Source organism: Meriones unguiculatus, chromosome 12 (genome assembly GCF_030254825.1).
Source record: "Meriones unguiculatus strain TT.TT164.6M chromosome 12, Bangor_MerUng_6.1, whole genome shotgun sequence".
Taxonomy (NCBI): Eukaryota; Metazoa; Chordata; class Mammalia; order Rodentia; family Muridae; genus Meriones; species Meriones unguiculatus.
Genome location: NC_083360.1, coordinates 32,414,045 through 32,479,576, shown reverse-complemented (window position 1 = coordinate 32,479,576; position 65,532 = coordinate 32,414,045). Strand labels below are relative to the sequence as shown.

The window sequence follows — 65,532 nt, the reverse complement described above, 5'->3', positions numbered from 1 at the left end:
CCTTGTGTGGGGCCTCTGGTTACACACAGCTCCCATTAGCTCTGAGGGTTCAGGTGGGCAGGAGCATGGCCTTTTGGGGGATTTTCATATATGGCCAGCAAGGGGCGTCCACTGGGATGTGATGAAGCTGGCGAGACATCCATGACAGGTCTGCGGGGAAGCCCAGAAGGTTCCTATATCCTTAGCGTTCCGTCCCATCCCCACATTCCATCGCCATTCCACTGAGACCCAGGCTGGCTCTGGATATTTTTGTAAAACTGTTCAGCCTGGTGTTCCCTGGGCCAGGCTCTGCCCTTTTACGTGGATGCGAAGACTGCCTGCCCGGGGTTGTGCACTGCTGGGGGATTGTTCTCTTCCGTTCCCAGAAGCCCTGGTGAGGGAAAGAACTGCTGTCAATCACTGTCTCTACGAAAACCCTCAGGAGGCTGAGGCAGCAGGGTTGTCTAGTCTACAGAGCAAGACCCTTTCTCAGAACAAGCAAGCAAGCAAAGCTGCCTCAAGAGAATCAGCGGAAACTATGCTGGGCTAGCCTTGGTTAACATAGTTAGGCTAGACCAAGCCACTTTGCCCATGTCCCAGGCCCACTATCCCTAATCTAGAAGATCCCATGTGTCCAATTTCGGGGCAATCCTGGGCCTCTTTTCTGAGCTATCTCTGGGAGCTTTAAGTTCTTTCAGGAGGTGGATGTGGGACATCCCAGATGAAGCCTGCTGGTGTCTTGCCTGACTTGTGCCCCCGATACAGCTGGGACCACAGGAGAACGAGCCAGCTTTGTCTGTTTTCTGTCTGGGGCGCCTGGGCGCCACTCTGGAGCAGTTAGGTAACTGTCCACACCCAACCTCACCCCACTTCACATTCCAACCACCCACTTCCCCCAGGCTGGCAGCCTGTGGAGATTGGGTTCCACAGTTCTCCCTCATTAGCTCCTAATCCGACCTGTTTCCCACAAGTCTCCACTCTCTCCCTAATCCCTCTAATGGGAGGTGCCCGGGACCCCAGAGGCTGGGTAGGAAGGTCTGGAAGAGAGGTGAGGGTCCTTCCAGGAGCTGTGTATAGTCATAGGAACCCTGAGCCCTTCTCCTGACTGGACCACAAATCTGCCAGGCAGTTTACTGTGCAGGAGCCATCGCTCTCTGTAAGCCCGTCAACAGAGCCTCCCGTGACGGCCGGCGGACGTGATCTGTGTACGCCTGTCCCAGTTAACACAGTTAGTAACCACTACTCCTGGGTGAAATAGCAGAATGACTGGTCTGGGTTTCTGTTGTTGTCTTGAGACTGTTTCCCAGGGTAACCCAGGCTGGCCTCAAACTCAGGATCCTGATTTATCTCCCAAGTACTGGGCTTGAAGGTGTGCGCTGCCATACCATGCCACAGTCATGAAACCGTAGCCCAGGTTGATCCCGAGTGCTTGCTGATCACCAGTGTGCGCCAGCATGGCTGGCAGAACTGTAGTTTCAACTGAGTTCTCTCCCCAGCCCTTCTTTCTTTCTCTCTGGTAATGGAGAGTGGGCCTTAGGCCAGGCTATGCAGCTATCTTACTACTGAACTACCCTACCTACCCCAGCCCTCTTTTAACTTTTTTATTTGGGGATAGGGTTTCACCAAATTGCCCACGATGGCCTTGCATTCACTGGGTAGCCCAGGCAAACCTTTCACGTGTGCTCTTCCTGCTTTGCGTCCCAAGCAGCTGAGACCACAGGTCAGCACCACTAGGCCTGACATTTATTTGTACATTAATCCCCCGCCCCCAAGTGGCTGATATATCACATTTAGCAAAGTCACATTGAATGCCAAGTCGCATTCAGGGCTCATTATCTCTGTTAGAGTTGAGAACATCGCTGGGGTTGGGTACCATTATTTAGCATATTCTACAGATAAGCGAACCAAGGCATGGCAGAGAGCACTGAAGTAACTCAGCCGGGGACAAACCCATGCTATCGCCTACTTGACCTGGTAAAGAGTGGGGCCCAGCACAGAGGTCACCCAGTGTGAAGTGGCATATGGCGCTGCTCATCTCTTGGTGGCCAAGAGGTTGGGAGAGGGAGGGAGTGACAGGGAAAAGATAAGTGTTCAAAGGCACCTCTGATCAGGCCATGTCCAAGAGCAGCCCATCCGGTATTAACTCATGGGTGCATTAAGCCCTGAATTGTCCAATCAGCTCTCAATAGCGCATCAGCTGGGGCCGAGGCTTTTCACACATCAGTCTTGTGAGCGGGGACTTCATATCTAGATCTATCTTATTTAGATGTTGTATCTAAGGACAGTGAGCTGTTCCTGGGGAACCGGCAAGGATTCTGCAGAGAGCCCCTGGGGTCCGGTTTGCTGATCACCTCATCTGGGCTGAGCACTCCACATCTTCACCAGGCCTCCTGGATGCGGCTCCAGGTGGCCCCTCTCCCAGACACAGCGATGGTATTCAGAGGTCCAGGAACTCTCACAAGTTGTGCAGAGCTGGAGGCCAGCCTGTGGGATTCTGCTACACCCAGTGGAGCTGGAACAAGCCCCCTCCCACCCCCAATCCCTCACCCCATCTGCCATCCCACCCTAGGACTTAACACAGGGCCTGGAACACAGCAAGAGCTCAGTAAACAGCCGGAAGTACCGTCTGAGGCTAGGCCCTGGGTCTGCCCCCACCTCCACACATACTCTGGGCAGGGCAGCAGAATGTGTGGAGCCAACAGAAGTTTAACTTTTTTTTTTTTTTTAACTTTCAAACAAAGGGCCTACGGAACCAGCTCTTCTCTCCCCCCCACCCCCCCCCCGTAAACACCCTCAGGCTGTGTTGAGCAAGTCATTTGCCAAGCATTCAGGGGGCCAAGGCAACAACCACAAAACACATAGGCAAACACAGGTGAGAGGGTTGACAGAACCGCCTCACCTCACCGAAGTACCCACCTAGGTTTCTAGGCGACGTGGAAGCGCTGCCCCCCACCAACTCCGGTGCCCACACGTCCCTGCCCTCCTTCCCTAAGCAGATCATGCTAGAATCAGCCATGTGAGTCTGCAGGGAGTGCAGAGAGGCCTCATGCTAGGACTGGGCAGGCAGGAGAGAGCTCAGACCACAGGGAAAGGCGGCAAAGGGGGAGGGAGAAAGGAAGCGGCGTGCATGGAGCCCACTGCTGCTCTGTCATACCCTCTGGTGGTTCACTTTACCTGGGGGCAGATTTATTTGTCTGCTTATAATTTTTTCCCCATGCTGGGGATCAAACCCAGGGCCTACTGCTTGCTCATGGAGCCCTCCACTACTGAGCTTCAAATCTTTTATTAAGGAAAATGGAAGAGAATGTAAATGTAATATGATCTGAGCACACACACAAATGGAAATGTTTAATTCTTCATCCACAGCTCAGTGGTTTTTAGAACACTCACAAGATTGCGTAAAAACATTGTTTTGGGGACAGGGCTTCTCTGCGTAGGCTTGGCTGTCCTGGACTCGCTTTGTAAAGCAAGCTGACCTTGAACTCACAGAGCTCCACCTGCCTCTGCCTCCCTGAGTGCTGGCATTACAGGCGAGCACCCCCACACCCAGCTTGTGTTCAAACTTAACTGCAACAAAGATTCAAAGGCTGCTTTGGCTAAAAAACAAAAAACAAAAAACAAAAAACAAAAAACAAAAAACAAAAAAACCACAAAGTTTTCCACTGGGGGTGAGGCGGGGCTAGGGCTGGAGGAGGTCCTTGATGACCAGTGAGTACCAAAGTGAACAAACCCGTGGCATCTCTGCCTTCATTTTGCAGCTGTCTTCTTTGCTGCCTTAAGTGTTGGGGCAGAGTCTGGCTCTTGTCTCTCCGCAGCTGTGTTTGTTTAAAGCATCTATCTAGGGGCTGGAGAGAAGGCTTTGAAGAGATGTTTGGAATCTGAGCCCTGTGGACGCCTGCACTTGTGTGCACATACCCCCACAGAGGTGTACACACGTGTGCGCGCACATACTCGCATGCCCAGCTAATACCTCTGTTCCCACCTCCAAGTTACTGCTCTGTGCACCCTCAAGCTCTCGACAGCTCTTAGAAGATAAGATGGTGGTCACACTGGATAACAAAATCCTTTTCTATCAAACCAGTACTGGGGTGTGTGTGTGTGTGTGTGTGTGTGTGTGTGCAGGTGCTCTTGCTTGGTGTGTTGGGATGCATTGTGTGACGGTGTGCTTCTGTATATTCAGTTGTTAATTCAGAGAGCTACGGCCCACCAGCAGGCTCATATTTTGTAAATCTTTGTTCCTTCTGCACCTGCCTGCGGCAATCTGGAATAGTATCTGGTTGGCTTTAATAAAGAGCTGACCGCCGAAGGCTGGGCAGGGAGTGGAAGTCGGACTCCGGGAGAAGAAATCAGAGGCAGGAGATTTGACATCAGACATGGGCTTGAACGGATGAACACCAGATCGGAGCCAAGAGGTGCTCCCTGGCCATATGGTGGGATGTAGTGCCAGGATTAGCCAGGATGGAGTAGTTGGGTGACTGCCCAGCAAGAGGCCTAAGCTGTAGAATATTAATAAGCCTCTGTCATTGTTTATGTCACATAGGCCCGATAGTTCGGTTATATTGGTGAAGCCAGAGGCAGATGTGTCTCCTCCTTATTCTTTGGGACAGGGCCTCTCACCGGAGCTCACTGCTTCAGCTAGTCAGCTCCCAGCATCCTGCTCTGCGCCCTGGGTGCTAGGATGACCGATGAGGCCCACCATGCTAGGCTTCTTGTATGGCTAGTAAGCCAAATTCACCTGTGCATAGCCAGCACTCTAGCCACTGAGCCATCTTCCTAGCTCCTTTTTGGGGCACGTGTTCAAATATGGTCTGTTGGGACCCCTGGACTAGGACTCCAGTAACAACATGTAATTTACATCATCTCTCTCCGCCCAAATCCCTGGACTCATCAGCAGTCGGTTTCAGCTCCTTCTGCCCTGTTCCAGCCCTGACAACCAAACACCCTGGCTCTGTAGACTTCCCAGTACCAGACATTTCAGAGGTATGGAGTCAGAAATGTATCTGGATCTCAAAATGTAACAAGTCTACACCAAAGTAACTGTGCTTTGCCATTTTAAGACATTAAGATTTGAATACGCTCGCCTGTACTCCCAGCACTCGGGGAGGCAGAGGCAGGCAGATCTCTGAGTCTGAGGCCAGCCTGGTCTATAAAGCGAGTTCAGGACAGCCAAGGCTACACAGAGAAACCCTGTCTCAGCCCGAGTGCTTCCACAGCGTGTTCGTGGACCAGCAGCTCAGATAGAGCTAAGCCCAGCCTAATGAACTAACTTGTGTCATGTGTGCCTCAGCAGGGGCCCAAAAAAGCAGTGGAGCACCTGATTTCAAATGAACTTCCAGAACTGTGGACGGGGAAAACGTTTCTCTTTCTAAGTTAATTGCTTCAGATACCTTGTTACGGAAACATAACAAAGAGTCCCGTGGTGGCCATCTTTGGAGTCAGAGGTCCCTCCTGGCAGTCCTAGTACTACCACTGAACCAGTCACTGTCCGTAAGGCAGTGGGGGATGGCCACTAGCCAGGGCAGGGCTCAGTAAATGGTAACTTAGCTATCTGCAGTATGGAGAAGAGACCCGAATTCTGCTTGGGTGAAGGTAAAGGAGGGACCCCCAAGGCCTGGGGGGCTGGGAGAGAGAATCCTGCTGAGGGCATACATAGCCCAAGCAAAGGCAGATTGCAGAGGCAGAGGCAGGTGAAGCAATCAGGACTTGGTAGGTTGAGGTTAGCAGGTGAAGCTAGGACAGGAAGAAGGATTGTGGCAGGTCCCAGAGGGCCTTGAAAGACGTGTGCACACACAGGAGCACTTGAGGAGCCAGGAAAGGACTTACACAGAGAACTGCGATCCAGCTGTCATTTCAGGAAGATTTATGCCTTCTGGAGTCTGGGTGGGAGGGTGGCGATGGCCTTAAATCATCCAAGATGGAGGTGACTGGACAAAGGCTATGGGAGGAAGACGCAGTCCGCTGAGAACAAGCCACGGAGGCGGCAACCAAAGTGGGATCAGACCGTCTCTTTCTGCCTCTGGGCAGCCTCAAACATCTGGGGCTGATGAGCTTGGCCTCCCCTGGACCTTGACGTGAGGTAAAGTCCTCCTTAATGAGGCAAACCCACTTTATTTGGGTCCCTGTGAGCTGAGGGATGCCTGGCACAACACTGCCCCCTTGTGGAGAAAGGTTGAGGCCACAAGGCCACGGAAGCAGATCTCAGTTCCTGGTTGGGCTGGCTGCTATGTCTTTGAAGCCACTGAGCCTATGCCTCTCCCTCTTCCACAGGCCAGATGGACTCAAGTTCATGGGGTTTTGCTGTTGTCGTTTTATTGGTACTGGGATTGAACCTGGGTCTTGCACATGCTGAGCAAATGCTCTACCAAACTGTAGCTCTTGCCAAGCCCCTTAAGTTCACCTCAACGGCCTTTTGTTTTGTTTTGCTCTTGTCTTTCAAGACAGGGTTTCTCTGGGTAACCCTGGCTGTCCTGGAACTCACGCTGTAGACCAGGCTGGCCTCAAACTCACAGAGATACACCAGCCGCTGCCTCCCCAGCGCTGGGATCAAAGGTGCGTACCACCATCGCCTGGATATGTTTTCTCTTCTTTTGCTGTGTCTCAGAAAAAGTTCCATCATGCCCCAAGACCCACCTCCTCATCTGTAACTGGCCATAAGGCTTCCTGTCACCAACTGGGCTGGACACTGAGTAAGTTCAGAGTAAGCTGGCTTTTCTCTACGCCCTGGAACCCCATGCTTCCTTCCTTTGTCACACATTGAAGCCCCACCCACACAGTCCTTGACAGAGGCCCACTTGTCCCAGGCGACCCTGTCCTCTCAGGAGGCAGTGAGGGCACAGGGCCGCTGACCTGGGTGCCTGCCCCAGTCTGCCATTACACACAGGCTTTGTTTGAGGTGCACCCCCACTTTGCTAAGCCTCTGTGTCCTGGCCTGTAAAATGGTACTTCAACTCTCTCTGCTTCAGGGTAGCACCCAAGGAGCTGTGCAAACTGTGGAGGGCTGAGCCGTAGAACATAGCTGCAAACCTGCTCTGAACACCAGTGACTCTCTGTGTGTCCTTTTCAACTGCATGAGCTTGGCTAGGGTGGGAGTCTGGGGGTGGGTGGGTGGGGGAGTATTTCCAACTGTCATGAAAACACTGCTACAAATGTCCCATCTGCCTTCTCCCAAGGGCTCTGAGGACTTTCAGGAGGAGGTGGTCTGGGTGAGTAGGCTTTGTCTGTGTCCCCTGCATAGAGGAGGCCTCAAGATTCCAGCACTTCACTTAAGGTGGATCTAAGGCTGGAGAGATGGCTCAGAAGGTAAGAGCACTGGCTGCTCTTCCAGAGGTCCTGAGTTCAGTTCCCAGCAACCACATGGTGGCTCCCAAACATCTATAGTGAGATCTGATGCCCTCTTCTGGTGTGCAGGCAGAATGCTGTATAAATAATAAAAAAATAGATCTTTGAAAAAAAAAAAAAAAAAGAACACAGATCTACGACTCCCTGTCAAAAATGCCACCCACCCCTGACAAAGCACACTCTTGCAGCCATTTTGTAACTTACATCAAAGTATGATCTACTGACGTCTATTAACATGATCTGATGTCTGTACAAATCACGTTCTCCTGACTCTCCTCTGGCCCCAAACACCCTATGGCCACCTATATTTCATTCCTCACTCTGGAGTGTCCCCATCTGGTCACCCCTCCTCCATTTCTTCCATGGTTACTTTTTGAGCCAAAGCTCATTCTTTTCTGGGTGTGCCCCTCAAACTTGGTTCCTGCCCCCAGAAGACAGCATGCACATTTGATCATGAGGGTCACACCCCTCCCTCACTGTGGGTAAGCTTCCTGTTGGCAGCATCGGATCAGCCCGGCATCCATACTGTTTCCAGGGCCTTTGATGCCAGATGCTGGATGCATCTAAACAGATGCTCAACAAATGCTGAAGAATGAATGAGTAAATAAAGACATAAAGTTTTTTTTTCTTTTGGTAAGAAAGCATCAGTTTTGTTTGCTTGCTTTAGGGATGTAGCGCACAAGCAGAGGGCTTGTGCAAGAAACTGAGTTCTAACAACAGATGCGCACAAACACGCATGAAGAAGAGGAGGAGGAGACAGAGGAAGAAGAGGAAAGAAAAGAAATCAAAACCGACGCTCTTCCAGGGGTGCCCCAACCTGGCCAAACACAAACCCATGGCATTGCATGAAACCTTATGTGGGTGTTTTCTGTGGCTTTGGGGCTTGTTTGGTAACTCGGTTGGCATGGTTCTCAATCATGAGCTTTGTGGATGGCAGCATCATGTTGCAATGTCCGGGGGTTGGATGCCTGCAGGAGTGAGGGTTTGCTGAGGACACGTGCTTTCCTGAGCGCTCAGTGCCCTGTCTGCTTGCCAGGCAGGTTCTACACCAGCTCCTCGGGTCCCCTCTGCGCTTAAGGCATGCTGTGGCAGCTCTGGGGTCTGGGGCTGCTGCTCCCTCCAGCTCGCTCCTCGGTGCCTGCTGCCTTACGGGGAATGGGCTGTCCTTGTGCTCAAGGATGGTCTGTCTCCATTACCAGTGATAAATGCTAGCGAGGCTGTAGTGACAGGGAAAATGGCTGTGGGTGTTTAGAAGGTCAAGAGTTAGGGTTCAAATCCAGGAGCCTCTTATCTTAAGGCCACAATAAGTCATTCTGAGCACTCATCATGACAAGAAGTGAGAGTCAATGAACTCGAGGTTGTTCTAACCACAGTTAGTGGCAGTCCTTTCAGCCTGTCAAAAGATGCGGGAGAATGACCCCAAGAAGCTGGAGCGTTTCAGGGAGACAGGACGGGTACCTGCGGTCGCCACATCGGGGGTGCAGGGGCAGCCCTGGACCTGGAAATACCTTGTGACTCTTGCCTGACAACCCCAGGCTATCTCTTTGGCTCCAGAAAAATCATAGGTTTCTTCATTTTTTTTTCTTCTTGCTAATCTGCTTAAGCTGATCTTAGGTAGGAATTGCGCACAGCATTGCTTCTTGGCATTTAGTGCCCTATTCAGGCTTTAAACCTTGACTGTAAATAGTCCAGCTGGTTCAGATACAGTGGCTTGGGGCTACCCTGAAGAGCTCCCTCCCCCCATCTCAAGACCTACTGTTTTTCTCCATTAAGATGTCTATGATAATGAAGACATCTAGCAAGCAGAGAAAAATCAAACGATGGCATCTGAAACCAAGGCCTGGTTTCTTGCTTGCAAAGTACCTAGACAAGGTTGTGTCTGTTAAAGCTTCTAGACTGGAGACATTTGTTGTTGTAAAAAAAAAAAAGTGTTGGGCTATATAATGTTTATTATTAGCCCTAAGATTATCATGGTGGTATTATTAATCCCGCTATCACAAATAGTAAGACACAGACAACTGTTAGATTTTATAATTACCTTATTTACCTTGGGCTGGGCAGATATTTCACCTGCCCTGGCTCAATAATCTCACCATCCATCTCCCAGCCCCCATCCAGTGCCATCCACCTCAATCCTCCTTATCGGCTCTACCTTCCATCCATAATTCCATGGAACTTCCTTGCATTCTTCATCTGCGCCTTTTCACGCCATTATTGGAGCCCTTCCTTTCAGCCCACGTAGTTTCCCTCCACGCTAGCCCATCATGGCTGGCCCCTTCCTCCTGTTTCCCGGGACTTAACTTACTGCCCACTCTGCCCCGCCCAGGTATAGGCTGCTTAATCAACCAATCACGTGCGTCTTAGGCAGGTTTACAAAACAAGGATAGGTGTAAACAGATCTTGAGGGCCAGTAACACACATCAGACCAACCTCCAACAGAATTTTGAAATAAGGACCCCCTTTCCAGAAACATCTGATCATTAATTTGTAAAAGAATTTTAATTCAGAACATACATGGCTGGTCTGTCAAGTTATAACATCCAAAGACCTAGGTCTGTGTGCTCCAGATGAAATGCAGACACACCTTTAATCCCAGGAGACAGAGGGCAAGCAGATCTGAGTTTAAGCCTAGCACAGAGCAGGTTTCAGGTAAAGAAATCCTTGGGTACAGATGCAGTGGTACATGTCTTTTATCAGGACAGAGGCAAGTAGATCTCTGAGTTCTAGTCAATTCTGTTTGGGTAGTTCTGTGGGCAGTGCAGTGGAGTTGAGTTTATGGAAGTTAAGTTTGTGGAACTCAGAGGCAGTTTTTACTGGGAGGGTTTTATAGAGACAGACTGAAGAGAGAAAAAGCTAGACACAGATGAAGACAGAATGAGCCAGAGAGTGAAAAGGAGCCAGAAGATTAGAGCATATTGCCAAAGTTAGTACGAGACCAAGCAGAACAATTCAGTCAGAGGCCAAGAGAGAAGCCAGATGGTATCAGTCATCTTAGAGTTTGAGCCAGAACCGTTGAGTTGAACTAGCCAGCAAGAGTTTAGAAAGAACTAGAAAGGGTGAACTTAATCAGCAGCAAATCTCAGAGGCTGAAAGCATTCTAGGCCTAGATTAGATTATATGGAGGCTAGAAGCTTCCAGGGCTAGGCTTAGGTTAGCAGATAGAGGCTTATAATAAGCCTCAGAGATAATTACCTTAGGAGAATAAAAGTTACATTTACATTAATTCCAGGGAGAGTTTGCCAAGAAGCATAGAAGGACAAAGAAGGCAGCATCCATGACTCCATGGCAGTGTCTGAGCGATCGTATGTGGGATACAGTCTTCTGTCCCAGCCAGAGGCCCAGGAGGGAGAAGTGAAGCACAGCCTAGGTCCGCAGAGTCTGCTCTTAGGTTCAGTCCACCCAATGGTGGGCTGGTTGACTACCTGTGGATGCTAGGAGGCTCAGCCTTTGAGATATCACCGGCAGAACCATCATCCGCTACTTCCTGGATCATGTGTGGAAGGGATGCAGGCAGCTGCCTTTCAACTCTCTCCTTGAGACACGAATGGGAATGGCAAGTTGGAAGGTTCTCCAAGAAGCCAGTAAGAGGCCAGGGTGAACCCCCAGAATGATTCATCCTGCACTCCAGTACCGGTACCTCTCTGCAGCTTAGCTTGGTTCTGAGTTCCACTCGGGCCAGAAAGAACTAAAGATTGTCAGGTATAGTGGTGCACGTCTGTAATCTCAGCACAGACACTGAAGAGGGCAGCACTATACAGTGAGGGCAGCCTGGGCTATACAGTGAGTTTGAAGACGGTTTGGCCTGGGCAACTGCCTTATGAAAAAGGAAAGAGTCTGTGTTGAGTATCAGCAGACTCCTAGCAGGTGTGTGTGTAGGGGTGTGTGTGTGTGTGTGTGTGTGTGTGTTTGTGTGAGTGCCTCTTCATTAGACCCAGCAACCTGCTCAACCTTGTCAAGCTCTGCCTCTCCACCTCTGCTACCCCTTCCAAGGGAAGGGGGGATTTACAAAGGCCTTGATGCTCTGCTTTTGCTGGGGCCTCACCCTTCTCTCCCAGCCCTCCCAGCCGCCTCCAGCTGGCCCTTCTCTTCCTTGCCGAAGCCAGCCTGCAGCTCTGCAGCTCTGCTCCCAGAGGAGAACAGGACACGGAGCTCCTGTAACCCAATTCCAGCTGGGACACCGGGCATGGCTGAGTCCTGGGTAGGTGGGTGTCTTCAGGAGGACGAGAACAAACCAGCGGATGTCTGGTGTTGCCCTCAACCCCATTCTCTAGGTACAAGGGATGAACGTTCTGGCATGTGTCTAAGCGGTCTTGGGGAGGCTGAGATGGAGGTGGGGTTGGAGAGCTCTGTAGCCATCTTCAGCGTCACTCTGCCTCGGGGGGAAGGGGGTTGGAGTGTGCGAAGGAGTTGAATGGAGCAGGGTCAGAGGCGGCCAGAGTCTTCACTGTCCTGAGGAGGGCTCGTTGCTTGGAGGCCCTGCAAAGTCTCCTCACAGGCCTTGTCTGGGAGCAGCACCTCTGCTGTGTAGCTGACCTTCTTGGTGTGCAGGAGGCTGTAGGTGTTGTCAAAGCGCAGGACGTCTGCAAGGATGGAGAGGTGACAGACAGCATAAGCCTAGCTCCTGGGGGATGATGGGAAACAGGCCGACCAGGCCCGTGGGTAGGATGTGAGCATCAGCCACTGCCCTGCCCCAAGCCCACTGCTCTCCACCACCTCCAGGGACTGTAGTGGCAGCACTGTGGCTCTCCAGCATCCCACCAGCACTTGACAGTTCCCCGAATCCCTCCTCAGAGCAGCCCTTGAAGAAAGGCTGCCATTCCCATTGCTGTTTTGGGTAAGTGTTCCTAGAAGAGCCATGTGTTGAAGGCTTGGTCCCCAGCGTGGCACTGTCAGAAGGTCGTGGGGACCTTAGGAGGAGGGCTCACTGGGTCTGACAGGGTCTCACTGTTCGGCCTGGGCTTCCCTTGAGCCTCTGACCCTCTGGACTCAGCTTCCTCCAGTGCTGGGATTACAGGTGTGTGGCAGCACACCCGGCTTCTCTTCCCTTCCCTTTTGCCTCCTGGATCGTGAGGTAGGTGGTTTTTTGCTCCTAGTGTTCTTGCCATAATGTACCATGCACAACACAGCCTCAAAGCAATAAGGTCGCTGGATCTTGGGCTAGAACATCCAGAACTGTGTGGTAAATACCCCTTCCCACCTTTCTTTCCTAAGCCGACTGACTCGGGCGACTTGTTACAGTATGGGGCGCTGACTAAGACACCGGACCACATTGTTTCTGTAAAACTGACACCAGATCTAGACACTTCTTTGGGCTGTTTGGAGTTCAGGCAACTGGACAGGTCCCTTTCATGGACCCTCTGACAGAAGTCCATAGCAGCTCAGTCTCTTAGTCTGCTATGCTCCTGGGCTCTGAGCCTCCAATATTGTGCAACGCACCTCTGGGCTTACATCCACCTATCAGATCCAAGACCCTGAAAACTGCATCCCTGAAGCCCTTAGGTAGAGTCCCTGCACCCTCCCTGAGAGCTGGACATTGAGTGAACCCAGAGACAACAGACTGGCCCAAGATGGCCGCCTTTCTTCCTACCACTAAGACAAGGGCAAGAAAATCTGAAGCTCTTACAGACTCCGGCCTTGAGGCAGGTGAGGCTCCCATCCTCAGGGACCATGTGGGCATTGAAGCGCTGGCTGGGCAACACCTCCACCATCTCCCCGGCCTTCTGCCGCTCCCCCATCCTGGTCTTCAGGAAAATCCCGAAGCCAATGTCTCCACCGTCGGATGCAAACTGCCACCTGCAGCAGACGGAGCCCACTGACGACCTCCTGTGTGGGCTGGGAGGCCCTTCCAGCTGTGCCCGGGCGTGCGGTAGCCACTGTCCCTACCTGAGCACACAGCCTGGGAACAGGATCTCATTCTCCACCTGGTGGGAAGAGCCTCGGCCCACAACCACAGTGTGCCCGTACTGCAGCCTCTCCTGCTTGCACATGAAATAGTGCTTGGGTACATCACCCCCGTAGTTGATCTGTGAGTCAGAGGTGGGTAAGGATGACAGTAGGGCCACAGTGGTCTCCTCCCTCCCCATCCTCTGGGCACCCTGTACCTTGGTCAGGCACTTGGGGTTGCCATCAGGATCAGTCATAGTCCCCCCGAATTCCACAGGGAGTTGATCAGGGCTCACGAACTTGAGTAGCTCCTGTTTCCAGTGAGCTGTGTGAAGAACAGGGGCTTCTGGGAGGCTCTGGGGACCAACTGAGAGCCCACAGAGAACATGGCTTGTTCTCAAAGTCTACTCAAAGCACTCATGAGCTTGCCTTCTGGCTCTTAGGCCATGATCTGGAACCGGAAGCCTGCTCTGTGTGCTGATGAGGCCAAGGCCATTGTCTGTGGAAAGAGGATGTCCCAGGCGAAGGGGGCCTTTGGAGGCATCCTCTGCTTTCCAGACAGGCACAGGGCCGGAGCTCGCTGGGGGGTAAGGGTCAAGGCACTTACCGCCCAGAATCACTATCTTCTTTTGCGTCACCTCACCCATGAAGGGCTTGACCAGGTTGAAGGCCACCGGGAAAAGCTTGGGAGCTGAAACACACAGAACTCCATTGGGAGGCTGGACGAGAGGAAACGCCAGGGTGTAAAGCCACAGCCAAGGTGGTTTGCTGGGTAGGAGTTGCTCAGATCTGGATTCTGCCATGCCCTGCTGTGTGAGCTCTTTGAGGACTTAGGTCTTCCCATTCAGCAGACTCTCATTAACACCCCAACTATCTCATGGGGTCAGGGCTTGTACCATGGTGTCCCTGTCCCCACTTCACAACATGGAAGAGCTGAGCCTCAGTGAAGTGAAGCTGACTTGCTCCAAATGAGAGAACTGGCTGGTTTATGAACTCCGGTCACCTGAGCCCAGAGAATATGGCCATACTGGTCCAAGACAGGGAGCAGTCTTGCTCATTAATACATCCATCAGCCGATTGGGCCGGTGGTCAGTGAGCCAGTCTGCACTGAGGTGAGTTAGGAAACAGCAGCAAACATTTAGAAACCTGACATGGCTCCAACACACCAGGCTGGGATTTTGCATATTACAAAAACAGCAGTCTTTGAAGGAATGGAGTTAACCAAACACTAACAAAAACCTTATTCTTCACAAAAGGTAATTTTGAGACATTCTAACTCAAAGGCTTCTTTACTGTCTCTCTGCCTCAGTCTCCCTTCTGCAGGCAGGGGTCCTCACAGCCACGGACTCACCTCGAATAACGATTAGATGTTTCACCGTCTCAGGATAATTTGCTTCCAAGATGGCAAAAAACTGGGAAGACAAGTGATGTCTGTCATGGCTGTGCCCAGCACTTTAGATGCCCAGACATCTGTGGCACTGATGCTGCCCCACCCCAGCTTCCCCCAAGACACATGCACCCTCCTCCAGGCTGTCCTTGTTCCTCATCCTCCTTCTAGGGTAGTCCCCAAACCGGCATCCCAAGGCCAGGCTGGTCCACAGGTCCCCTGGAGGGTGTCCCTACTTTTCCATGGGAAAGCTGGTATGTGCTGTGGGTCCTCTTGGCCCAGAGCCGTGACTGTTCTTGTCTCTGGTCTTACCTGCTGGTAGACCTCCACAGCTGGCTTCCACAGGTGCCTCAGGCCCAGCCCTTCCACATCGGATACCATCACCATTCTCTCAATCTTCCTGCCCAACTGTGTGGAACAGAGTAGGCGAACAGCTTAGATCATTAATCCACCCAGAGGGGTCCTGGCTCCCTCTCTCCATCTTCTTGCCACTCACAACCCCCGGTAAGGAGGCCTGTCAAGTCCATGGCATGTCCCAAACAGATCTTATCCTCTAGGGTGGGAGAGGATAAGACTCTGAGTGCTGGCAGGGGCTGGAGACTCTTCGGGAACCACCACAGTTTGTTCAACACTATTGCCTGGGGCATGACTAAAGCATGACTTGGGAGCTGGTAGGATGGCTCAGCAGGTAAAGGCACTTGCTGCTAAGACCAGACCGGTGACCTGAGTTCAATTCCTGGGGCCCACACGGTGGAGGGAGAACTGACTCCTAAAAGTTGTCCTCTGTCCCCACATGTGCACCATGGCATGTGCTGGGCTCAAATTTCAAATTCACAAAACCAACAAGGTCGCCTTCTGCTCTGAAAGATGCAGAGGTAAGAGACAGTCCAGGTGGATATGAAGGCCTTCTTGGAATAAAAGCTGCACTCTTGAGGTCTCCGTGCGTGTGTGTGTGTGTGTGTGTGTGTGTGTACATACATACATACACACATAGTTTGCTTTTTAAGAAAGGGTCACTCCAGCCTCAAAGAGATCCACCTGCCTCTGTCTCCCAAGAACTGGGATTAAAGGGGTGCACTAGCACACCCAACTCTACACGTGTATTTTTTTTTTATGTTTAAATATCTGTCTGTCTGTCTGTCCATCTGCCTATTGTGTATGGCAGGTGTGTGTGTGCAGGTGCATACCACGGTGCTTATATGAAAGTCAAAAGACAACTCGCAGGAGTCAGTTCTCTCCTCCCACCATGTTAGTTCTGGGAACTCAGGCTGTCAGGCATGATTTCAAGTGCCTGTACCCTCTGAGCCCTCTAGGATTTTGTGTGTGTGTGTGTGTGTGTGTGTCATATCTGTGATACACACATACATATACTAATATCTTGCGCGCACACACACACACACACACACACACGTAACTATTATCTCCTTGGGTCCCCTGTGGCATGCACAAAGTCACGGTTGGCTATCAGTGTTCATAATTAGAGAATCGACAGTGGTGACTATCTTTCCCATAAGCAGAGCTGGCTGGCTGTTCTAAGAAATCCTGAGAGCAGAGCTAAGGGCTCCTACTACATCCATGGTGAGTGTCAAGGCCTTTTGATGTGGGTGCTGGTCTCTACACTTGCTCATCAAGCACTTCATGAACCCAACCAGAAGTGAAGGCATTTGTGACCCTAACTCATGCCAGTGGACACAAACACACACGCACACACACACACAGGTACACACATTCACACTGATGCTCAAATCCTACTGAGAGCTAGTGAGTTCTAGAGAGACAAGGTGCTGTTCTTTCCTGGACCTAGTGCCTCTTTTTGGACACACTAATACCATCATACACCGACCTGAACCCCAGCGCTCACCTTTTCACTCTGCAGCTCACACTCATGAAGAAGCAGCTCATAGACTTGGATCCGCTTCCGGATTATGTCCTGTTTAGAAGCTGACATCAAGAGCCCCTTGGGGTCCATTGTCCCAACGATGTCAAACCACACAGGGCAGCCTTCGTAGTCATAGCCACACAGACCGCCTGAGTCATAGAGCTGGATCACCTGGACACACGGACAAAGTCCTGACTCAAAGCAGCCCACATTGTGCCATTGGGTGGCTAGACGGGGGAGGGGGCAGCAGCAGACCTGGGGGTCCTGCAAGGGGCTCACCTCTGATGGCTGCCACGTCAGGATGTGGTCCAGGTCATGCAGATTCCGGAACTCCACATGCTGCAGAGACATGGGGGAGCTGCAGAATCTGTCTGTCCCCCAAAAGCCTCTCCAGGTATTGGGGACACAAGGCCAGGTCTCTCGTCCATAGCCATAAGACTCTGCCAGAATGCCCTTAGGCTCCACAGAACTGGGAGCAGAGGTGGGAGAAGAGATGGAGGAGGAGGAATACCGGCCTTGCTCAGAAAGGAATCCGGGGGATGGGAAAGGAAACAGGAGAAGGGACCCTCTTCTCTGGCCAGAAACCAGGGTTAGCACGGGAGAGTCAGGACGCAGGAAGGCAGGGTCCTACCTTCCGGAGCATGTCCTCGGATTTCTTAAGGTCAAAGTTCCGAGCTGCAACAACATGGGAAGGAAAGACCAAATCTAGAATGAGCTGGTCTTGGGGGTTTCAGCGAGATGGCTCAGCAGGTACAAGTGAGTGCCACTGTTAAGTCTCAAACCAGGACAAACGACTAACTGAGGTGCCTATTCACATTGCAAAGAGGACCTAGGCAACAAGTTCTCCCAGCATCCTTCAGTCTCCACCTGTTATAGGGTATGGCTGTCATATCCCACCCCTGCCCTAAATTCCTCCAGCCCAGGGGTTGAGCTGCCCTTCCCCGTATTGTCCAGCCCTTTGGGTTGCCTGGCCCTTTCAGTCTACCCTTTAGCCTCCTGGCCTCTTGGACTGGCTCTCTCCTCTCCCCTTCTCCCTCTCCTCACATGACCTGGTTCACAATCAGGTTCATTCTAGACTCCGCCTCTGGCTATGCTCTCCCTTTTATCTACGATAACCTTTCTCTGGCACCGTACCCAGGAATGTCATGTCCTCACCTTTTTTTTTTTTTTTTTTTAAATTTTTGTTTTTTCATTCAGCCACCAGGCCTGATGGGCCTGCGTTTGAGCTCTGGTGCCCACAGGATGGAAGGAGGGAAAACTTCTCTGGCCTCCATATGCACTGGTTGCATGAAAATTCCCACCTCCCAATAAACAACACACCAATAAACACACATAAAAATTATTTAAAAGTGTTAGGGCGACCTGGTTCCTAGAGGCTCATGAGGACAAAATTAGGGTGATCTCACTTTTCCTGATAAGCCCAAAAGCTACTGGGGGCCTGGAAATTGTATGTGTAGGTGTCTGTTCACGGGTATGTGCGGGCAGAAGTGTGTGGTAGCCAGAGGTTCATGCTGGGTGTCTTCCTCAGTTGTGTTCTCACTGACCCAAGAGCTCTTCAGTTGCCTAGAATAATGGCCGGCCGGCAAGCCTCAGCTCCCTCAGTTCTGAGGTTACACACAGAGCATGCTGGGTGCTGGGAGAAGAACTTGGCCTTCATGTCCACTCAGCACGCACCTTAATGAACACAGGCATCTCTCCAGTCCTGGAGCGGCGGGCAAGCCTCGAGCTCACGGTTCGTCTAGTTTTAGAAATGTTGCGGCAGCTTCTTTGTAACGCTATTAGCTCGCTAAGAAATCTTTCACTGATGGAGCTGAAGTGAAAGGCACCATCAGAGATGTTCAAGCAGAAGGCCAGCCTTTGCCCTGTTCATGAATCACCTCGAGAAATAACCAGGGAGGCCACTGGCCCAGCCTCGCCTCTGAGAACGCATTCGATGCACACGCAGGCAGCCTACCCCATTCCTCCGCAGCTGAGCCTAATCCTGTCTCCTCGGGGCTCCAGTCCCACAGTCAGAGGCCGGACAAATATACGCAGGTGCTTGTCTGCTTGCCAGAGTGTGGGCATCACCGCAGGCATCCGAGAACAAGCCCGCGCGTTGACAGGCTGCCCTTTCTTCCTCTGGGTGTGTGTATCAGCGTCATCTGCATCGGTGCCGCTCAGTTGCGAGGTCTGTGATGCTAGACCCAGCCACCTCGGAACTGTTCAGTGTGGCAGTCACTAGCTGTGTGTGGCTACTGAGCAACAGGAGTGTGGCTGCGGAGATGAGGACCTGAAGTCTTCATTATCTAATTTGGATAGTTAAGTATGTCTACAGACTATCAAAATGAATGTAGCAGCTCTAAATAGCATTTAAAGGTTTTGTTTGTTTGGTTGTGTGGCTCTTGTCTGTCCTAAGCTAGAATTCTAGTTTTATAGGCTTAGTGGCTTGAGTGCCTGAGTTTCATCACATTTTATAACTGGATAGCATCGCTTCATCTAAGAATTCTACTAGTTTTTGTTGATCCTGTTAGCCTTTTCTTCCCCTAAAAACCTAAAACTGTTTTAAAAATAAAGTTCCTAAAAATAATTTTTTAAAAACACAGAAAGAACAAGAGAGAGGAAGAGTGGCCCCAGTTGGGGCTTCCTTCACTTGAGCCTGGTGACCTTCCTTGACTCAGCACCTTAGAGACAGGCAGCAATACCTTGCCGACGCAGTGGAAGAAAGCAAGGCTGAGAGGCCAGCTTCCCGCCAGCGTTAGGACGCGCAGAGTCTTACAAGCCTGTCTTGTGGACAGCTATTTAAACTGCTCGCCTTGTATCTACTTTCTGGCACAGACTCCTAACTTTCTCCTACCTGAAGTGCAAACTCCACCCCATGAGATGTAGTGAGTTAAAAGCATTTTTTCCAGCTGGTTGGTGGTGGCGCACGCCTTTAATCTTAGCACTAGGGGAGGCAGAGGCGGGTGGATCTCTGTGGGTTCAAGACCAGCCTGGTCTACAGAGCAAGTCCAGGATAGCCAAGGCGACACAGAGAAACCCTGTCTCGAAAAACCAAACAACTCCCCCCAAAACCAACCAAACAGAGACAGAAGCATTTTCCCCGCTGAGTTCCTGGCATTTTCCAGGTTGCTGTGGCTTCTAGAAGCCGCTTCTCCACCTAACATCGCTTCAATCCACTTTGTTTTCGCTCCGTGCCCTCGGGCCTGAAGGCAGCTCCAAGTCCTAAAGACAGTGTTCACTGATTCGAGGCCAAGCTGGGGAGGCCTGGGGGCCTTCCCAGGATTTTACTGTGTTGAAGCCAAAGGCACTGGGGTAAAAGTATTCAGAGACTTGACATAGAATAGATTCATTAAAGAAAATACACTGTTGGTAGGAACAGGGAAGGAGAACAGTCCTGAGAGAGAGGGAGCTGCCCCTGAGAGGAAACGGGAGCTCCTTAGCAGTGTGGGTGCACATCTGGATACATCAGCAGTACCTCACTACCTTATAAAGTAGCAGACTTGATAGGTAGGGCCAGTTGTTCTTGAGACCAACCATCAGGAGAGGGAAAACATAGGTCATTTGGAGTTAGGCGATGGGTGTCTGCACAAGAAATCGCAAGTCACTGGGGCCAGGCCGGCTTTAGGTTCTAGCTGACAGAACGTGGAAATGTCAGAACTAAGAAGATGGCTCACTGAAAAGTGTTTGCCACGGAAGCCGGAGGACTAGCTCATACCCCCAGCCCCTCCATAACAGCCAACTGCGCCTGATGTGAGGAGGTGAAGACAGATCCCCTAGATCCCCTAGAGCAAGCTGCCTAGTTAGACTAGCTAACCGGCAAGCTCGGGTTCAGGAGACCCTGCTCAGCAAATAAAGTGGAGAGCACTTAAGAAAAGGACCTGGCAGAGTCTCTGGCATCCACGCACATGCCTACGCAGAGAAGTGCACACCACACAGAACGCTGTAATTTTTGGCCTACAAATTCATCTCTGCACGCCTAGTGAGGTTAGGTCCCACACTCAGGACAATGATCAAATGGGTGCCTATTTAACATATCCAACCAGACTCTGGGCTGCCAGGTTCTCTCACCGTCTCTCAGTGCCTGTCACAGAGTCGCCCTGGCTGGCGTACCCCGCTCCCTCCCCTAAACCCTCCAGCCCAGGGGTAGAGCTTCTGTTCCTCTAGTCTCTGATCCCTATATAACATGGGCCATTTTGGCTATGCTGTCTCTTGGGGCTCTTGTTTTCTAGGTTCCTAGGTACTTTCTTTGTTCCCTCCTCTTTCCTCTCTCTTCCTCTCTCATCTCTGCCTCTTGGCCCAGTTCAGTCTGGACCCTTCCAGATGCCTCTGGCTGAGCTCTCCCCGATATCAACAATTAGCCTCCTCCTCCACCCATACCTAGGAGCAGTTGTGTCCACATTTGTTTTCCATTCAAGCGCAAGTCGCAAGCCTGTGACATGGCAGGACTGTCCCGGAAGTGCGCCCCCTCGTTTTTCTGCCACCTTGCTCCCTGCCTCCCGGGTCCCTCGGACCTCACCTCGGAGCCAGCGCAGAAGGAAGTAGTCATCAGCCTTGGGCAGGGTGGGCAGCACGTCCTGGAGGTTCTCCCGGAACTGAGAGGGAAAGGGTGGATATGGCGGTTGGAGTGTTGCTGGAGCCGTCTGGGTCAGAGCCTGAACCCTGCCAGCTCAAACAAGGGAGGTCAGGCCGATGAAGACCCAAGCAGTAGTGGAGAGTGGAGAAGAGATGGATTCAATGAGGCCACGAGCGGAAAGAGGAACAAAGAAAGAGGTCCAGGGATCCCCCTACCCGCAAGTGGTCCTTTGTGGTCCCGGAATGAGGCTCAAGTTTAAGCAAAGGGCAGGAGGTGTGTATAGCTAAAGCCGTCCTGGCAGTAGGTGCTTCTGCCCCTCACAGACCCATCCATGTGTGGGCTCTAGTTTGTCCTGCAAGGTGGTCAGAACTGGGTCAATATCACCTTGGATGACAGCTTCTCTTTCTGGCTTGTACTGGAGCCTCCCCTCCATCAGTACCTGAACCCCACCTTTTCTCCCCACTCCTGTGTGACTCAGATGAAAGCTAGCCTGACGGCTCTAGAGACATTATCCCAGGAATGGCGCCCTGATGGTCAGCGTTAGAGAAGAGTTACCCTCTCTACGTTTCCCTTTCCTTGCTTGTGAAATGAGGTAATGCCAACTTTGTCCAATCAAAGGCTCGAACGTGTTTAAAATAAGCATGTAAACCAGGTGGCACACATCTGTAACTCCAGCACTCAGGAAGCTGAGGCAGGAGGGTCATGAGTTTGAGACTAGCTTAGGCTACATATGGGAAGCATACCTAAAAAGAAAAAAAAAAAAAAAAAAAAGAAAGAAAGAGAAAAACTACAAGGCTGGAGAGATGGCTTCACAGTTAAAAATAATCGGATGTTCTTCCAGAGGGCTCAGGTTTGCTTCCCAGCATCCACATGGCAGCTCACAACCATCTGTAGCTCCAGTTCCAGGGGATCCAAAGCCCTCTCTGTCCTCACGCACCAGGCATGAAGGTGATAGACAGATATGAATTCAGGTTAAAAAAAAACAACCCATACTCATGAAACAAAATACACACACATACATACATGTACACGCACACACACATAAACAGGCACACACAGGCACATACCTCTATAAGCCTGGCCCTACTACCCAAGAGGCAGAGGTAGGTGGATCTTGGGAATTTGAAGCCAGCTAGGACCTTGTTCCTCAAACCTCTGAAAAGTAGCAGTAAGAATTGTTATTTTGAGACAGGGTCTTACTCTGTAGTCCAGGCTGGCTTGGAACTCACAGAAATCATCCTGCCTCTGCCTCCCAAGTGCTGGGATTAAAAAGGCACATGCTACCAAGCCTGGCCAATAATAGTTCCAAAAAAAAAAAAAGAATCAAATGAGAATGCATTTTGCTTTGCTTATATAATTTACAAAAAGAAATTTGTGAGGACAAATGACCAAAGGTAAAGGTAGAGTGTTGTGGTATATTAAATATTTACTATTAATACATCTTTTACTTAAGCAGCGGTTATTCCTAAATAGCTGTATAACCAAATCACCACAGAGACTAGGATTTATCTAATTAACCTAGAGCACAATACTGGGCAATAATTATTCCATCCTAAACCTCCAAGCCTGCATAGTTTCCTACCATTCAGATTTCACCCATTATACTTGCTTCTAGTCATATCTTAGGTCTGGTTCATTTCTCCACATTGCTCCAAGACCTCTCCTGCAAATTCTCCCTTCTCTCCTCCTCTCTTCCTTCCTCTTTCTCCTACTCCAGACCAGGATATCCCACCCTATTTTCTCCATTGTACAACATTGTACAGCATTGGCTGGTTGGTTGTTTAATTGACAATATAGAGAACAAATGGTGGCATATTTACACAAACTTGCTTATTCTAAGCATCACAATGCAATGTCTGGATTGAAACCAGATAGTGGGGTAGAGAAATCAGCATTTGAATGAAAAAGGGTAAATTCTATACATTCCAAAAGAACATTATACTAACAGTAGAGAGATTCTCACACTGTAAAGATCAGACCGTGAGCTCTTGGGGGCCTGATGACACACACCGCCACTTGCAAACATTTACAGCCTATTACAGCCTAGTGGCCAGTCTGGAAACAACGGGTGCTCTAAAATGTACTAAAGTCAGCCTGTGGCGCAGCCTGAGTGATGACAGGTGCCGTGACACAGCGACCCCACAGTTGGTGAAGTCTCTTCTGGAGCGTGTGCTGCTGTCACCGTGCAGCTGTACACTTAACAACCTCTCCTCTACTCTCCCCCCCCCCCATGGCCAGCCCCGGAGCCCCTCCTGTAATCAGCCTGACACTCTCATTCAGCGTGGTAGTCTCTGGTGCTGACAAGCAGCAGGATGAAAGCAGGAGTCCCAGCAGGCAAAGGGAGGACTCACACCCAAAAGGAACTGCTGCCTAAATAATAACACCCGCACTCATAATCCACTCTAGGCGGCTGATCAGTCAGCCTGGTGAGAAGCCGCCTGCAGGGTCACACAGCACTGTATGTCTGCGAGTGTGACCCAGTGGTCCACCCTGACTAAGCTCAGGGAGACTCTACAAGGAAATGATCCTGGGCACGGTAGTGCAGAGCTCTAGGCTGCCCAGGGTCTTTCCTTTCTTCCTCCTTCCCTTTCCTGCAAGTTTTAAAATGGTAAGCGTTTGTTATTTTTAAATAGCGGAGAAAGTAGGAAGGCTGGAGGGGTTCCCTGTCACAATCCACCCAGAGGCCTGGTGTCCAGGTCCAAAAGAGCCTTGTGCCTGGCCCTTTCTGAGCCCACCAGCCCTGGGAGGCTGGTCAGAGGATCCCTCCTGTTCCGCTGTGACCCCTCTTTCATTTGGAGAGCCTTGGCTGAATCCCCAGGTCCTCTCCTTCACCCAGGGTTCTCGGTTCTCCCTGGGGGGTTCTTCCCCATAGGAGACACTGCAAACTCGATCTTTGAGAGACAGTGTCGCTAGGTTCAGGCTGGCCTTGAACTTGTAATTGACCTGTCTTTGACTCTCGAGGTTTGGGATTCCAGATTCAGTCCTCCAGCGTCTGGCTCTCTGTCACAAGTCTTAGGCTTCCCTTTCAAACAAGGCCGAGTGGGAGCCTGATCGGGACTCCTAAGACCTGGGCCTCCCTTCCTGCTAGCCCTTCCCTTCTGCAGGCACAGCCTAAAGGATGCTCTCAAAATCAGATCCCTCCCCCGCCCCCCGTTTCTCTGTAATAATTAAAAGTAAGCAAATAAGTCTGATAGGGAGACGACTGGGAACGCGGGGAACAGAAACCAAACCAAACCAAACACTGTCGCAGTCTGGGCAGAGATCTCCGCGTCGGCGGCCTGGAAGGCCGAGAACAGAGGCCAGGAACGGCTAGCGGGGCAAGCTGTGCTTGAGGGTTGAATTCGCACCCACACACACCCACACACACCCACACATCATATCCCTGGTCCGGTCCCTACGCAGTGCTATAGCCAATGTGGTCCGGGTGGGTTCAGCCTGGCTCCCGTGCCTTCCCGCCAGCCTCATCCCTCACCCTGGCCAGTGCCTCCTCCTGCCGCGGGCTCAGGTCCCCGACTTGTCCGCTCATGGTGCACCCTGCCTGGCCTCAGGTGCCGCTACCTCCACCGGGTTTTGACTAGCAGGTCCGATGTTGGTCCCGCCCCACGGGAGAGTCGCTGTTCCTGCCCCGCCCTACCCAGTGCTCTCTGGGTTTTGTTTTTGTTTTGTTTTGTCTGCCCCAGGTCATCAAGCCTACTTTACCCGGTAGAGAGGTGACCTGACCTCAGGAGGTGACAAGTGAGCCCCAAGTCCAGGCCTCTGACTCTCAGGTAGGAGTGGAATTGTGTGTGTGTGTGGGGGGGGAGCATTTAAGGGAGTGTTCACCTAAGCACACAGGCCAGGGGTAGGTCCTTCACCTCCAAGTAGGGCATCCTCAGCCCTGAGCCTTTTTTGCCTAACAGGCTGGGCTCCTCCAACGTTCAAAGGCCAGGAGAGCCCTCCTGTGCCAAATGGCTCCAGCGCCCCGCCGCTCTTGACTTGACGTTAACAGGATTGGGTAAGATATGCCTCCTAGCGTTAGCAGAAGGCCTGGCATGCCTCCCTCACTGTGACCGGATGGAGTTTCAAAACTGTTGTGAAGGCTCTCAGCAGGGCCGGGAACTCCAGGATGGCCCAGGTGGCGAGCACCTGGGAGGTATCACAGCAGGAGGGTCACTGAGTGAGGGGGAGGCGGCTGACACAGGTAGGCCGAGCTCCCTGGGTGGGTGGAGGAAACACAGGCTGCCTTGGCATGACTCTTCTGGAAAGCAGGCGGCCTGGGAGCGGGGAGGAGGCAATGAAACAGGCCACCGAGACCTTTCCCCTCGCTCCTCCAACGGGGTCAAATCAAGTTCTAGATACGAGATAACCAAACATGGGCTCATGGGAGACTGCCACCCATTGGAGAGGTGATTTGTCACCGGTAAGCATGGGCTGTACCGAGTAGAAACAGCACATCAGATTTCAGTGACTTAGCACCAGAAACAGTAAATAGTTTACGCGTTGTTTTTGCTACTGATTATATGTTGATATCATAACTTTAGATATTCTGAAATATATAAAATACATTTTAAAAAAAAAAAAAGGACCAGGTTCTTAGGTAGACCAAGGTGGTGGTTTTCAGACTCACTATGTAATCAAGGAGAATCTTAAACTCTCGTTCTTCCTGCTTCCTCCTCCCCAGTGCTGGGGTTACAGACAGATGCCTCCATGCCTGGTGAGCTGTCTAGTTTCGTGTCAACTTGACACAGGCTGGAGTCAGCTGAAAGAAGAAGGGAGCCTCAACTGAGAAAATGCCTCTGTTAGATTGAGCTGTAGACAAACCTGTCTCCATTTTCTCAGTTAGTGGTCAATGGGGGAGGGCCCAGTCTATTGTGGGTGGTGCCATCCCTGGGCTGGTGGTCCTGGGTTCTCTAAGAAAGCAGGCTGAGCAAGCCATGAGGAGCAAGCCAGGAAGCGGCACCCCTCCATGGCCTCTGCATCAGCTCCTGCCTCCAGGATCCTGCCCTGCGTGAGTTCCTGTCCTGACTCCCTTCAGTGATGAACAGTGATGTGGAAGTGTAGGCCAAATAAGCCCTTTCCTCCCCAGGTTGCTTTGTCACAGTGTTAAGTCTCAGTGATAGTTTCCCTAACTAGGATACCTGGCTTTTGTGGTTCTGGAGCTAACATACAGGACAAGCCCTCTACACACTGAGCTAGCTGTTCCTCAGGTGAAAGGATCCGGGGTGCACCAGCGCAAAACACACTCATTTCATTCTTTTTCAATTTTTATTTTTTATTTACTTTTTTTTTTTTTTGAGACAGAGTCTCACTACATAGCCCTCGCAGACTTGGAACTCACTCTATAGATCAGACATTAAACACACAGAGATCCTCCTGCCTCTGCCTTGTGGGTGCTGGAATGAAAGGCCTATTTTAAATTTTGTAATCAACAGGTTTTCTTCTGAAGGGCAGCTTTAGGATTTTCTCTGGCAGATCAGAAAGCAGAGTCTTCCTGTGTCTCCTGTCATTCCCACCACTTCTGGGACCAGGGTGAGACACCCTGCCGTTCCTCAGTGAGATTTCCATTAGGGCCCACCCCTGGTGAATAGTGAGGGTTAGGAGCTGCAAAATGACCTGCCCCCAGCTGTGGTTTCAGAGGGAATACTTTCACTACCCTACAGCCCCTCTCTGCTTGTTCTTTTTACTGTCTGAAAATGCAGGTACCTGGGCCTGGAAAGATGGCGCAGTGGTTAAGAACACTTGTTTCCCCTCACAGAAAACCCAGATTTGGTTCCCAGCACCCACATCAGGCAGCTCACAACCGTCTGTAACTCCAGCTTCAGGGGTTGGATGCCCCTCTCTGCCCTTCTGGGTCATCTGTACCACAGGGTACACCCACACACAGCCACACTCTCAGACACACAAGCATGTTTAGTAAATCCATACACACACTCAGACACACAAGCATGTTCAGTAAATACACACACACACTCAGACACACAGGCATGTTCAGTAAATACATACATATTTTTAAAACACAGCTGCTAAGCAGTGTGTGGTGACACAGGACTGTAATTCCAGAATAACTGGAAGACTGAAGTGGGTGGACTGGGAGTTCATGGGCTCCATATTAAGAGACCCTTTTCAAAAAATAAATTGTATCTCCCAAACATTTTAAACTATATTTGTGGCTCACACTTGGGATTTGCTTCGGATTTCATTTGACTAGAATTTGCCCTAGGAAAATTTTAAATTGAAAGAAAGAGCCTTGAAAGAAAATCAAGCTGGGCTTGGAGAGATGTGGGCTTGCCAAGAACCCGGGTCCAGTTCCCAGCACACACATGGAGGCTAGCCCTCTGTGATGCCGGTTCCCTCGGAGGATCCAATGCTGCCTTTTGGCCTCCGGTCACTCACACATATGGTACACATACATACACGTATGTAGGCAGAACATCCATACACACAATATAAAAACAAATAAATCAGAGCCTAAAGAGATGGCCCAGCGATTAAGAGCATGGCTGCTCTTCCAGAGGACCTGGGTTCAGTTTCCAGCAACCACATGGTGGTTCACAACTGTCTGTAACACCACTGCCCCAGGATCTGACTTTAGGCTTCTGCGGGTACACTCAACTCATAGGACATGGACACTCACACAGACCACCCCCCCAACACACATACACTGACACACACACACAGACACATACACACACACACAGACACATCCACAGACACAGACATATCCACACACACACACAGACACATCCACACACACACAGACACATACACACATACACACACATCCATATACACACAGACACACACACACATAAACACATACACACATGGACTCACACAGTGACACATAGCTACATAGACACACAGGCACACACACCAGTGGGGAAAAATTAAAACCCAGAATGTGTATATATGTTCATGCGTCTTAAACAGAATTTGAAAGAAGTTTAAATAAACTACGGTCCTAGATGTAGTTGGTGAAGAATTTATAATACAGGGGAAAAATAATGAATATGCGTCAGCTTGAAAAAGATGGGACCAGATGGTGTGTGCCTCCCACTCCTGAGGCGAGACAAATCCACTCAGGGAAGGAGGGAACAAGCGAGGAAATGTGCCTGACCTTCCTCTCTCCAAGGAAAGAAAACCGCTGCCGTGACTCATCCCCTGCGGAGAGAAGCCTGGATTTAGGCAGCTCCGCTCACCAGGTCTGCTGTGAGTGCTTGCCAACGTTTGCTCAGTGCTGACTAACAGGAGAATATGAGACACGCAGTGACCTGAAGGTCTCAAGCTGCCATAGGTCGAGAGACTCATTTATAAACACATCCAATGAGGAGGTTTGGCTCCACAGATTCAAGCTCCTGTCAGGAGTTTGCCATGACAATCGTGGGAGAAAGTACCTTTGATCCCAGCACTCAGGCAGGCGAATCACTGTGAGTTCAAGGCCAGCCTGGTCTACAAAGTGAGTCCAGGACAGACAAGGCTACACAGAGAAGCCCTGTCTCAAAAAGCCCAAACCAAACCAAAAACAAAGAGATTTAATTTTGAAATGGCTTGCACTTTTGGGATGGGGTTCTAAATCCTTGAAATCTGGTGTGTATTTTACCCTGCACATTTCCAGACTCCTTGTGAGTGTTCAATAACCTGTGAGTTATTCTCTTCTCCATCCAAATGACAAATGACAATACCTTAGCACTCAGCTAAGTGACCTTAGGTGAAAATACAGTCAGCACAGATGTGCTTCATCGAGCGGAGTGGGAGCCCACTAGTAGGGGTATGTATGAGGAGCACAGTATAGAATGGACCCCTAATCCAGTACAACCTTATAAAGAGCAGCAAGCTGCACAGGGATGGAGCTCTGTGGGAGTGTTTGCATCCGTGAGCCTCTGGCTTCCATGTCCAGCACTGCTGAAAGCAGATGATTTGATCCCGGAGGGAGCCAGCACCCCACGAAGATGAAGGCTAAAGTTGGGATGATGGCTCTATAGATCATGATGACAGTTAATAGCAGCTAGGGAAAGGCATGGGTCAGGTCCTCCTTCCTAATGCTTCAAAGAACTGACTCAGTCAGCTACTTGTCTCTGACTTCTAGTCTCTAGAGTCTCAAGAGAATAAATCCGTGCTGTCTGAGACACTCAGTTTAGGAGCTCTGTCCCATGGCCTGGTGCTACAAATACCACTTGGTGCAGATAGGAGTGGCTTTGTATTGGGTCCTGCAGGTTGGCTCTTCACCCTTCACACTTAGGAATTAAGATGTGAATCAGCCCAGGCTCTCCCATTCCTCAGGGTCACCCAGCAGCAGCACCAGGACTAGACCCCAGGCAGGTGGAGCCGGCCCATGCCGCCATGCTGTCTTTCTGCCTGCCTGGGTCCCATGTTCCAGGTTGCCCTCAAGTCCTCCCCTGAACCTGCGGGTCACGGCACCTCAATTGAGAAAATGCATCCAACAGATTAGCTGTAGGTAAGTCTATTGAGCCTTTTTTCCCTTTCTTTCTTATTTTCTTCCTTCCTTCCTTCCTTCCTTCCTTCCTTCCTTCCTTCCTTCTTCCTTCCTTCCTTCCTTAGCTTCACCTAGACCCAAAGTGTCAAAATGAGGGGAGGCATTTTCTTGATTGATAATTGATATGGGAAGGCCCAAATCACTGTGGCAGGGCCCTGCCTGGGCTGGTGGTCCTGGGTGGTATAAGAAAGCAGGCTGAGTAAGCCACGGAAACAAGCTAGTAAACAGCACTCCTTCATGGCCTCTGCTCCAGTCCCAGGCTCTCTGTTCCCGCCTTCCCTCCGTGACGGACTGTGAGCTGAGCATTGTAAGCTGAGATAAACCGTTTCCTCCCAAGTTGCTTTGTTGGTTGTGTCTATCGCAGCACTAGAAACCCGACTAAGATATTTCCTCCTCCACTACAGCCTCGTCTCTCCCTGTCCCGGGGGCTGAGAAGCTAGACACTGGTATTGTCATAATGTGACCCACATTCCACACCATGGCTGCTCTGCAGGTGTTCCCAAAGGTTCTGCCTCTTTCACGGGTCACAGGTGCTCCACTGCCAGCTTCCGCTAAATCGGGCGACCTGCCAACAGAAGAAAATGCTTTGGGACACAAGGCCCCGGCATCACGACGAGTGACAAGGGGCTTCAGGGGACTCTGCTCTTGCTCCATCCCCTCAAAGAAAGGCGGGGCCTGATGCACCCTCACACCTACTCTCCGGGAGGAGAGATGGAGAAGGGTGAGAAAGGGGAGCCTGCTCTTGAGACCTGGGATCAGAAGAGAAATGGGTTAGGGCTCTGGAGCCCTGAGACCACTCTTGAACTTTTGGTTTTTTCTTCAACAAGCTAAGAGGTCTCCAAATCTTCCCAAGATGGTGCCAGGTGGGGAGAGTTTGGGGGATATCTGTTATCCCTACTGCTTCCGCCCAGCACAGAGCCCTTGCTCATGCTCTTCTCTTGCACCTAGATGCTCCTCTCTCTCTCCTCTTCCCCTGCTCTGCCAACACAGAGACAGGCTGCTGTGTTCTTTTCAGACATGATTCCCATTGGATATTTCTTTCTGGGACTGCTTCACTCTCTGAAAGTTCAGGCTTGGGAAGCGTGGGCATCTTCGCTGAGCTAACGTTCCCGTGTTACATATGCAAAGACTGGGCTTCAAGAAGCTAGGAGAGATGAGCCAGGTTTGAACCTTGCCTGGTCTGTAACCTAAGTCCTACACCCTTCACCTATACCTCTCCTGGCTGTTGTCTAGCTGAAATCTAAGCATGACCACTCTACCAGGTAGTCCCAGATTGGTTCGCAGAGGAGATGGTGTTGAACCAAGCCTCTTAGGTGGAAATGACAAGAGAGTATTCTAAGTAAAGGAGGTCACTAAAAGGAAGCCACAGAAGTGAGAAAGAGAAGAAAAGCTGTGAGGTCATGGGGTTCAAAGAGATTAAGGGCAGGTCACCAAGGAACTTCATGTCCTGACATTGGGCCATCACTTCTGTACGGGCCGGTTTTATGTCAACTTGACACAAGCTAGCCTCCTCTGAGGGGAGGGAACCTCAACTGAGAAAATGCTCCCGTAAGATTGGGCTCTAGGACATTTTTCTAATTACTGATTGATGTGTGAGGGCCCAGCCCACTCTGGATGGTGCCAGCCCTGGGCTGGTGGTTCTGGGCTCCATAAGAAAACAGGCTGAACAAGCCATGGGGAGCAAGCCAGCAAGCAGCACCCCTTCATGGCCTCTGTATCAGCTCCTGCCTCCAGGTTCCTGCCTTGATTGAGTTCCTGACCTGACTTCTTTCACTGATGTGTAAGTGTGAAAGTGTAAGCTTGCTTTTGCTCACAGTGTTTCATCGCAGGAATAAAAAACGCTAACTAAGATGCCTTCTCAAAGGAAGTGATCCATGGCGTTCTGACTGTACCAGGAAGATAACCTAGCATGGAGAATGACTGAAGATGGTGGATGTTCAGAGTAGAAAATCAAGTCATGAGGTGGTTGCAAAAATTTGTGGTGGGAGAGAACCTCAGAGGCGTCACCAGGGAACAGGGGAGGTCACGCCTCACTTCTACCCCACGCTGTAGCTCTGCTGGTGGCAAGCTTAGCAAGGGACTAGAAAGGGCCAGAGATTGCCTGCGTCTGATCAAGAGAAGGGGCATATTTAATTACTAGCTCATCCAAGGTGACTCTTTTGAGTATGTTGTCTTAGGGTTTCTGAAGCTGTGACGAAACACCATGACCAAAAAGCAAGATGAGGAGTTGTAAGACCTGGGGTCTCACAGCTCAGGAGTTCAAGATCGCACACTTCCCAGAAACTCCTACAGACCATGACTCGTTGCAAAAGCAAGAGGTTTAATTTAACCATTGCACAATGGGGTCACCCCTGCCGGTCAGCAAAGAGTGGCACCAGGAGACAAAAGCCTTTAGGTTTTTAAAAGAAAAATTGCGGGTAAATTTGAAGTTGCAGTTTTGGCAAATTAGGATTGGGTGAGGAAGCTGTAAAGTAAGATAATTGGTTAGTCTTAGGTGCTCAAGCTTGGCTAGTCCTGTCAAGTATGGATGCAGCTGCAATTGAAAGTGGGGGTGGTTAGCCCATCCTTGAAGATTGGGGCTGCAGACTTTTGGCTGGAGGTCAGGTGCTACTCAGAAGAAGGACTGAGGCCATCTGGGTTGGTTGCTAAGAAACACTATCTTGAAGACAAGGGTCTGGTCCTTCTTTTTGCCGAGTGAAGGCCATTGATTTTTTTTTATATCTGTCCTCACAGATAGGGTCACATTTCTCTGTTCTCTGGAAAGGTACTAAGAGCCTTTAGCTTAAGCTGGACCTAAAACTCAAAACTATAGGCTTTAGAAGACATGCCGGTTACAAAGTTAGTCTAACCCTTTCAGAGGAAGGGGTTCATTCAGCTAGCACTGTTCATCATTGAAGGAAGTCAGGGAAAGAACTCAAACAGGGCAGGATCCTGGAGGCAGAGCTGCCGAGCCACGGAGGGCTGCTGCTTACTGGCTTGCTTCCCCTGGCTTGCTCGGCCCGCTTTCTTATAAAACCCAGGAATGGCATCACCCACAGTGGACAGGGCCCTCCTCCCCCACCAATCACCAATGAAGAAAATGCCCAACAGGCTCACCTATAGCTTGATCTTACGGAGGCATTTTCTCAGTTGAGGTTCCCTCTTCCCCAATGACTTCGGCCTGTGTCAGGTTGATGTTAAAACTACCCAACATAATGTCAGACACCTAGTGCCGAATAATACTTCAGAGCAGGAGGATTGTGAGCCCTAGGCCAGCCTGTGCTACATAGGGAGACTTTGCAAAAAAGAAATCACAATTTGTTACATATATAAGGACAGTACCATAGATGATGCCACAGTGACATCAGACTGTTGCTTAAGTACACTCTGTGCGGCCCATTTAAGGGATGCCCCGACCAGTGGGGGTTCAACGGGTTCCTAAGGAGGGGTGAAATGAATGGGGTAGGACAAGAGACACGAAGAATGGAGACCAAGACAGTTTGTCTGATCAAGGTCTCGTTTATTTGACATTTTTACACAACTTTATAGGGAGAAGGCAGGAAGGGGGAAGGATAGTTTATTGCTGCAGAAGATAGCAAAGTGGTTTATGGTTCAAATACTGCACCTGCAAGATGCTGTAAGAATGTTTCCTTAAGATACCTTAAGGATGCTCCAAGACTAACGAGCAGATGTTCTCACAGAAATCTATCACCCATGACCTTAGGTCCTAGAGCAGCTGTTGGTAACTTTCCACTAAATGGCCTTGGCTCCACTAATTGGCTTTGGCTCCTGGCAAAGGGAGTCACATTTCTCAGGTGAGACTATTTCATCATCAGAAATCCCGCAACTTCATTGTCAGTTTGATCGGATTTGGATCATACCGCTGGTGTGTCTGTGGAGATGTTTCCAGAGGGGGTGTGCATGTGTGTGTGGGGTCAATGTGTACCATGTGCCCATGTGTGTGGAGGCAAGAGGTTGGTGCTGAGGGTTTTCCTCTGTTGCTTTCCACCTTATCTTCTGAGACAGGGTCTCTCTGCAGACATGCAGCTCTCCAATCCAGCTAGACTGGCTGGCAGCAAGCCTCAGGGATCCTCCTGTCTCTGTCACGTTTACAGACGGGTACCTCTATGTGGCCTCTATGTGGGTGCTAGGGATTTGAACACAGGCCCTGATGCTTTTACAGCAAACACCTTACCTACTGAGCCCTCTGCCCTGTCCTGGGAACACTGGTCTTGATTGTGACTACGTAAGGAGGATAAAGCAAAAGGTCATTTCCCACTGTGTGTGTGTTAGACACCTGTAATGTTGGCGCTTGGTGACTAGAGGCCGATGGATCATGACTTGAAGGTAGTTCTAGGCTCCATAATAAGTTTGAGACCAGCCTGGGCTACGTAAGATCCTGCCTCAAAGACCAAAGCACAGACCAGTGAGATGGCTATAGAAAGGTTTTTGTTCACCAAGCCGGAAGGCTGAGTTTAATCCTCAGAACCCACAAGGTAAAAAGGGAGAACCAGTTCTTACAAACTGCCCTCTGACCTCCACACATGCACCATGGTACACAAACCATGCAAAACAACGATAATTTCCAAATAGTCTTCCACTTGTGAGTTGGGGTAAGTCTCTTCTCTTTCGGAGTCTTGGGGTGCAGTCTCCTTAGTTCCCGATTAAGACCGTCTAGCGGCATTACCTCTTAAGATCACCTGAGAGAGGTTTCCTGAGGTGACTGCTTCAAAAAGCCTCGAGACTGTGCTGCGGCAGACAATGCAGCCATTCAAAGGCACGGGGTGGATTACAGCCTGCTGGAGCAGACAGCTCGCCGATCCAAGCCACACACCACGTGCAATGAACAGAACAGCTGCAGGCGCATGCTGCAATGCACTAAATGATGCAAACTTGGCACTTATTAGGCTTTTAACATATGCACGTGTTACATGACATGAAGTATATTTGCATATGTGTAATGTATTTGAACATATGCTTCTCTATGTTTCACTGTATGTACATGAAAACACATTGAAGGAGTTGACAAGCTAGCCAGGTTTGTTGGCACACTCCTGTATTCCCAGGACTCAGGACGCTGAGGCAGGAAGATGGAGAGTTCAAGGCCAGCCTGGGCTACATACTATGACTCTGTTTCCCTCCTCACTTGTCTTCCCCCTAAAAGTGTGCAGGGTGAGTCTGGAAGAAATTCCTGTATGCAGAAGCCATCCACATGTCTGTTCTCAGGTGAGTAGTTATCCAAACTATGACAGATTCACACAATAGAATATTATTCAGTCTGAAAAAGATTGTTATTATAATTATTTCTTTATTTATATTTTTTTGAGATAGGCTTTCCCTATGTAGTCCCAACTGGCGAATAAGACAAAAAGAAGTACAAAGCGTACAGTTCAAGGAGAAAGGGGGCACTGGGAAGTTGAATGTTGAAGCCAACGCTTGTGCTGAAAGACGTAAGGAGGTCAAAGAGAGGCCTGCTGTGAAATGAAAGAGAGGGAAGCCTCCCACTTGTAAAATGAAAATGTCTATGGAATTTTTCTGCTCCTAAAAATCAGCAAGAAGGGGCTGGAAAGATGGCCCAGTGGTTAAAAGCACTGTCTGATCTTCCAAAGGACCCGGGTTCAATTCCCAGCCCACATGGCAGCTCACAACTGTCTGTAACTCCAGTTCCAGGGGATCTGACACTTTCACACTAATGCACATAAAATAAAAATTAAATAAATAATTTTTTAAAAATCATCAAGAAAACAAAACATGCAAATGTGATCCAAGGATGGGTCCTGGCTCTATCCAAGCAGGTAGTCAAACTTGGCAGCTTCAGCTACTTGGTTCTGGCTTTAGAGTCATGAAAGATACAGAGTAAGGAAGCTGTGGAAGCTTCCTCCACAGTTAAGGAAAGTCACTGTGAGAGACCAAAGCCTTAAAAATCAGTGGGTATTGTTTTAAAGTTTAAAGCCTGAAGGAAGGCTAGCTAGGTGGAGAAATGTCCAGTAATGTCCTGAGGGGAAGAACTAGCCTTACTGCATTCTTTCCCTGCCCTCTATATAGTTGCTAGGAAACAGGCCCATATGACCAGGCCAGAACTATTTGTAGTCTTGGCAAGAAAAGTGGACCAATCATTTCAAAAGTCAATTTCCCTTACCCAATCATGTAATGCCAAAGCATGTAAGTCACTGCTTGCATTTTCCCCCCTTAAAAACTCTGTACCCCTAGACCTTGGGGCCACATTTATCTCCTGTTTCCACGGGAAGTTTGCATCCCGTGTTCTAATGCATATACAATTTAAAAACCCCCTGTATTTACAGCGGAGTCTATTTATTCCTGATCTTTTGGGGTTCATGAATGGGGCATAACAACTGCAGCCAGACTTGGGGCAGAGGAGTCTCTGCATGGAGGATCCAAGAGAAACTGTGAAAGTGAAGCCCGAGTTTCTTTGGAGACCCCCAGAGATGTGAGAGCCATGAGATGTCAGCTGAGGAGAGTGCAGACAGGGTGTGGGACCAGCCTGAGACACAGAAGTCTGCTGCAGGCAGCAGAGCTGAAGGGCAAAGCCGTCTAAGCCCCTGACATCAGACATGAGGCTACCACGTTTAGTTTGCCCTGCTAGGTTTTGATATCTCAATAATTCCTTATTACACCCCCTTCTTCCCTTTCGGAATATTAATGTATATTCTGTGCCATTGTATGTTGGAAGTATGTAATTTGGTTTTTATTTATTTATTTTTATTCTTTTATTTTTTTTTATTTTTTTTATCAGTTACATTTTATTAACTGTATCCCAGCCGTGTCCTGATCCCTCATTCCCTCCCAGTCCCTCCCTCCCTCCCTCATCTCCACCGTGCCCCTTTCCAAGTCCACTGATGGGGGGGACCTCCTCCCCATTCATCTGATCCTGTTTTATCAGGTATCTTCAGGACTGGCTGCAAAGCCCTCCTCTGTGGCCTAACAGGACTGCTCCTCCCTTCGGGGGAGACCAAAGAGCCAGTCATTGAGTTCCTGTTAGAAATAGTCCTTGTTCCCCTCACTTTGGGAAACCAATTGGTTACTGAGCTACCACAGGCTACATCTGAGTGGAGGTTCTAGGTTATATCCATACATGGTCCTTGGTTGAATGTCAGTGTCAGAAAAGACCCTGTGCCCAGATATATTTGGTCCTTGTGGAGCTCCTATCCTTTCCCCATCAGACTAACTCCCCTTCTTTCTTATGATTCCCTGTACTCTGCCAAAGGTTTGGTCATGAGTCTTTGCTTTGAAAACACTGCTAGTTAGAGTCTTTCAGATGCGCTCAGTAGACTCCTGTCATACGTTCAGTGCACATCCCATCTGTCTTTCTAAACGAGGATTGATCATCTTAAAAACAGTGGTTAGATGCCACGAAGTAGGTGGCAATGCCTTAACCGTATGCGTGTTGTTAGGCCCAAGGGCCTCTTCCATCCTTGTCAAGGGGAGTGCTAACCTTCTCTCCTTTCATACAACACTGGTTTTTATTTTAAAGGGGGTTACAATTAATAGATTGCCTTGAGTCTCAGAAGAGACTTTGAACTTCGGACTTTTAAACATTGTTGAGACTGTGAAAGACTATGGGGACCTTTGAAGTTGGACTAATTATGTTTTGCATTATGTTATGGCTACAAGCCTATGAAGGGCAAGGGGTAGACTGTGGTGGTTTGAATAAGAATGGCTTCATAGGCTCATATATCGAAATGCTTGTTTCCCAAATGGTGGAGTTATTTGGGAAGGGTTAGGAGGTGTGGCCTTGTTGGAGGAGGGGTGTTTTAAGGGTGGGCTTTGAGGTTTTAAAGGCTTATGCCATTCTCAGATCTCACCCTCTCTGACTAGTGATTTTAGATCAAGATGTGAGCTTCCAGCTACTGCTCTCGTCCCATGCCTGGTGCCTGCTTGCTGCCGAGTTCCTGACCATGATGGCTGTGAACTCTAACCTCTGACATCACAAGCCCCAGAGCAAATGCTTTCATTCACAAGTTGCCTTGACCATTGCATTTTGTCACAGCAACTGAGAAGTAGACATACTCAAATCAAGAACACAAGTTTTGCTGTTCCCCTGAGCCTGTCCTGGGAAGGTTTTGCCATCCTCCTTTCAGCCTGGGGCTTTGATCCTTGACATGACCAGCTCATGTCAACCTCCATGCAGGACTTTTCTTGCTCTCCGAAAGTCACAAGCATCAGTGTGGCTGGATCTTGAGGACACTGCACTGGGCAGAATGAGCACACAAAGAGGTCACACTGTATGAAGACTGTGTGGACCTATCATATGTTACATGATTCTACTCACAGGAATATCTTAGAATCGTCAAACTCTCAGCTCTAGAAAGCAGGAAGGTGGGGGTGGGTGCCTGAGAAAAGGGAAATGGGGGGCTCATGTTCAACAGGGATAGGGATTTGTTTTACAAGAGAAAAGGTTTCTGGGATTGGGGGATAATCTGGCCAGTAAGGTGGCTATGAGCAAATATGGGGACCTGTTAAGGTTATTTTTATAAAACTATGTTTGTTTCTCATTTTCTCTCAACCCGGCTATCACACAAATCGTTGAGACTCTATTATGTTACTTTAACAAGCTTCACAGCACAAGAACTGAGAGGTTATTAATCTATTCTTAACCCTTTAAACTAATCTGGTTTTCTCCCAGCATACATGCCAGAGATACTTGCACTTTGTAGCTTTCCTGCTCCAGCTCCTCTCCTGATGTCTCCTGACCCTTTCTGTGGCTGAATTCCCTACTTCCTCCTCTAACTCCTCCTCCTCTTTCTCTTAAGTTGTTGCCATCAGGCATTTGGTCACAGCTACAAGGAAAAGTAACTGATACATTTACCAAGAACCCCACTAGGCCCTACTTTTAAGGGCTCTGTGACCTCTGCACCCTGCCAAGCTAAGGGCAGGGAAAGCAAATGCCTTCTGCTCTGACCGTTAATTCTGATTGTAGGTTTGACAGGATTTGGAAGCATCTAGAGTAGTAAAGCTCAGGAGAAGGGAGCAGATTTCCCCAGAGCCTAACTAAGGATGGGGATTCCTGCCCTGAGTTTTTGGCTTTATTCCATAGCCTGAGGCCATGAGAGGCAGGAAGCCTGAGCCACAGGCATCCTCGCTCTGCCTCTGGAGCACCATGATGGAAGGTATTCTGCTCCAAACCTACATAAACAACCATGGGCAGGAATTTTCCAAACCAAACAAAAAACAAACCCTGTTTTTTGTTGTTGTTTTGGTTTTTTTTTACATTTAGTTATTTGTTGGGAGTGGAGAGCGCAGGTACCACAGCATCTGTGTGGAGGGCAGGGGACCCCTTGTGAGAGCTGATCTCTCCTTCCATCACGTGGGTCCCAGGAATCGAACTCGGGTGGTCAGGCCTGGTAGTATTAGGTGTCTTTAGCTGTCTTGCCATCTTTTTTTTAGGGGGGGCTCTAAATCTCTTCTTAACAAATCCCCTGGCCTCTGGTATTTTGTTAAAGCGGCAGAAAAGGAACCCACATAAACTGGACATTCTAGGTGGTTGGCTGAGCACAGACCGTGAGCTGGGACATCCTAGCGGCTAACATCCTATCATAGCTCGAGTGAACTCCGCATGGCTCAGAAGTGAGCTGCCCCCGAGTGTCGCGTGTCTTATGAAGGCTGTCCATCACATAGTAAATGATCTGCGATTTCTTTGCCAGCAAGGGTTTTGAACTCCTGTATCCTCTGCATGATAATCAACAGGGCTCCTTAGAGTTCAGTCGCATTGTTGGAGCAGTCACAGCCCCGCCCTTAGCAGAGCCACAGCCTCAGGTCCGTGGAGAAGGACAGGGGCTCTTGCTTTCACATTGGAACCTTGGGATGCCAGCATTTGTTCCTAAAGCCATCCTCCTCCCCATCCCCGAGCCTAAATCCTCTACCTGGGAACTTGTGAAGTAACTGAGCCCTCTACCAGGGCTGACCTGGCTCTGCCTCCCGTAAGGGTCATCTTTTTGGTCCGGTGGTTTAAGCTTTCTAAGCCACAGTTTCCTCCAGTGGGAAATGGGATGTTCCACAGCACTCATCTGATTGGGTTATTATGGAGAAAGGAGAAAGTGGAAGAGGGGAAGCTGTGGAGAGGAACGAGGGAGGAAGATGGCCAGCTTTCTCTCTAGTGGCTGGAACATGGTGTCGAAAGCACAGCCACATTCACCACAGCGCTTTGTAGTAACCATCTTCAAGATGGCTGTCAGTGCCCTCAGGCCTGGTATGCACACACCTGTTCAGTTCCCTCTCAGAGAATATCTGCTTGTCAGTGGCGTAAAGGATGGCTTGTGAGGTGTTACAGTTTGTTTTTTCATATGTGTCCCCCAAGCAACCCATAGTGCTATTGGCAGGTGTTGAAGCCTTCGGGAGGTGGGGCCTAGCAGCAGGAAATTAGGTCATGGGCAATGTACCCTGGAAGGGGCCATCGGGATTCCGCCACTCTTCTGGGGCAAAAATGAGGCTAACACAATGCTAATCTCATTGGGTCCCTCTCCACCACCCTCTCAGCATGCCCTCCCTGCCACTGCGTTCTCAGCATGGGCTCTAACGCAGCTGAGCCAAGCCACCACGGACTAACCTTCTGAAAGAATGAGCCAAGGGGAAATCTGCGCTCCTTCAAGGCCTAGTTTCTGATACCGGTACTGCAAACCAACATGGGGGCCACACAGCTGTAGGCCAGGGCTGTAAGCTATTTGCTAACAGTTAAAGTTTTCTCAATTTGAAATGACAACATCCAATTGAAAACCGACGTTGAGGGGCTGCAGAGATGGCTCAGAAGTTAAGAGCACTGGCTGCTCTTCCAGAGGTCCTGAGTTCAATTTCTGACAACCACACAGTGGCTCTCAACCATTTATAATGTGATCTGGTGCCCTCTTCTGGTATGCAGTGTACATGCAGATAGAGCCCTCTGTTTATGCCTATAACCAGTGGTGCCCGGACTCTTTCGGTGAGATGGGAAGTAGAGATGAGAGCATCCCGGAAGTGTATGGGCCTGCTAGTGCAGCGTACAGAAGGGCTGCGAGACCCCGCCTCAAACAAGGGAAAAGGCGAAGACAGACGCAAGTTGTCCTCTGAACTCCACAACACCAAGGTGTCGTGTACACCTGAACTCTCACACAGGAACAGGCAGGCCTGTGAGCGTGCACACACACAGAGAAACAACACACACACACACACACACACACACACACACACACGGTGGTGAGGATGCGGACACAGCTCTGTGTTTAGTTGGGTGCAGTCACCTGGGAGGTGGAGTCAGAAGGATCCATTGAGACCAAAATTTCAAAACAAATCCAGAAATGCAACAAGACCTTACTTCAAATGCAATACAACACAACACAACACAATACAACACACCACAATACAAAAACATCAGCAATGCTTTGGGCTGTGGTTAGCCTTCCAGGATGCAACTGACTGGATCACTTAAAGATTTAAATTCCTTAAAGATTATGTCTGTTGAGGGTCTGGACACATGGCTCAGAGGCTAAGAGCTGCTGTCATTCTTGCAGAGGACCTGGGTTCAATTCCCAGCATGCACATGGTGACTCATGAGAGTCTGTAACTTCAGACCCAGATCTGATACCATCTTCTGACCTCCTCAGGCACCAAGCATGCACACGGTGCATGCACATGCATTCAGGCAAAACACCATACACATAAAATAATAATTTAAAAAAGATTGCTTCTGTTGGACATGCGCAGACTTTCTTTTTCTGTTCCGTGAACAGCGGTGTGACAATTATGTACAGAGCATTTCCACTGCATTATGAATGACCCACGGATGAGATCAGATGTGCAAAGAGGGTGTGTGTGTAGGCTGTATCAGAATATGGGACACTGGAGCACACACAGATTTTGATATTTGCTGGAGGGTGTCCTAAAACCAACCCATTGGGAATACCAAAATATGGATTTTTTAATTTGTTAGTTGATATTAACTATTGTTGTTGTTATTTGTGTGTGTGTTGCTAAAATGTTTCCCCAGGGGAAGAATAAGCAGTGTACACCCCATCGTCTACAGCCCCAACAACAAACAAACTTAGGCCCAATTCTGCCCAAGTTCACTGTGGGGAGCCAGTGGCTGTATAGACTTCCTTACAGAACAGAGGGTCCTGACAGGGGTGTGTGTGCTCCCCCGAAGGGTCGTACCTGGACAGACTTATCAGCTGGAATAAGAGCTTCACCATAGCTGCATGGATAGCACCCCTCCTCTAGTTCACATGCACGCGCACACACACACACACACACACACACATGCTTGCACACACACCTATGTGTGTATGCCAATTGGTAGGAAGCAGTTGGATACTGAGTGGGGGTACACAGTGCCAACAAGCCTGGCTGGGATAGCCTTTTAATGGGGCACACAGCTCAGTGCTCCAAGACGGCAGTTTCTTGGCTCAGAGGACAGTCACTCAGTCATGAGTGTGTCGTGTGTTTGGGCATGTTCATGCCATGGTGTGCCTGTAGAGGCCAGAGAAGAGCTTTGTGGGGTCTCCCTCCCTCACCTTTCCATGGATCTGGGGATCTAACTCACTTCATCAACCACCTTTACCCACTGGACAGTCTCGCTGAGTCACTTGTTACAGAGACAGCTAATACCCTTGTCTTATTTGCCCTGACCCTGTCCCAGCCCACCCCTAGCCTTAGCATAGTAGGAAAGATTCACCAGGCTTGGGCAGGGGAGGCAGGCCTGAGAACAAGGCAGGGACAAGCTGGGGTCAGAGGGGCTCAGAAAATGCCAGCGATGCCATCAGCGGTTGGCCAGCCCCTCAGGCCTGCAGATGTCCCCTCCCCCTGGAGAAGGGGCTGCCTGAGTGAGGATGAGCCACCCGGAGTGCCAGCGCTGTTGCCGAATCAGCTTTCCTCCCTCTGGAAATGGGATGATAATGAAGCAGCCCGGAGGCCTTGGAGAAGGATAAAGGAGGGCTCAGCGGGGCAGGCTCCCTGACCTCTCCCCTCTGGGCTGAGGTGTCAGGTAACAGGCCAGGGCAGGCAGCACAGCCTGCTGCAGGGGGCATGGGAGTCTGTGAGTCCAAAAAGGCAGCTGCAATGCTGAGGCACAACTTGAACACTCTTGGGTAAGAGTTGCCCCCGGAGGCTGTTATTTCTGGTCTGCTGTACATAGAACTTTGCATTTTTAAGCTCAACAGGAAACCCCCGCACCCTTCTTGGACCACCTCATTATCTAACCCCGGCACACCTACCAACTCCACTAACACCTTAATGGTGACCCATCTTAAAGCTGGCTCTAAGTCTGTTTCAGCTGCTGTGTTTCCTTGCTATGCCTGAAAAAAGAAAGAGTAAATTCTTTGGCTTTCTCCTACACTTCTCTTCCTCCCTGCTTTTTTTACATTTCCTTTCTTTCTGGTCTTTCCTCAATTATTCTAAACTAGGGGGCTGTGGATGGAGAGAGGGTCCAACAGTTAAGAGGCCTCAGCGGAATAGGGGTACAAAGCACATGACAGCGCGCCACTCACTGTCATTCTGCTTCCTTGGGTTCTGGCGTCCTCTTCTGGCCCCTTCAGGTACTGCATGCACGGGTGCACAGACAGGCAAACACCACACATCAAAACAAAACAAAAGAAACAAACAAAAACCTCAAACAGAACAAAACTGAGGAGGGCTGGAGAAGTAGTTCAGATATTAAGAGTGTTCACTGCTCTTGCACAAGACCCTAATTTGGTTCCTAGAAAGCAGACGGGATAGCTTCAGGGGACCTGACATCTCCTATGTACATATTCACATACAAGCACACACATACAAGCACACACACACAACTAAAAATAATACACAAAAAAACTAAAGAAATAAATAAAACTTTACAAATGACCTAGTTGGATATGGTAGCACATACCTGCAATCCCAGCCCTTTGTAGCCTGCGGCAGGAGCAATGCCATGTGTTCAAAGGCCAGCCTGGGCTACATAACAACGGGCTGTCTCCGACAAACAAGCCAATACAAACAACCCTACTGTGTGCCAGGCACTTGTCTGGGCCTGGGAATCAGCTGTGCCCATCTGACTGCGTCCCTGTCCTGGAGGAGCCCACAGACAGGACGTCTCAGACGCGCAGATCAACACTGTACCCTGAGAGAGCAGAGCTTGGGTGGGGAGCGCTGGCAGAGCCCTGGAGGCTAGAAGCAGCCTGCAGGCCGGGGGTCAGGAACTTGAAGGAAGCGGAGACGGTTCTGAAAACACAGCGGTCCTGAGGCTGAGCTCTGTCTCGCTGTGGCTTGGCCCTGCTACAGTTCCTGCTGGAACTTGGTTCCTGCTGTAAGAGTTCGGAGAGGAGGGGGGATCTGAGTGGGCGACGAGGTTGTGGGAGACTGCCCACGCTGGGCTCGGTGCGGTTTTCCAGGGACAGGGTCAGCGCCTGCAGGAGTCAATGGGCAGGAAGATCGCCTGCCTTGCGCCAAGTTATGAGAGCGCGAGGCCCTCGCAGGTGCAAACGCACAAACATGTAAATTTCCAGCCTCGGTTTCATAGCAACGGAAAACAGCCTGAAGCAGCCCACGGAGGGAACAGGGAACGTGTTTAATGCCACGAGCGGCTGTGCTGGCTCCTTCCCAAGCACGGCCTGCAGCTGTGTGGATTGTACTGGGGAGGGACAGAAGCACGTGCGCGGGGCGGGGGAGGGGGGAGGGCGTGTCTTACGCAGGCAGTGTTGGCCCGTGGACAGACAGGGTCTTCCTGCTCTGGATGTCACACACCTTGGATGACGGGAGTCTGAGATCGGATTCCCAGCCACGTCCCTTCTGAGACTCTGGGTAGGGTTTTCCTTGCCTCTTCCTGCCTGCTGCTGTTTCTCCTTGCTCCTCCACGGCCCTTGTCATTCAGCATCTGTCTGGTCCCCGCCTGTAGTCACATGGCATTTCCTCCTTTTTAGTTTTCTGTTTTTGAGAGAGAGTCTCGTGTAGCCTAGGTTGGCTTCAAACTCCCTATGTGTCTGAGGCTGGACTCAAACTCACAATCCTTCCTCCTCCACATTCCACTTACTAGGACCACAGGACTGTGTGCACTGCCATGACTCGAGCCCAGGGCTTCCCGCGTGCCACGTAGGCACAGTGCCAACGACGCCGTATCCCATCCTGGTTTGCTTATTTGCGTTTTGTTATTTTAGATGCCTATTTTTATGTGTGTGAATACTTTGCCTGCATGGATGTATGCCACGTAGAGTCCAGAAGAGGGTTTTGGATCCCACTGGGTTGGGGTTAGAGGTGGTTGTGAGCTACCTCGTGTGTTCTGGAAACTAAATCTGGGTCCTCTGGAAGGGCAGCCAGAACTGGTAACTGCTGATCCCTCTCTCCAGCCCCTTCCTCAGACTCCTGAGTGCTGGGATTACAGGCCTACACTGTCAGGTCTGTCTTCCTTTTAATTTGTTTTTTTTTTTTAATAGGAACGATCATATTAGATTAGGGATTGTGGAATTACCTCACCCTGACTTGATGGTGCCTGTAAGATCAGAAGAGACCTCCCCATGTACTTGGGCAGGGTACAAAGGCACTAAGAACAGGTTTCATGGGCTTTCCTGAAGTGGGCAACTGTGACCCTGTTTTGAGGTCATGCAAGTCGGCGGATGCCTGGTGGCTGCATGTGTGTGCTGGCCTGCACAGCGGGGATGTTACAGCCGAGACCAGCCGTAACACCTTGTGCCCTCTGCTGTGCATGTGCAAAAGCACGGTGGAGACCACAGGACCATTCTTCAGATGCTTGGGGACCTCTCCAGCCGCGCTGAGACTTCTCGGGCTGCGGACGGCACTGCTGTGCCATCTGATGGACCGGTTTCCTCTCCGCCAGCCTGGCTCTGTGACCCTAAGCTGGTTTCTCAGCCTCTCTGAGACGCTTAGGGAAGCAGCGAGGGTCACCTATGTTCCCATGCTTCTCGCCAGCCAGCAACCACTCATCAATTATAGTCATAACCGTGTGAGTGCCTGCAAAGCCCTTAAGACCAGCAAACAGGAAGTGCTGAGGGATTAAGCGGTATTTCTGGAACCTGCTACCTGACAAAGTTGTTCTCCTTGGGTCTTCAATAGCCCAGAGAAGTCAATTGCAATAATAGATAATAATACAATAACATACACTAATAATTGGTATTTCTAGGCTCTTTGAGGCCCAAAGAGATATGAATATGAGGTTTCTTAATCCAAGGATACTATCATATTTACACCATCGTATCTCTCTGACTAATAAATAGCAGGGCAAATTAGCATATAGATTTGAGGTGAAATGTATTTTCCTAGGAATAATTTCTCTCATCAACTTTTTAAGAAAAAGGTTGCGGACATGTTGGCGTGTGTGTTCGTAGTTATGTCTGCAGAGGTCAGGAAAGGGTGTGGGATCCCCTGAAGCTAGAGGTCTAGCTGGTGGTGGGTAACAGCCTGGAATGGGTCCTGGGAACCAACCTCAGATTCTCTGGGAGAGCAGGGAGTGCTCTTGACTGCGAGCCACCTCTCCAGCCTCGCCAGTATTTTCCTTGCCTTTTCCCTCTATAGTTTAAGCACTGGTGGGGACTGCGGAGAACAGTATACCTTTACAAAGTCACGAAAGTGTGGGTGATGGCACTAGTGATGGGGTGGGGGTGGGGGACAGGCCTTCTTGTGGAAGGCTGAAGAATCCTGGAAGAGGGAACGTTCATGGGTAAAACAAGAACAGTCTCACAGCATCACAGCACGTGATGGACATCTTTAACCCCAGCCCTAGGGAAGCAGAGGCAGGTAGATCTCTGTGAGTTCAAGGCCAACCAGGGCTTCATAAGGAGACCTTGTCTTAAAGCAAAACAGACAAAAACAACCACTGGAACAGTTGGCCTCCCTAACTTCTCCCCACACAGCTTGGGCCTGAAGCTTAGTCTCAAGAGACAGAATTAATCCAAATGCAGTGGGGAATTAGGATCTGACAGCTGAGTTCTGGCTTTGGCACTGATTCACTCTGCGATCTGGGGTAATTAAGCTCACCATCCAAACCTTGGCTTATAAAACCAGGAAGTTGTTAGACATTTAGGTTTGGCATATCAACACTCAGATTGAATTTGGCATGAGAGAGAGTCCACAATTGTCATTTGGCTGTGACTTGTGCTACTAAGGTCCTAGCTGGAGGCCTCCTTAGACTCTTCTGTGTCCCTGAAAGGGCTGTCACCTGGGGGCACTTCATTTGGGGATTTACAGCTAACCCTGGTAGCCTCTCACCATGCTCAAGTGACTTGACAGCTGTCTTTGTCTTCGGATACAATCCACAAGAGACTTCAGACCAATGAGGGCCAGGTATTTTGGAGATTAAAGAGCAGCTGTGTGAAGCAGTCTGGGGTGGCCGTGAGCGAATAGGTCTATGGAGACACGCTGCCAGGCCAGGAAGTATAATGCTAGGCCATTGGGTATAATGTGAACGGGCACGGAAAATGAAAAAGCATTGGGGGTGGGAGTGGAGGTGGGGGTGGGGTGGGGGAAAGGTTCCTTAGCACATGGTCCTGAGTCTGGTGTGACCTCCCCCATCCCCTGCAAACCCCTCACCCACTTAGAACCCAGGTCCCACATCCGGAAAGGGACAGTAATTGTGTCTGCCTCACAGAGTTACTGTGAGAAGTGGTGTGATTCAGGCCCTGCTGCCCCACGCCCCATGGAATGCTCCCGGCCTCCCTGTCACATGCAGCCACACACACGTGCACACACACAAACACTTCATGCACACACTCATTTTTAATCTCTGCTCTACTCTGGTTGCCACTTCTGCCAAACAGATCAGTAAGTACTTGCTGTATGACCTTAGCAGTCATATCACCTCCTTCCTGGTTTGTCACCTGGGATAATCTTAATCTCCACCAAATTTCTGTGTGGAAGGAAGGCCCACAAAAGCACTGGTCCACTAGAAGGGGCACATATCCAGCGCTCGGCCACACACACGACTTTCCATGTCTTGGCAGTTTGTGGAAGGCCCTGAGCCACACATGACTTGGGCAAGTAAAAGGGGGTCGCGGCCCCTCTGTCGCACTCCGTTCCACAGACACCCTCCCAAAGGTCGCCTCCCCAAGTAACCACAGTGAGGCCAGTTAACAAAACACACCAAATTCCTTTACTTCTGAGCCTCCCCTTGTGAGAAAAGGCTGGAAATAAAGGCGATTTAATTTTAAAAATGGCATCATTAGTTAAATACTTCTCGGTTAGGGCCTCTCTCGTGCACAGAAAACAGTCCTGGTCAGCCAGGACCCTGGGGTCCCCAGGGCGGCACCAGGCGTGGCTGGGTAAGGCTAGGTGCCAGAGGCTCCCTGCCTGGCCCCTCTGCAGCAGGAAGCCAAACCAGATCAGTCACCACCTTAGAAAGTCCCTAAGGAGCTTCCAGAGCTTGGTGACCCAGAGATTGGCACCGAGGTCAGACAGGTACTGGATCTCGGGTGTGAGCATGCGCCGGCAGAGCTGCTCGTGCTGAGGCTCGATGCTTTTCTTGAGGTTGTAACCCAGGATGGACTTGATGCCCAGGGGCTGCCAGGGCTGCATGGCCGAGTCCTCGATGGCCTCGGCGCCCACCGCTTGGCCGCCATCGATGCAGACGCGGCGCATGCGCTCGTTGGCTCGGCGCAGCTCGGCCACCGAGCGCGCCATGCGCTCCCGCCCGAAGGCCTCCACCTTGCGCCAGAAGCTGGCGTTGAAGTGGCGGTAGAGGCGCGCGTCCAGCAGGTTCCAGGCGGTGGCGCGGCGGTACAGCTCGCCCGAGAGCCGCGGCACCGGGGAGTCCCGCCGAGCGTTGAGCTTGAAGTACAGCACGTCCTCCAGGTCCCAGCACAGCAGCTCCCGGAGTAGCACCAGGGATTCGTCGAAATACTCCTGCAGCAGCACCAGGTGGAAGCGGCTCTCCACCTCCAGGATGTGCTCCTGCACGCGCGGGCTGCCCGGGTCCAGGCTGCTGTCGTAGCCCAGGTCGAAGAAGAGCAGGTTGCGGAGGTAGTGCGCGTTGTAGCCGCTCGGGTCGTAGTAGCGGTCGGGGTCCCGCAGGAACTCGGCCAGCTTGTCGCGGCTCGACAGCTTCCAGGTGAGCGGCACCACCGACCCGAAGTAGTGGAAGGAGGACTCGAAGAGGCGCGCGGGGTCCCTGAGGACGGTGATGAAGGCGGCGCCCGGCCGCACCAGCCCGCGCACCTCGTCGTAGTGGAAACGCATGTGGTTGCAGATGATGTTGAAGCACGCCCCCGGCCGGTAGTCCTGCACCAGGCTGCGCGCGAAGAAGGACGGGTAGTGGAAGTCGTTGCGGCCATTGGGGAAGGCGAACTTGAGCCCGTGCTTCTGGCCGAAGCGGAAGAGGATGTTGAGCAGCGTGCTGCTGCCCGTCTTGTGCGTCTTCATGAACACGATGTCTCGCCGAGGTTGGCACCCTCCCGCGGAGCCGTTGGCGGGAGCAGCCGCCTCTGGCTCGCTGGGAGCCGGGGAGCAGGGCGCCGCGGCCTCTGAGGTCCTGGAGGGGGAGACAGGGATGGAGAGAGGTCAGGGGCTTGCGTGACAGTGGGAGGGGCCTGAGCTGGACCAGCCAGGCAGCCGGGCGGCCCCAACCAATCGCCTCTTGATGGATGCTAGAAAACTACTCTTTGAAGAATTTATTTATGTTTGTTTTATGTCCACTGGTGTTCTGCCTACACTTTTGGCCTGTGTGAGAATGTCAGATCCCCTGGAATGGGAATTACAGGCAATTGTGAACTGCCACGTGGGTGCTGGGAATTGAACCCGGGTCCATTGGAAGAACCGCTGAGCTACCTCTCCAGTCCCTTGTTTTGTTTTGTCTTTAGATCAGTTATTGGCAATATTTTCCCAATACCTTAGTACTGCTAACTGAGGCACAGGCTACAGCAGGTATATGCTGAGCAGCCTCGTGAGGAGATGAATGCTTAGGACGGGAGACATGAGTCACACAGAGCCAAGTTTGAAAAGCTTGAACCCGGGCCCTGTGGCAGATGCGTGTTCTGGGACAAATCACGCTCCATTTCCATCCCGGTCCCTACTGTGGCCATGTTGGAGCCTCAGCTTATAATCCAAGCACCGGCCAGGGTCAGGTGGCTTTCCTGCTCTGTGGACTAGGCTCTGCCCTTCTATCCACTTCCCTGAGGCCGGAGTTGCACCAAGAGTTCTGCCAGAATGCCTGCCCCACACACAGCGCAGGTGGTGCAGGGCAGCTGTCTGAAAGAAAGCTTCGGCTGTAGACCATGAAGGTGCCCGCTCCCAGTGTGACGTCACTCACGTGATGGGCATGTTGGGGTGGAGTGGGGGCACCACATAGGAGTAGAGCAGCAACAGGAACCCGGTAAGGAGAGCCCCCAGCACCAGCCCCTTGGCCTTGGACTCCCAGGGCTTCTTGGACAGCAGACTCATCTCAGGGAACTGCTAGGGGCAGACAGACAGAACAGAAGGGTCAAGAGGTTGGTCCCGGGGAGTCTGCACGGCTGCCAGAGCTCAGGACAGGCTGCTGCTTTGGCCAGGATCCTGACAGGGGCAGAGAGTTAGAGAGCTAGGCAACAGCGAACTCAACAACTCGAGGAGAGGAGGTGGAATGGGCAGAGAGAAGGTTCTAACTTTTAGCCGACTAGTAAGGACACGGGTGAGGGCTGCCTTCTTTGAAGATCTTTTGGGCTTTACAATGAATGCACTCCGAGGGACAGAAGAAGAACCCCTCTCGGAGTCTGTGCCCCAGGCCCTGTTCACAGGGAAGGCTAGAATCTTTTCTAGTTCAGAAGGCTTTCTCTGACCCTGCACCGCCCTCCCTGCTGCAATTAAAAAAAAAAAAAGATATTTAGTTCTATAGTTATGTTCCAAATACTGCTTGGAATGTACTTATGATAAAAACTGATAACTCAGCTGGGCAGTGGTGGCTCATGCCTTTAATCCCAGCCCTTGGGAGGCAGAGGCAGGCAGATCTCTGAGTTTGCAGCCAGCCTGGTCTATAGAGTGAGGGCTTTGTTACACAGAGAAACCCTGTCTTAAAAACAAACAAACAAAACTACCAACTCGCTTTAACAGGGTATCTTGATGTGCCGTTGTTGTGCTATTTGTTTTTTTTCCCCCCAGGGGGTGGTTTGATCTGGATACGGTGGCCTTATCCACAGGAGACAGATGTAAGTGCTAACGGGTTAGGTCCGAGCTTCAGAAGTCCAGGAGAGAGTTGAAGCCGGGAGATAGGTGGACCTTTCTGCCTCCCCGTGGGTGTAAAGTCAAGGTCTGAAACTTTCCACTTCTCTCCTAGCTGATGCTCCCAAGCCCCCGAGGCTGCTGGAGGTCACACACGCTGCCCTGTGAGCACATGCGTGGCACGCTACCAGGTGCATCCGGAGACAGCCCTGCCGGGAGCCTCCCTGGGAGAGCTAGCTAGGGCACCCACAGCTGCTGGCTGAGAGAAGCCCCGAGGGCCAACCCCCAGAAAAGGTGGCGGCAACCTCCGAGCCCTTGGCCCCTCAATGAGGAAGTTTACCTCACAGAAAAGGACGGAGTGAGGCAATCGGCGGGGGAAGAAAGCATACAGGAGGAAATCCTCCCTCTCCTGTGACAATGGGAGAATCATTGCTTATCCTGTAAGGCTGGGTAAAGGCCAGGGAGGGTGTTTTCAGAGGGCAGCAATGTCAAATGAGGCACACTGACTTGCCACTGCTCTATGGAAACACTTGGAGAGACAAGTGGATAGAGTCGTGTGTGCCAAGGGTGTTCACGGCAACTTGGTAAGAAACAAACTTCGGTGTGTATCAGCAAGGGACAAAAGGAACATCATACACACACGCTCCCATTCTCAGAAGTCACCTATAGATGGAAAAAAAAATAGAAATGAAAGCCAGCCAACCACGGAAACACATGCTTGAGGCCCTTGTTCAATTCCCCAGCTATGGAAGCAGCAAACAAAAAGAACACAGAGCCTGTATCTGGAAGACGGAGCTAGCCTTAGCTACATGTCCAGTTTGAGACCAACCTGGACTACGTGAGGTCTTGTGTCGACACACCAACAGAAGGCTGGGGAGGTGGCTCTGTGGTGGTTGAGTGTGCTAGGCTGGGTTCAGTTCCCAGCACCCACACGGGTGGCTCACAACTGCCTGTAACTCCAGCTTCCTGATGGCTTCATCTAGATGCTGCGGGCTCTCTCTCTCTCTCTCTCTCTCTCACACACACACACACACACACACACACTCACTCTTCAGAATAAATAAATCTTATCCAGGCAAGGTGGTGCACACCTTTAACCCCAGCACTTGGGAGGCAGCGTCAGGCGGATCTCTACGAGTTCTATACCAGCCTGGTCTGTGTAGTTAGTTCCAGGCCAGCCAGGGCTACATAGTGAGACCCTGTCCACCCCTTCCCCCCCAAAAAAAAACCCTAGAAAATCCTAAAGTGATATGCACTCCTCCTCCCAGTCCATATATGCACCTAGGTAAGCATACACGAGAGCCTAGACAACAGCAAATGGCTGCTGAAGGGCAGCGAAGAGAGCACATACTTCAGCAAAAGTGCCTAGAACAGAGGCACTTCTGATTTTGTACGTTTTTATTCTGGGTTACTTTCATATGCATAAAGAGATATCCTGGAGGGCCCGGGAGAATGTGCAGCTGGTAAAAAGGCTACTCAACATAAAGATGAGTTCAGTTTCCCTAACGACACATTAGAAATCAAAAGCCAGGTGCAGGGCACACTTGTAATTTTAGTTCTGGGGACAGGTGGACCCCTGGGGCGCAGTGGCCAGCCAGCTTAGGCAGGCAGTGAGTTTCAGGTTTGGAGAGAGGCCCTACCTCAAGAAGTAAGGTGGATGAAGCCTGGTGTGCACCTTTAATCCCAGCACCAGAGGGATCAGAGACAGGCGGATCTCTGAGTTCGAGGCCAGCCTGGTCTATAGAGTGAGATCCGGGCCAGCCAGGGCCACACAGAGAAACCCTGTCTCAAAGAATAAAACAAACAAAAAGTAAGGTGGACAGCAAAGAGGACACTTCACACTGACCTCTGAACTCTACATGCGTGTGCGTACAAATGCCCATACTTACATGAACATATGTTTTACACGTATGAAAAATCTTGGCAACAATCAAAATCTAAACATGAAATTCATTTGCTATATACCTAAAATGCATAGCCAGAAAGGATTTTATACGCTATTTGTCGTGCACCTATGTTTTGACTGTGTCTCATCCCATGAGGGCAGATGTGGAGTTTTCCACTTGTGGCGTCATGTAGACATTCAAAAAGCGGCAGATTTTAGATCATCCTCAGTTTCAGATTTTGGATTAAGGATGTCAGCCTGTGTTCTCCATTCCCAGAGTCTATTCCTCTGAGCTTATCTGGGGAGAGGTATAGAAAGAAATATTTCTCTAAATCACTCACTTTCACAACAGTTGCGTTTTTAAAAGGATCCCATATGCTATTTAATAGGAAAAGGGACAGTATTTTGCCTCTAGGTCAGGTTTGGGGTTATGCCTCCCCACCCCCCTTTTTTTTCCCTAAGTAATACTGGGATTAGCCCAGGGCTCCAGTGTTGCAGGCAAGAATTCTACCACTGAGCTATGCACCCACTCACATTTTAAAGTTTACAAAGTGCAAACTGGATGTGGTGACACATGGCTGTAATCCCAGGGGAAGCTGAGGGTCAAGAGTTCAGGCCAGCCTGGGCTACATCATAACACTGTGTCACAAAAGCCAAACTAAAAAACAAACAAAAAAACAAAAAAACCAAACCAGTCAGGCGGGGAAGGTGTGGACCCCAGCATCTGGTGTGTTTGCTTGTGTTTGTTTGAAGACAGGGCCTCACTATGTAGCTCTGGCTGACCTGGCACTCTCTTTGTAGACCAGGCTGCCCTCCAACTCACACTGATGCGCCAGACTCTGCCTCCCAGAGTGCTGGGACTAAAGGCGTGAGCCACCACACCCAGCTGGACCCCTCAGAGCTGGGCTTTGACGTTGGCTTCAGACAAGCTGGGGAGCCCCCCGGAGTCTGTTTATCTATAAGCTGGAGAGAAGCTGCGGAGAGGAGTCTAACCCGGCCCTGGGGAGCCGCCTCCTGAGCAGTCAGTCAATTCTAGGTAAGGAATAGTGGTTCGGGACTGGGAGATGCTGCCTACTAACCACAAATCGGCCAGCTGAGTTCCGGTCCGCCAGCCTGGGGGAAGAGGGCGGGGTGCTGGGGTGCAGGGGTGCGGGGTTGGGCAGAAATTCCGCCCACTGCCCAAGGCTCAGGCCTGGAACAGACAGTGAGCACAAGGCCTGAGTTTCTCTGGTGGTGGAGGTGTCAAGATTCTCGTGGCCGGCCCTTGGCTAACAGGCCCACCGTGCTCGGCCCCACTCACCAGCGTACTTTCCGGAACTCCGGAGAAGCTGCCGCGGTGGAGGTCCGCGGTGGAGGTCCGGCAGTAGGGGGCAGACCAGCATCCTAAGCTGCCAATCAGGGGCTTCCTGACCCCACACCCGGGGGCGGCTTGTTCCCTCATCCAGGAAACATCACTGATTCGCCCGTTCATTAACTCTCCTGTTTGGTTTTTTCCCAAACCTCACCAGGGCACTGTGTGTACTGACTGAGCCCTGACGGGGCCACTTGAATCTGTGATAGAAGCCAGGCCTGGGGCAGGAGCTTTTCCATAGCCACTAACTGACTCCGCGCTCGGCGTGTGCCACTGTGTCGCACCATCAGCCCATTTTGTAGATGGAGAGACTGAGGCTTGCTCAGGGTCATTCGGCAGGTAAAGGCGGGGCAGGCTTTTGAGGCAGTGTCTGTGGATCTCCTACGTGTAGCTTCTTGCTTTGTACATAGCAACTCCGGTCTGGGAAGGGCCGGGAATGCAAAGGTCAAGGCATAGCCTGGGTCTATGTCCCAGGACCATAGAATTTTCTGACCGTGGTGGGCAGAGCTGACAGCCAATATGAAGGGAGGAGAAGCAGAGCCGATGGTTCGCTGGTTCTGCTGGGCCAGCTTCTTGAGGTGTTCAAGGCTCCTCACCCTCTTGCTGCCTGGCCTCTGTGAATTTGGCAGCAAAACTCCTCCTCTGAGTTTCAGTCTGCTGGAGCAGATGGTGGATACACAGTAACAAAGAAGAAGAGAAGGCAGGCCTTTCTCGGGGCACTGGGCGAGCACCTGCGCACACTAGGCTAGACAGGCTGGCGGGTACCCAAGAGCCTGGCTTGAAGGAAAACAACCCCAAAGCTATGGGGTTCCAATGACAGGGGATCAGAGTATTAATTATTAATAGCAATGACAATTAATCATCGTCACTATTGTTGACTGGGGCCTGTTCCTATCTCACAGGAGAGGCTCCCCCCCTCCCCCCCACACTTGTGACTGGCTTGCAGGTGAGTCACCCTGGAGATTCTTGAGCCTGGCACTTGGTGAATGTTTGATAAATGACATGCCGTGGCCTGGGCGTCTGGGGGAAGAGCATGGATAAGACCCTGGCTCTGAAGCTACCGCCTCCGTGAATAGCTACCCGGGGAGCTACCCCGTGGGTGACCTCATGTACCATGAGGGTCATACATGATATGTAGGTCAAAGGCGCCGTGAAAGTATAGCTGTGTGGCTCTGTGGTAAAGACTTTGCTTAGCAGGCACAAGGCCCTGGGTGCTGTCCCCAGCACTGAAGATGGTGATGACGATGATGACGGTGGCGGTGGGGATGATAATGATTATAATGCATATCCTATTTACTGGGTATGGTGGGGCATGCCTACGATCTGTGCAGCATGCACAAGGCCGAGGATTTGGAGTTAGAGGCCAGAGAAAGCTGTAGAGCAAGACAGTGTCTCAGGGAGACAAATAAATAAACTTCCCGTGCCCTACCCTGAGAGAGACAAACATGAAAGTCGTATGTGACAATCATGCATGCACAAGAACATGCGTGTGAGAGCCACACGGAAGGGCCAGAAAGAGCCAGAAAGGGCCGGGGTCTGTCTTAAAGCCCGGCTCTGAAGCCGGGTGTGGTGGCGCACACCTGCAATCCAACAACTCAGGAGATGGAGGCAGGAGGATGGTGAGTTTGAGGACAGACTGGGCTAGGTGAGGTGGGCTAGGTGGCTCAGCTAGTGAAGGTACTGGCTACTAAGACTGACAACCTAAGTTTTATCCCCAGATTCCGGACGTTGTCCTCTGCTCAACACACTCTCACTTCCTCCCATAATAGCTAACTAAATATAAATGTTAATGTCAACACACACAAACACAGTGGCTTGCTGTATGCCCTAAACAAGCCTGTTTCTTTCTCTGGGTCTCTTAATTTCCTCTCCAAAATAGCACCAATGTTCTGTCATCACGGGGTGCTGAATGTTTGAATGGAACGCGCAGGCAGGGACCAGGCATCTGCTGAACTAATCATTATCGTGACCCAGCCAGGGTCCCAGCCTAGCCCCATCCAGTTGTGTACCCACTAGCCCGAAACAGAGCCTTACAGACAACGAATGGCCCTGAGACCTTGGTTTCCATAGAAGCAGGCAGGCCAAACCTCAGAGAAGACAAGAGGATCCTCAAGGGCACACAGCACAGAGGAAGAAGGCGGCAGAACTAGAATCTGGGTTCCCTACGTTCTCCTGCCCACGATGGGGACAGACACAGGTCCTCAGACAGGCAGTTCCCTTGTCGTTTCCCTCATCGATCCCTATTCTTGTGGGTTACCCTTGCCACATCATCCTGACATCCTCCTCTTCAGCTAGGACCCTGCAGGACCAAAGGCGAAGCAGGACTCACCCACTACAGCCTGCACACTGTGAAACTTGCCCAGGCCGGTAAAGCTGGCTGAGAGTGTTGGCACCGCACAGACCCTCTGCTCTCCGTGCTGAGGCGGAGGGGACACACTCACCTTGAGATGTGACTGGCTGCCCCTTTCCTCTCCTAACACCCAGGCTGCCTCTGCAGTTAGAACAAGAATGCTCCAATGATACCCAGCAGGCGGCTGGCTGGCTCCTTCCCTGCCCCCCCCCCCGGCATATGAATATTTATGAGCTCCCTCCCTAGGGATAATGAATGGAATGCCCAGGTGGTGCCCTGGTCTTCTTGCTGTCCTCTGCTGGACAGCCCTGGGTGATCCCCGCCCCTCTCTAGACCCCAAAAGCCAGGTAGCTCCTTTACCCAAGTGCCCAGCGAGGTTCCAAATGCCCTTGGGCCAAGGACACAGCCACAGCAAGCCTGAAGGCTGTGGGGAAAACTGGAAAGAGGTGAACAGATCCTATGGGGGTAGCTCATTCAAGCTTTCTGGCTGCTCTGTGGGCCAAGTACTCCCTCAGGCCAGTAACAAAAAAGAAACTAAGGCAGAGTAGTGAGCAACCAAGCCACAGGCCGAATGAACACCTGCCAAGAGCTCAGACCTGAAGATGCGAAGACACACCACCCACGAAAGTTGATTGGCCACTGCAGGAGCCCCAGGGAAGTAGCCCGCAGGCTAAGAAGCCCAAAGGAAGCATGGCATCTCTGAGCACAAGGCCTTCATCAAAGGGTGTGCCACACACACTAGGCAGCCTGCCTAGACAAGTAATCAAGTCGCACGCATAGTTTCAACGCATTTTGCATGTGTGGGGCTGGCTGGGCTACTGTCCAGGGCCGTGGAGGGAGACAGTTCCTAGTCTCCGAGGCTGAAACTCAAGCACAGCCACCTGGGCAGTCTTAGGTGTGGCTCAGTTTTCTCTTAGCTCTGTCCCTCATCAGAGGGACGTCACTGAGGCCATTCCTTCTTTGATGTCCATACTCTCATAATGGTTCAAGTAGAATGCTCTAAAGACACAGCAGATCCCAGTTAATAACAGTGTAAAGCCTGGGACGGCCAAGGTCGTCCTCCGACAACATTCTCTGCAGATGCTGTCCCTTTCATTCTTACTCTGAGCTATCCATCTTAAGTTCCTCCCTGAGTTTTCTAAGAGAAATCCTCTTTCCCTTTAAGGCTCTGTTTGCTGTTTCTGATATTCTGTTCCTTTTCCAATGTGCTCCCATTTCAAGGCCCAGTCTTGAGGCTTTCTCCTACTGACCAGTCCCTGAAGGGTACAGATGTGTCAGCTCTTTTCATGGACCACCCTCGAGGCGCCACACAGAACTAGGCTATGAGGCAGTTCATTTATTTATTTATTTATTTATTTAATTTTCTAGCATGCTTTGGCTTTTCTGCCTTCTGGGCTGACCTAGTTTGAAGGTAGCTTTATGGTGTGAATCAGACAGCAGAAATAGGACATACGCCTCCACCTGATTGGTCCATGGTCAAGCATTTTCTTGATTGATGATGGACATAGGAGGGTCCAGCCCAAAGTGGGAAATATCATCCCTAGGTGAGCGGGCCTGGCAAGGTTGCTTAATATAAACTTGAGAGTGGGCCACTAACCAGCATTATCTGATTCAACCTCCCGCCTCGAGCTCTTGTCTCCAATGATAGACTGTAACCTGGAAGCTGAAATAAACCCTCCTCCACATGCTGCTTTTGGTTGTGGTGTTTATTACAGCAACAGAAGTACAACTAGAACAGAAATTGGTGCTAGAAAACAAGGGTGTCTTCTTCTTCCTCCTCCTCCTCCTCCTCCTCCTCCTCCTCCTCCTCCTCCTCCTCTTCTTCTTCTTCACAGCCAGCTGGTGTGTGGGAATTTGGAAAATAAGATAATGCTAAGAGAAATGTAGACAATGGAGCCTGGCTATTGGAGTTTCATCAGAGATGTTCACGTGATGTTTTAGATTGAGGATCTGTAGAAGTAAAACCTTTGTTTTACTGGATGATTGATGCTTGTTAAACAGGGCTGAGAAATCAGGTTTGATTAAGAAGAGACCCACATCACTGAGGCAGAATCCTCCGAGAAGTATTTCCTCAGGGTCAGCACACAGAAGCTGTGGTCCAGGGAGGCCAATGCTGCATCTCAAGCTGACAGCCAACTATCTGAAAGAGGGTTCAGCCCACTGTGGGCAGTACTGTTGCTAGGCAGAAAGCAAACTAGAATAGACCTTTTATGTCCATTTCACAGATAAGGAAAGTAAGGCCGATGTTAAAAGAGCTACCCAGTTAATTAATTTATTCATAAGAGCAAAACTGTACTTTTGCATGTAGGTTAAATGGTCTGAAATGATGTCAAATATAAAGCGTGCCTCCCCAAGAAATGGAGTCACTTACCATAAATAACACAATTTGATTCTGTAAATATAATGTGAATATACAAGAGTCCATATTTTACCAGAGTCTGTATTACTTTGGAAAAAAAGTAAAAAATTATAATGGCTTATCAGATGAAGTGTTTGCACCAAGTCTGATAACCTGAGTGTGATCCCCAAAACCTACATGGTAGAGGGAGAGCCAATTCCTGGAAGTTGTCCTCTGACCTGCACACACACACACATACACACACACACACACACACACCAAATTAAATAAAAATAGGTAATTGCCATAGGAAGAATCAGGCTGACATACTGCTCTTTCCAAACTTGGTGTCTTTAGTGGGAAGACAGAGCCAGGGATGGTACAGAGCTGGGAAATGTGGGTACACAGCAGATGGCCTAGAGAGGTTGGTCCTTCAGAGAGTGACTTGCAAAGATCCAGAAGCATCTTCACTTTGAGGGCCTCTTGAGTGGAGAATGAGAGCAGAGATGAGGAGTACCGTCTAGCAGGGCATTCTATCTGGACCCTAATTTTCTGCCTCACAAGACTCCTCCAAGCTGGCAGCCCTGACATCTTGTCTTCCTTACTCTCCCTTGGCCAGAGTTGTGATGCCAATGGTTCTAGGCCTGGCAGCTGGGATGGAGCAATCTTTCATGATCCAGAAGGCAGTTCTTAATGTTGCAATGTCACCTTTCCTCAGGTCTCCTCATTTTTCTTTTCCTTTTCGTGTGTGTGTGTGTGTGTGTGCTCTCACTGTGTATACCAGCTCACCATGTTCCTGACTGAGTTCATACTGGCTCTCTTCCTGCCTCACTTTCCCAAATGTTAGAAATGACCTATTGGGCACTCACACAACAACATACACATACACACACACACACACACTCACATGAACACACACACACGAACAAACCTCTCAGTATTGTATGCCAGCCTCACATAAGAGGTGGAGAAATGGGCCCGGTAACTGTGGCAAAGCCAGAACTTGAAACACAGTCACAGCTCTCTCTGAGACACGACCCTTCCCATGCAAACCTCGCTAGCCTTCCTGGTAGCAGATCCAAGTACCCAAAGCAGCTCCAGTGGGAAGTGGCAAATCACAGATGCCAGAAAGAAGTCAAGCCATCCCAGTGACCCTGTTAGCATACAGATCCCCAGGGCTGAGCCCTGAGGAGTCAGCAATAAACATCAGTGCTTTATAAGATTCCTGTGGTCCTAGTCACGGTCTGAAGATGCCCTTGGCTGCATAAACACACAGTATGGTAGAAAAGCTTCACGGAGGCACTGCGGATGCCACGCACAGTGCCCTGGATAAGCACTCCCACTGTTCCACTCCTGCACTCAGGATGCCCTGGGCACAAGCCTGCCTCCAGCATTCCCCAGCAGGGTGATGCCTGGCAAAACCTTTCTCTTTTTTAACACTTGAAGGTGCAGTTATGCTTGCTCAGCCTTGCTGGGAAGATCCAAAACCGTGAGGCATGCTGAGTCCTTGGCCCCGTGCCTGGCACACAGCAGTGGATCTGGTTGTGATCTAGATCAATGTACATGCCACCCTACCCTTTCAACGACCTATGTTTCCCAGGTTGCTTTCCACACCCAGCAAAACTGAGGCAAACAGGGAGTGTCTCAGAAAGCGAAGGTATACCTTCAGGCCTAACCTCTCTGCCCTCTAGGGAGTTGTGGGAAGGCAGGGGAGTCCTGGAAAATTCTATTACCCAACACCTAAGGATTCCAGTGGCCTCCAGGTGACCCTCAGGAGAACTTCTGCTTCATCCTGCCTTGTCCCCTCTAGAGCCATTCCTATCTCTCACAGAGCTAAAGCAAAGCAAGAAGCTTCTCACAAGCCACAGGCTGGACCTGGCGTCGTACCACTTGTGGGCCCTTCTCCCAAGTGAATCACTGCTCTCTTGCACAGGGTAGTTGACTCTGTGCCTTGAAGCCCTGTGAGAGGCACTGCGGGAGGCAATATGGCTGCCTGCCGCTGCTGCCATAGGTTCAACAAGGAACCCTGTAAGGGAAAGAGGTGCGGAGGAAGCAGGCTCTCTCCTCTGGGCAGAGCCGTTGCGTTCCTAAGTATGAAGCAGATTTCGAAGTAGCCTGAGGCGACAGCTGGCAGCTGGGCTCTGTTTTTTTGTCCCCTGAGCTAACAGCTTCCCCACTAATGTCAGGCAAGAGGGAGGGTTCACACACCCGAGGAAGATCAAAGAGCTAGGACCCTAGTTGGGCAGAGGAGTCGTTGGTAGGGCCGGGATATCGAGATGGGGATGGGAAGATAGAAATCTGTGATCTGGAGGGAACTCAGCCACTTCTTAACTGTATGACCTTCAGCAAGTCACTGAGTCTCTGAGCCTCAATATCCTCCCTCTAGACAAGCAGAGCACAGTGAAGATCAGCTTAGGTATGCCCGTGTTGCCGACAGGACCCTCTGGACCTCAGGTCAGCCCTCCAAAGAGGAAGAGGTTGAGTCCTTCTGACTGGAGATTGGATCTCCCTCCACCCTTCCTTCCTCCAGAAGATTTCCATGGCACCCTCACTATCACCACAGTAACCTCAGGTATCAGATGTCAGGCCTGCTGTCCTTCCCAGTGTGGGTTCCCGCAGCCAGATGTGTGCCTGTCGCCGCGGACAGCTGGGGTGGGGGGTTTCCACTGGAAAGGGAAGGATCATGCCCTGTGTCAGCCTTTCACTAAGGAAGCGGACCTAGGGAACCCTTTACGGAGCACTGGTCCAGGACTCCGGAACTGTGCAATTGCACATGGGATCTTTCCTGTCCTATCTGGAGAAGTCTCTCCTTAGTGGCCTCACCTCCTCAGGGGCACACGTCCGAGAGGCCTTCCCCAAGCACAAGAGTCTGCCACTGCCCATGGTCCCCAGTTTCTGCTGTGATAGCCCTTCTGGGAAAGGAGAGGGGGGAGATTCCTGCCCCTCCTCCTTCACTAGGGCCCCGGCCACGGTGTCCAAGAGGATTAATCATTAATGGACTCACAGTTTGAGCAGAGTGAAGCAGCCAGCCTCCTCAAGCCCCACCCATCCCACTTTCGGGGGACTCTGGGGTCCGGGGAGGAGGGGCACCCAGAGCAGGGCAAGCAACCAGCCTTGAGCCTGCAGGACACAATGCCGGGGTAGCAGCTCTGCAGCATTTCCTACACCCCTCACTGGGCAAGCCCGAGACCCCAGTATGGCTACTGGGGTGGTGTAGGCAAGGGTGCTCAGGCTGAGGCAGGGCACAGCAGCTTGAGTGCTGCACCTCCCGACATACCTTGGCCCTTGGTTCTCCTGGGGCTCGGGGTGGCAGGGGTCGGCCCGGCCCCCCGCCGCCGCCGGGGCGCTCACTGGGCGGCGGGGCGCACTCGCCGGGGCCCCGCGCTCTGGCAGGCCTGGTCCATGCCCCCGCCCCGCCGCCGCAGCGGCTGCCGCACCGGCTCTCAACACTCTTGGCCAGGTGAGGCCAGCAGCCTGGCCCGGCCCCCGGCGCCCCGGCCAATGGGCGCCCCGGCCCCCTCCCCCCCCTCTTGTCCACTGCGCGCCTGCCCGAGAGGCACAGAAGCCGTATTCAGCTCCTTGGGGCGCAATATCGCGCCCCCGCCGCCGGCCCAACAAGGCCCATTTGTCTCCGATGGGCCAAGGGGTCCATTGTCCTGCCGCCAGGCTCAGAAGGGAATAGAGGGTGCCTGGGGCTTGGTGGTAGTGTTGGGGAGGGGAGCCTAAACTCAGAGGAAAGGCGGCAGGACTCGCTGCCAGCCTCTTCTGGAGAGCCCTGGAGGTCCTCAGGAGCATAGGTCTTCCTAGCTCCCCCTGTGAAAGCCAGGAACACATTTTTGGTAACCAAGGAAAACAGGTGACGAAGAGCCAGGATCCTTGGGCAGACACAGGAAGGGGACTCCAAAGAGTCCTGTCACTTAAACGGTTCAGCTCGTAAGGATGGGCATCCTCAAGCGGGCTGGGCAAGTAGGAAGTGGGTGCTTGTCTTAGGTGCAGGCTGTCCTTCATCTCAAAGCAGAACCAAGGATGGGAGCTAGTCTGGAATTAGCTCCGGCTGTGGGCCGGAGAAGCAGCCGGCCACCCAGTGAAGCATGGGCCGCGTCAGAGTCCCACTGCCCCCGACATTTCTAGGCAACTCTGGAATGGGGAAAATTCCACATCAGCCTGGCTGCCAGGCATTCTTCCATATCTTATGGGTTTGCCTTTTTCCATGTGTGCCCTAGATACATATATACCCATGCAGGCCTGAGTCATCTCCTAGGCTATAGGCTGTGATTTCAAAACCTTTTGTTCCTGCCTCTCCTAATCATGCCAGAGCCCCTTTGCCCCACATATACAACCACCAGTTTGGGGGACCCTGGGTTCTTGGGTCCACAAGCCATTGCCTGCCAAAACGCTTACCTCCCTCATCAGCTGAGGTGTAGCCACTGTGGCAGAATCGCTCTTCATTTGTAGAGCCAGTACAAAAGAGGCAGGCCAGGCCACCAGGTCCTTAGATTCAGGGAACGCAGAGAGCAGCCTACTGGTTTAGGGATCAGTCTCTGGGAGTGGCTTTGGGAAGGGTGTCCTGGAAAGGACTGAATAACCAGAGACCTGGTCCTGTCATGATGCACAGACAGTTCCAGGTAAGGGCTATCAGCAGAGGTAGTTTGAGCGAGGGGGAAAGGTGGGACCCTGTAAGCAGGTCCACAAAGGTCACAAGTTGAGATACCAGCAAGTGGCCACATCTGGACGGAAGCTAAACCACACCTGCCCTTAGGCCTCATCCCTCACCTATACTGGTTGGTTTTGAGTCAAATTGACACAAGCTGGTCATCAGAAAGGAAGGGGCCTCGGCTGAGTAAATGCCTCCATGAGATCTGCCGTAAGGCATTTTCTCAATTAGTGATCAGTGGGGGAGGGCCCTGATCACTGTGGGTGGTGCCATCCCTGTGCTGGTGGTCCTGGGTTCCGTAAGAAAGCAGGCTGAGCAAGTGAGGGGAAGCAAGCCAGTAAGCAGCACCCCTCCGTGGCCTCTGTGTCAGCTCCTGCCTCCAGGATCCTGCCTTTTGAGTTCCTGTCCTGACTTCCGTCGATGAGTGTAAGCCTTTTCTCAACTTGTTTTGTAAATCCTTTTCTCAACTTTTTTTGTTTTTTGTCGTGGTGTTTCATCGCAGCAATAGAAATTCTAAGACAAGTTGGTACTAGGAGTGGGGTACTGCTGTTTTGGGGAGGATTGTGGAAGGACTTTGGAACTTTTGCTAGAAAAGAGAGCTCAGTGGGAAGTTCCTGAGGAGCTTGGAATGTTGAGAGCAGCGCAGAGGATGGAGGCCTCAAGTTTCAGAGAAAAATTTAAAGACTCTATTAGGGCTATTTCCTATTTTGAATTGAGATTCTGCTATTCTGATCAACTGGAGCTCAAGAGTCAGCCTCAATTAACAAGAGACCGGCACTACTGAAAAGAAACCTCTGTTGATGCTGGTTAACTAGAGCTAAGAAGTTAGCAGTGATTAAAAAAGACCACAGCCTAGTGCTGACGGCACACACCTTTAATCCCAGCACTCAGGAGGCAGGCAATCTCTGCTGAGTTTGAGGCCAGCCTGGTCTACAGAGAGTTCTAGGACAGTCAGGGCTACACGGAGAAACTGTTTTGAAGACAAACCAAGACACCAACATCACTGAGGTGAAATCTTCTGGTGTTTCCTGAGAGCACAGAGAAGCTGTGTTCCAGAGGCAGCCATGGATTTGGTAATGTGGAAGTTTCCCAGGTGGTACTGGTTTTGAAGGCATGAAGGGGTCGTGGAGAGCAGATGAACCTTGACACTATGAGAGGCCTTTGAGGGGGCAGCCCAGTGGCTGCTGAAGATCCAGAACTGAAGGGGTCATGCAGAGTTGAGGCTTGGCACCAGGAGAGTCTGAGAGGCTATGGTGAAAGTACAGCCCAGCTGCAGCAAGGGACCCCAGCAGTTGTGGAGATGTCAGTACAATGGGACTGCCACCAAGAACGGCCACAGCACTGGAGTGGAGTGGGGTGGAGCTGGCTGGAGCCTTCAAGACAAGCTGTGCGTGCCACAGAGGGCAGAGTGGAGAAATGCCCCAAGCCCTGGGGGAGTCCAGAAGATGGTGAGTGGATCCCAGACATCAGACCCCTAGAATTTAGTTTTGCTTTGATTGTGACTATCTATGCCCTCATTTTTCCCTCTTAAAAAAAAGTATTTTACTTGAGCTCACAGTTGAAAGACTGAATTTTAAAAGATGGGCTATTTTAAAAGGACTGAAATTTTAATGTGCTTGAATTTGTAAAGACGGTGGGTCTTTTGAAAGTCATTTATGTTTTTAATGAGATCTTGGGGCTGAGTAAGAAAAGGAAGGGTTGTGTCTTAATATGAAGTTTGTGTGTCAGGCTGACAAGGGGTCAGTTGCACTGGCTGGTTTTGTGTCCACTTGACACAAGCTAGAGCCATCAGAGAGGAAGGAGCCGCAGTTGAGGAAATGCCTCCACGAGGAGATGCAACTGTAAGGCACTTTCTCAGTTAGTGATCAGTGCAGCGGCAAGCCCACTGTGAGTGGTGCCATCCCTGACTGGTGGTCCGGGGTTCTGTGAGAAAGCAGGCTGAGGAAGTGAGGGGAAGCAAGACGGTAAGCAGCACCCCTCCATGGCCTCGGCACATCAGCTCTGCCCCGAGAACCCTACCCTGTTTGAGTTCCTGTCCTGACTTCCTTCAATGATGAAGAGTCATGTGGAAGTGTACCGAGTAAAACTCTTCTCCAACTTGCTTTTTGGACGTGGCGTTTCGTTGCAGCAAGACACCTTGACTAAGACATCTATCACCTTCTCATGAGCTCCACCAAAAAAGGAAGCCAGTTGATTTTTATAGACCATGACTGGACTAGAAAAGTGAACCCTCACATTTCGGGAAGGTTCTAGAACTTCAAGCCTTAACTTGACAAAACAGGTTCAGAGTAGAGCCTGAGCACCAACAGGAACCAGGCCAGGGCAAGTGTGAAGCCCAAGCCCAGAACCTGTGTCTTCCTACCATCCCTGGACCCAGAGTTCTAGTGTGCC

At 50.9% G+C, this 65,532-nt stretch overlaps 2 protein-coding genes and 1 non-coding gene across 6 annotated transcripts; all 3 read right to left on the bottom strand.

The window, feature by feature from the left end:
* Positions 1-9,794: 9,794 nt before the first annotated feature.
* On the bottom strand, positions 9,795-24,577 carry LOC110557932 (SEC14-like protein 4). The gene is made up of 12 exons (XM_021652585.2): positions 24,491-24,577; positions 20,962-21,037; positions 17,098-17,141; positions 16,746-16,805; positions 16,449-16,637; positions 14,900-14,995; positions 14,552-14,612; positions 13,808-13,891; positions 13,419-13,525; positions 13,201-13,340; positions 12,941-13,110; positions 9,795-11,897 (listed from the first exon to the last, which is right to left on the bottom strand). Exons 1-12 carry the CDS (start codon positions 24,542-24,544, stop codon positions 11,740-11,742), a joined length of 1,239 nt encoding a protein of 412 aa, XP_021508260.1. The 5' UTR covers positions 24,545-24,577; the 3' UTR covers positions 9,795-11,739.
* Positions 24,578-36,819: 12,242 nt separating this feature from the next.
* LOC132646924 (U6atac minor spliceosomal RNA) lies at positions 36,820-36,945 on the bottom strand. The gene has a single exon (XR_009585251.1). It is a non-coding gene; the product is annotated as a U6atac minor spliceosomal RNA (small nuclear RNA).
* Positions 36,946-47,505: 10,560 nt separating this feature from the next.
* Positions 47,506-61,988, bottom strand: Gal3st1 (galactose-3-O-sulfotransferase 1). Of its 4 annotated transcripts, none has more exons than XM_021652492.2 (3): positions 61,765-61,988; positions 49,680-49,822; positions 47,506-48,902 (listed from the first exon to the last, which is right to left on the bottom strand). In XM_021652492.2, exons 2-3 carry the CDS (start codon positions 49,808-49,810, stop codon positions 47,762-47,764), a joined length of 1,272 nt encoding a protein of 423 aa, XP_021508167.1. In that variant the 5' UTR covers positions 49,811-49,822; positions 61,765-61,988; the 3' UTR covers positions 47,506-47,761. The 4 variants fall into 4 exon arrangements, with proteins under 4 accessions (XP_021508167.1, XP_021508174.1, XP_060221536.1 ...); XM_021652499.2 differs by having other exon boundaries at positions 49,680-49,819; positions 61,765-61,897; XM_060365553.1 differs by lacking the exon at positions 61,765-61,988 and adding an exon at positions 56,241-56,349 and having other exon boundaries at positions 49,680-49,819.
* Positions 61,989-65,532: the final 3,544 nt, after the last annotated feature.

Coding starts and splice junctions, on each gene's coding strand:
- LOC110557932 (XM_021652585.2), bottom strand. CDS start 24,544: ATGAGCGGACAAGTCGGGGACCTGAGCCCGCGGCAGGAGGAGGCACTG. Junction 17,142..20,961: donor CCTTCTGCGCTGGCTCCGAG/GTGAGGTCCGAG, acceptor ATGTTGTTGCAG/CTCGGAACTTTGACCTTAAG. Junction 13,111..13,200: donor TTCCCAGGCTGTGTGCTCAG/GTAGGGACAGTG, acceptor CGTCTGCTGCAG/GTGGCAGTTTGCATCCGACG.
- Gal3st1 (XM_021652492.2), bottom strand. CDS start 49,810: ATGAGTCTGCTGTCCAAGAAGCCCTGGGAGTCCAAGGCCAAGGGGCTG. Junction 48,903..49,679: donor CACCCCAACATGCCCATCAC/GTGAGTGACGTC, acceptor CTCCCCCTCCAG/GACCTCAGAGGCCGCGGCGC.